Genomic DNA, 72,089 nt, shown 5'->3' with positions numbered 1-72,089 from the left:
AGACCAGCTAATTTACAGTGAAAATATGCCAAGAGTTTGAGAAGACATCTTCATAATATGCAGCAGAAGCAGAGGAGGGGAAAAGTAGCAGGCGGACTGCAGCATGGCACCAAACCAGCTTTAGTATCTTCTGGAGACAGAAACATAGGCCAAACATAAAGTGATGTTTTAGCAAATAAAAATGCAATTATGATATGTGTAATTTATGCCTTTGTGACTATATTGCATGGAAAGACCAGTGATTTGTGATTTATCCCAACCATAGGGGGGCATTTGTCATGTGCCGATGCTCCAGTGTAGCGAGATACATCAAGAGGATAGAAATAGGTGCGGCTAGTGACTTCTCACGTTTGACTTTTTGCCGTTTTTAGAGGACAGGATCTCCCAGCTCCGGCCCACTGCCCTGCCGACCGTGCCCCCTGGTATAGAGGTGGTGGAAAGGGGAAAATAATCGCAAGTGCTAACGATACAATTTGCAATTATTTCAGGACTTCTACACAATTTTTGTGGTGTAGAAGTCCTGATTAACATAGTGCCCACTTCTCAGGCAATGACAGAAAAGCCTATGCAACAGCGAATTATCAAGATTTATTTAATTTCTGCACGTTTCATATTACTTCTGATGATAAGGCTCAGGGTTTTTAATAGTTTCTGAAGAGATTCTGGTGCCCAAAGAGAGACAAACAATTTATGCTCCCCCTTTCAATTGTGGAAAAAAACATGGTGGAACCAGGGACAATTTTATTCTGACTAAGGTAAGAAATGAAAAAGATAATAATAAAAGAATCTAACAGGAAAATAACTGCTATAATATGTACAAGAATATAACTACTAAAATACTGTCCTCTATGTACAAGAATATAACTACTATAATACTGCTCCCTATGTACAAGAATATAACTACTATAATACTGCTCCCTATGTACAAGAATATAACTACTATAATACTGCCCCCTATGTACAAGAATATAACTACTATAATACTGCTCCCTATGTACAAGAATAAAACTACTATAATACTGCCCCCTATGTACAAGAATATAACTACTATAATACTGCCTCCTATGTACAAGAATATAACTACTATAATACTGCCCCCTATGTACAAGAATATAACTACTATAATACTGCCCCCTATGTACAAGAATATAACTACTATAATACTGCCCCCTATGTACAAGAATATGCAACACCCTCGCCGATGCAATGGCGAGGTAGGGTTTGCGAATAAGCCCCATAACATGTCACCACATCACAAAGGGGAAATTGCAGTGGTTAATCCTGCCTGGCAAGGCAGAAGTTAAATCTGTATATGATGTAAAAGTCCAGTATCCAATGATCTGTGTTACATCTTGTCTCTGTGAACTGAGAGGTAATTGGAGGAACAGCCACCACCTGACCAAAGGGAGGTAATAAAACCTCTGGCCAGGAATGTTCTAGAGTAGTCTCTCTTAGGAGAGTTAGGAGAGCAGTCTCTCCCAGAAGGGAGAAGAGGCCGGTCCTAGTCAGGCCCTCTGGGTCTGCAGGACACATGCAGAGAGTAGTTAGCTGAGCAGCAGCTCAGAGACTCTAGCACACCGGAGCAGTGCAGGAAGAGCCTAGCCCCTGCCTGAAGTGGAGAATAAGACTAGAGTTAGTGTAGTGAGGAAAGGGGTATCATCCTACCTTCAAGGGTGATACCTGAAGAGATCCAGGACCGAGCTGAAGCCTCCTCTAAGGACACAGCTGCCTCCCAGCCTGCCTTCCACATCCAGGCTGGTGCACTACATCCTGTGGCTCCCTCCAAATACCTCTCCAGTACTCCACCAACTTGTTAAAGGCACGTTTGCTGCGGTTCCTGCGGTTCAAATAAAGAACTGTAAGTTGTTTTCGTCAACTTCTGTCTCCGTCTGGTCCCTGCTACTACAACTACCATCATCACCGGCACCCTGTCCACCACACAGAGACTCACACTCGGGACATTAAGGGGTTGCCCCAGGGAGATCCGCTATAGCAGCCTCTCCCTCATCATTTCTTGCCAACACCACCCTGCTGGAGACCTGCCAGGCTGTAGGACAGCCCTCCGGTTACCCCGTACCAAGCACCGTGACATAAGCGTGCTTAGGCCGCAACCGCCAGCCACTCCGGTACCGCGGGCCCCGGCTGTCTCCAGGCCTCACCTCAAGGGCTAGGCCCCGGTGGGGGATGTTGCAAGTGGCGTCACGAACAGGATTGATACTTCTGTGCCTTATTACGGCATTAAAGACTTTCCTTTATTAAAAAGACTGTGCTGCCTAACCCTGCTGCCATCCGGGTTTAGGCCCAAGTACTTGTGTGTTTCTGGACTGAACTGTGTTATACTGCTGCCACGTGCTGTCGAGCGCCGCTCCAGCACTTAAGAGGTTAATCCCTGCAAGAACTGTACCAGCTCTGCTACATCCGGCGCTGCCGCGCCCGAAGATTTTTACCTCAGAAACTGTGGCGCAGGAAATAATTCAAGCCCGCCGAAACCTTCACTGGCGGGAAACCCAGATGACTCACAAAACTCCGCCCACGCGCGAATGGCGCGAACCCCGCCTCCTGTGGCGCAGGAAAAATTAGAGCCCGCCACAGCTCTTGGCGGGAAGGACTTGGACTCCTCCCACTGGCTCGAGGCGGACTTCCTGCCCCGCCTCAGAGAAACGCCAGAACTCGTGCTGATCTTGGAGAGTGAGGTCGGCACCATGTGGGGTCCTCCGCCATTTCCCCCTGTGGAGCAGCCGGAGTTCTACGAAATAATGGAGACTATGGTCGTGGTCTCTGCCCAGCCGGTCCGGAGACCCTCCGCTGGACATCGGCTGCACCGAGGATTGACCCGGGCCTTCGTCACCAGGACGTGTTTTCAAATGGTGACGCAGCACCAGGTACCACCCGGGCGGTTCCTCGTGCCTCTCCCGGCTACCATGCTGGTACCGCGGACCCACGTGGAGGCGCCACGTGGGGAGGCCCCGACTCCTGTCGAGCAAACACCTGGGCCTATTGCTGCCGCTCCACCTGCTCCAAGGCCTACCATTCACGCTGTGCGGCCTGCCAGTCCCGCTGTGATGGTTCCTGATCCTCCGGCACCTACCTGTCGCCCAAGGAGATCCGAGCCTGCACCGGAGCCACGAGCCCCAGCACCGGCACCTCCGCAGCCTCAAGGCCGAGGTGAGACCGCCCGCCGGCGACTCCGAGACGCTGTCTCGGAACAGCGACGCCGAGAGAAGGAGGCCCAGCGGTATATGGCCGGCCGGTCTACAGCTGGAGCTTGGGTGGAAAAGAACCGCACCACCGGCATGGTCCGGTTCTTCGATAAGCAGCGTGGCTATGGCTTCGCCACCCAGGACTACACCGGACGGGAGGTATTTATTCCCCGCCGGTCTGTCAAGAGGCCTGACTTGCCGGAGAGACTGCACAATCTGAAGCCAGGAGAGTGCATCGAGTTCTCCATGCAGGAAGGACCTCAAGGACCATGGGCGGCTGGCGTAATCCGGATTCCCGACTCCGATGAGGACCGCTACCTCCCGTACGACGACTGGTATGAGGACGACGAGTGCCCGGAATCTCCGAACACCTCTTCTTCCTCGGCTGCGAGTCCCCGGGCGGTGACCCACGTGAATGCCCCATCCACGGTAATCGTGAGTACGGGTCCCATTGCCATCCATGGGCCGGGCATGATCCAGGGCGCCAACCCCACCGTCTCCCCTGCCGGGAGCATTGCCAGGTCCCGCGGCTCTTCTGTGGGAGAAGACATCCCGGCTAGCGAACCTTGTCCGGAGGTTCCGTCTAGGCCCACATCTCCCCTTGCCGGTTACCAATGGGGTGATGACCCGGCCCCGGAAGAACCGGAGCTGGAAGGAGCCGCGGCGCTGCCGCAGGTCCCTATTTATGTCTTTCTGGACCCCTCCGTGGTCCCTGGCTCAGTTGAGCCCCCGGCTGGATCAGCCGACACCCCGGGCGACAGTGCTCCTCCCCCTGAAGGTCCGGAGGATGTTGCTGCACCTGCAGTACCCACTACTGCCACCGGGTGTCCCCAGCCGGCACCTACTCCCGCTGAGGATGCACAGGATTCCCTATTGCCTTTGGATCCTGTCCCTGCTGAACCCAGCGAAGGTGCATCGGACTAACCCCTGAAGGGCTGTAGCCCTCTCCAGGTACTTTGTACATATTGTGTATATTTCTGTCCTTTCCCCAAAGAGCCAGAGACTTTCCTGAGACTCTTACCCTTATTTATCTCAGTCAAGAGACTCTCCTTGAACTGCCTACTGTCATGTGCTATGATAGCACCCCTTCCTCTGCCACAGCAGAGATTCTTTCCAAAGGACTCTGTCCCTCTCCAAATAGAGGAGACCCTTTGCAACTTTATTGCACTTTTCCCCACATCAAGGGCTGTGCCCAGAAGATGGACTTTCCTATTGGAGACCTTCTGAGAGACTGTTGCCAATCTTGAGGAAAAGTTGCCATGTAATTTATTACTATTTTGCACTTAATGCCTTCCCTCTTAGGTATGGACATTATGTTTGCACTTTTATGCCTTTTCCTTTCCAGGTAAAGAGACATTTGATCCTGCTACCCTGAGTAGCCTATCTACTTCTGTAACGTTTGTAACGTTCAAGATGTGTACCCATTGGGCTCCTAAGCCAATGTGATTTTTGCCAAATATTTGCACACTGTCATATATGCCAGTAGTCTGCATTAACCCTTTCATAGGCTTTTCAGGTTGTAGTGTGGCTGTGTCGGACCGTCTTTTATGTGTGAAACACTGACTGTTGCCTTATCCCCAAACCGAGGTTTGCACATGGGGGTAGTCCGTAAACTGCGGGTCCTTCGGGGACCGGGGGTGTTACAGAGATAGCACCTGGATGCCACTCATTCTATGGGTAAGGACGTCAGGAGGTACTTGTGTCGCATATGCTCATGCAATGCAGATAGACACCTTATATAATTGCCGCCAGGGAAGAAGCGTTGATAAAACAAATATACAGGCCTTGGTGCAAGGAGTGGATTACAGGACATGACACCACACCTTTCCTACTGTACAGTTCGGTTTAATGGCGTTAGCAACCAACTGTCTTACTTCGCATCTACATATATGTGTCTTAGTCCGACACCAACCCAGGTGCCTGTCTCCAGGACCATGGGCGGTTTGTCCCTACACCTCAAATAGCCTGCACTTCCCAGAAGTGCCCTTAGCCCCCTCTGTGCCCCAATACATCTGTAGTCGAGCCGAGGGCGGCTCTTTCAATTGCCCCCGGGGTATGCAACACCCTCGCCGATGCAATGGCGAGGTAGGGTTTGCGAATAAGCCCCATAACATGTCACCACATCACAAAGGGGAAATTGCAGTGGTTAATCCTGCCTGGCAAGGCAGAAGTTAAATCTGTATATGATGTAAAAGTCCAGTATCCAATGATCTGTGTTACATCTTGTCTCTGTGAACTGAGAGGTAATTGGAGGAACAGCCACCACCTGACCAAAGGGAGGTAATAAAACCTCTGGCCAGGAATGTTCTAGAGTAGTCTCTCTTAGGAGAGTTAGGAGAGCAGTCTCTCCCAGAAGGGAGAAGAGGCCGGTCCTAGTCAGGCCCTCTGGGTCTGCAGGACACATGCAGAGAGTAGTTAGCTGAGCAGCAGCTCAGAGACTCTAGCACACCGGAGCAGTGCAGGAAGAGCCTAGCCCCTGCCTGAAGTGGAGAATAAGACTAGAGTTAGTGTAGTGAGGAAAGGGGTATCATCCTACCTTCAAGGGTGATACCTGAAGAGATCCAGGACCGAGCTGAAGCCTCCTCTAAGGACACAGCTGCCTCCCAGCCTGCCTTCCACATCCAGGCTGGTGCACTACATCCTGTGGCTCCCTCCAAATACCTCTCCAGTACTCCACCAACTTGTTAAAGGCACGTTTGCTGCGGTTCCTGCGGTTCAAATAAAGAACTGTAAGTTGTTTTCGTCAACTTCTGTCTCCGTCTGGTCCCTGCTACTACAACTACCATCATCACCGGCACCCTGTCCACCACACAGAGACTCACACTCGGGACATTAAGGGGTTGCCCCAGGGAGATCCGCTATAGCAGCCTCTCCCTCATCATTTCTTGCCAACACCACCCTGCTGGAGACCTGCCAGGCTGTAGGACAGCCCTCCGGTTACCCCGTACCAAGCACCGTGACATAAGCGTGCTTAGGCCGCAACCGCCAGCCACTCCGGTACCGCGGGCCCCGGCTGTCTCCAGGCCTCACCTCAAGGGCTAGGCCCCGGTGGGGGATGTTGCAAATATAACTACTATAATACTGCCCCCTATGTACAAGAATATAACTACTATAATACTGTCCCCTATGTACAAGAATATAACTACTATAATACTGCCCCCTATGTACAAGAATATAACTACTATAATACTGTCCCCTATGTACAGGAATATAACTACTATAATACTGACCACTATGTACAAGAATAGAACTACTATAATACTCCCCCCTATGTACAAGAATATAACTACTATAATACTGCCCCTATGTACAAGAATATAACTACTATAATACTGCCCCCTATGTACAAGAATATAACTACTATAATACTGCCCCTATGTACAGGAATATAACTACTATAATACTGCCCCTATGTACAAGAATATAACTACAACAATACTGCCCCCTATGTAAAAGAATATAACTACTATAATACTGCCTCCTATGTACAAGAATATTACTAGAATACTGCCTCCTTTGTACAAGAATATAACTTCTATAATAAATAGAAAAAATATGGATCCTTCGGCACCAGCTCATATAAAAAAAAAGCTTTGCATCCTTTTATTGGGAATATTCTAAAAAGAATACGAAAAGATAAACACCTTAAAAAGTATAAACTATTTTTTTCTTTTTGATTAACAAAAATGTATATTTATTGTTAAACAATAAAATCCACATTTATTAATATACTGCAGTCATGTCATCACATACATCAGTATAACCATCTGAATTCCATCAAGAATTTGATGTCCATGTACAACAATCTATGGTACATATAACGATCTCCATATTTAGGAACTTTATGAAATTTATTTAAAGATTAGGTCAACAACTTATCTAGCATTATAACTCTTCAAACTCTGAATTTCATGCTGAATTTCTTAAGACTCTATTAGAATCATTGGCCCCAATCTCTCATGTTTAGCAATAACACTTGGTATCGCTGCTGGTGTCGAATTTGCAGAGCGACAGTCAGTGGTTTTATCCCATGATTTTTCCTCCATGTCACAACCTCTTGCAGTATCTAGATGATCTACTAATAGTCATGTATGTTGTGGGGGGAGCTGTTGCTTAGTCTTATTTTTATGGGAGGACTTATATTTCTTAGCTTGAAAACTATTGCACTAGGTCTTATTCTCAGGGGGGGGGGTTGTCTTATTTTCAGGGAAACAGGGTCATAACTAGGACTATATTCCCTTAGGCAGGGAAAGGAAAAATATCCCACACTTCCCTAAGAATTTTATAAGAGACCCAAACTGCCTTTTCTATCTGCCCTCTGTGGTCCTTTCTCCTCATGCTTCCCCCTCAGAGATAAAGTAACATGCTGCAGTGTACTTTGCTGAAGACCTCTCCTTCTTCCAGCACATCCTTTTCTCTAAATTAATGATGGGTCGTTTGGGAACGATTTGGCTCTAAAAACAATTAGCCAACATTTAGCCCCGACATAAAAATGAGCTTACTTAACCCTACCTCTTATTTTTGTCCTATGCCTCTTTGAACTTGAAATGAAGTAGGGATGGGTGACTAGTTGCCTAATAATCTTATTTTCCAAGCTAATTTAATATTTCTTACTACTAATTTAGTACTTGAGCAACTAAAAAATGGGTCATAGCACTTAGGAATAGGTGTTTTTAATAGTATTAGATGTTAACCTAAAGAATACATCACCATTCAGATTCAGTTTTTCTCCTCCACAACTATTTGACCCGTATTAATGATCTCCAGTGTATTTCTAAAGAGGACAAGAAGAGGACATAGCATAGCCAGAGTGTAAATATAAAATCCTTTCTTTTGTATTTTTCATACGCTATGCGCTCTTATTGTCCTTTCTTGAAATATTCTCATGATCGCTTATACAAATCAAATAAGGTGTGGAGGAGATTAAGTAAAACTTCTGAACGGTGATTTATTCTTTAGACTGACATCTGATGCTATTAGGAACCAACGCTGTGGATCGGGATATTGGGAATAGGAAGAAGGAATTTCTTCAGTAAGAGGTAGATAGAAGGATCAGTTCATTGACTTTTTGAGATCCACTCAATTCTAGAGGATTTTTTGTTTCGGTGCATATATTAATACTCAATAGTTGGTCTTATAGTAATATACATTAGTAAGTGGGCACCTGTCATAATAGTAAGGGTACAAAAGTAGCAAATGTAAAGGGACACTTGATGAGAGACAAAAGTATTGTCTATAATACTCTCTATAAAGGCACCTGTGATAGTATTAAGGACAATAGTAATGGACAATAGAAAGGGGGTAACTAGTATGTACAATAGTAAGAGAGTAATTGACAGTAACTTTAACTACAGACAACATATAACATACAATGTTCTTAGTTTATTTACTCAATAAACTGAGCAGAATAATCAGGTCCTGGCAAGATTAACATGCTGGAAAAGGCAGAATTTTATTTAAGTCAGAATATCTTCCTGTACACTGAGCACTGAACGGCTTTTGTGCCATTGAAGATGCTCATTAGCCTGGCATTTGTTCAGCACAAGTCACCATCTCCTTTCAGATCCTTATCTATTGTTACTACTTCAGAATCACATGGAGAAGCAGTGAAAAATAGGATTATCTTTGATCCTTCTCTTTATAAACAACATCCCCTCTGACCCATTTACTTTAGTCATTTTGCTGTCTCCGTTGCCAGGCCACCCTGATATATCTGCCTAGACATCCACACATCATGCTAAAGTAATAACCATCAGTAGTTTTAGATATGGGCATGTACGGGATATATACATACAGATACTTGTACATGTGCATAATTTTAATATAATAAACAAACAATTATCCACATCTTTTAGGTTCATATACTTTTGGGAATTTGGCCATTCCCAATGGCCTGAATGTGATGTTGCAATCAAAATCATGAAGGAGGAACTACACATAATGGTAGAAAACTGGGCACATGAATAAGCAAACTAAGCAAAAATACGAAAACAACCATGTGTTATGCCAAAGTACACAATCTTTATTAAACATCACATAAATAATGTACACCAAACATTTAAAAAGGATACAAGATCCTCTGTACAAAACCCAGGGGAGGGTGGGGCACATGATAAGGCCCACCATAAAACAACACCTCCCTACCCAGCCCCAAACCCTAAGCCTGTCAAATAGCAAGAATGATTAAGGATAAAAAAGGTAGCCAAAGAGTATGCAGGGTTGCAGCATACAATATTTAGGACAAAGGTGATAAGTATAATTACCAGGCAGGCCGGACAAATGGGGAGGGGGCTGGGAGAGCCCCACGCGTATCGCCACTGGGGTGGCTTCCCCTGATACGCGTGGCGCTCTCCCAGCCCCCTCCTCACTTGTCCGGCCTGCCTGGGAGTAGGGAGGTGTTGTTTTTTGGTGGGCCTTATCATGTGCCCCACCCTCCCCTGGGTTTTGTACAGAGGATCTTGTATCCTTTTTAAATGTTATTATTGGTCTTTGGTTTGTTGTATATTATTTATGTGATGTTTAATAAAGATTGTGTACTTTGGCATAGCTTTGGGATTTTTGCTTTGAATGTGATGTTGCAACTCAGCTGCACTTTATCTAGACATAAATTACAAAAAAATATTCCAGAGATTCTCTACAGATCTTTATAACCAGCCAATCACCTTGTATCTTTCCATTATTATTTTTATAATGGGTTTTATATCTGTATTGTATTACTGTTAAACCAAATTAAACGTAATAACTATTTATGATCAGAGAATAGAAAACTGAATAAATGCTCAAAAATGATTAAGCATTCTTATCTCAGTACTTTCTTTTTTTAACAATTTACAATTGTATTATTGATGGGAGTCCATCTCCTAAGACCCCCTCCCACTGATTCTGAAGGATTTCCAATTGAGTTTTATTCATATTATTATGTTTATTATAGTACTATACTACTATTATTTTACTACTTTATATTTTTACTTTATTTCTTTATACTCACACAATGCTACTGTATGTTTTCTGTTACATCTTTATATTTAAGTATTAGGTATAGGATATAGTTTACATTTCAGTGTTCAGTGCTCTTTAAGAGTTTCAGCGATACCATTATAGACATACAGCTGACCAGACACTTGAGCTCCATTAAGGCGAGGCAAGGAGCTTTGCTATTATTTTACATCCTGTTTATTGATTTTCCTATTTGTACAAGACCTATCAATACAATACATGCAGCCAAATATACTAGCTACAAATATGCTTGAAAAAGAAGAAACATAATACTGGAGAAATAAAAAAAGAAGCAGGAAACTGGATATTTAAAAAAAAAGGAAAGAAAAAAGAAAAGACAGTGCAACTTAGGAAGTCAGTTATAAGATAACATGCGGTTATGGTACATTGTTGTGTTCTTGTAGGGCTCAGGAAATACTTGGGTTTACTAAATGTAACATCATAGTAATGCATATAGGATATTAACCATGTAGTGATCTAGTAATGAGTGGGACACCCACTGACATAAATGATTTATTCTAAGGATAGGACCTTAATATCCTCATTCCAGAAAATCCCTTTAATGTTACTGTATAATCAGAACCTAAGTGAGGTATGGGATATGCATATCAAATAATTGCTATTGTTTGTGTAATGAAAAGTTTCAAAGCTCAAAGTTTCAAGTAAAGTTTTCTGTATTTCTAATTCCTTATAGTTTTCTAGATCTCTGCATGATGTCATTCAACAGGAAGGTTCCTGCGTTTAAAAAACGGACCATGGTCATGTGATGTCACACAGGTGAACGGCGCGTTATATCATAGTAATAATACCTGTGCATATGTGTGACATCCCATGACCATGGTCCATTTTTTATCCACAAGATTTATTCCGGTCTAATGGCAGCAAGCAGAGATGTTGTAAACCACGAGGAACTAATAAAGAAAGTATATTCGAAAATGGATAACTTTGCTGGAAGTAAACAGCCCCTTTAATACAGCTAAAAATATTGATCAACACCGCCATATTGCTTGCTGTTTTAACAATTATTTAGTTTCGAATTTCTGTTGTATTCTCATTTGTCCATGTTTCAGAATTCCTGTTGTGGATATTTTGTTCTGTACTGTCAATATTGTGTCAATGTCGCAGAATATTCTGTGATGTTACAAGGCTGCAGTAGTCCACTTTAAAACTGTCAATTAAATTGTCATTTAGTATCCTTATTTTATATTTCAAAATGATATACTTATATGGATTATCAAAAACCTACATTAAGAAAGAAAACAAAAGTAGCTGTTTCTTTCTTGCACATTACAAAAATCCAGATGACATGTCATATAAATAGATAACAACAGTACCACTGAGGTATATAAGAATTTGACAGAGAGCATCCGGAAATGTTAGAGTAGCCCTAAATACAATAACCTCATGGGGAATGAAACACAATATCAGCCCTCTTAACCAAAGGATAATTCCAGTAAAATTCAATAAATTTCCATTCCTTCAGACCAAATCCTCCCAGAACCTCCCAGAAATCTACTGTTTATCTACACAAAAAACTAAACTTGAATAATCCAGAATTGCTATTAAAATACTGAATACTAAAAAAAGTTTTTTTTTTTAATTGTGTGGATAAAAACATTTTTGAAAGTTCAATTAATAGGAGCAAACAATGATGCTATAAACCCCCCTCAGGCATATAGCAGAGCTACCTCTGTCCTGTTATGAGTGAGTCAGCAAAGCTGAGAATGTCATTTTGTCTTATATCTAGCTCATGGATCGAACCATCTCTCATCTCTGAACTGTCTCCTCTCTCTTTTTCTATGTGTCAGATACTAGTAGAATATTCAGAAGCTAAAAAAATGTGTAGATAAACCCTGTACCCTGATAATCTAGTCCCATTGTCAGCACACAGTGGGGCACATTTACTTACATGGTCACCGAAATCCACTGAAAGTACATTGTCCATCCATAATGCAGCGAGTCACTAAGATCGTGCACCTGAAATCATGAATGTGTTGCTTCCCCGCTCAGTTCCGACAGAGTTCATCATCTTTTTTGTGGTGCATTTTAATCATAGGGCTTGCGACATAATTTAAAAGTTAACTTCCGCACTCAGTCCAAATCAGTCCGACCGTCTGACAGCACGCCCCTAATTTTTGTCGCATGGAAGCCAGCGAAGCTGCGCCACAAAAGTGTGCATCACCACCCTTAGTAAATGAGCCCCAGTATCTCATAGCACAGAGGAATCATGAAGTGTCAGCTTAGAAAGTCTCCACTAAAACAGCAATAACAATGAGTAAAATTGTAAAGTAAGAGGGTTAAAGTGGTCTTTATTGTGTAAACATCACAAGGGGATTAAAATTTGAGAACTTTCTTTCATGGGCAAACCCCTTTAACATTTCTGCTATGGTGAGTTAACATAAATATTGTCTACCCCAATAGCACGGCCAATTAAAAAGTATGCAGCCTTTGCAACAAGCAATATTATATTAAGAAAATCCCTCTGAGCCCCATGGCCTCTATTGTCTCGTCTGCCCATTGTGCTTCTTATGCAGTGTGAAGTTCCTGGGGGCTACCTTTTAAACATATGTATTCCCAATGTATTCCCTGACTCTACATCAAAATAAAATTAATTTGGGAGTACTCCTATAAGTGATGCCATGAATAAGTTGAGGCCTTCCTGAATTTGGGGCAGTCAGGCAAAATATCCGGGTGTTGGAGAAAGATTTAAGCGATAAATCACCCAATGCATAAACTTGAAGTATGATTCCCTACATTCTTCGAACTACGTCCCACCCTCTCAGAATTAAGACAGCACTGGGAAATGAAATCCCCCTTGAATAGAGTCACTAGAGCATAGTTGTTTTTTCATCATCCCAATTAAAATACAGAAATGTTGTATGTGCCTGGAACCATAGCCAGAAACTCTTAAAACATCCATCTAACGCTCTACTAATACAAAAGGAGAACAGCTGCAGAATGTTAAAATGTAGACCATAGGTGAAGTTAAGTTTGACCTTCAGCTACAAGCTTTGAATCCACCTCGCCTTCTTACTTGGCATAAGGTAAAGGGCAATCACCACCTCTCTGGCTTCCCAAATCAATATTTTTCCCTGGTCATCAGACCAAGGGATTCTGGATGTGTACCCTGCAGTATATATTTTAATAAAGTTTCCTTAACACTTTCACTGCAATGATGGAGTACCATTGAAGATTTCAGCAGACCCAGCATTGTAGACCATTTAGTGTGCAATAGGGCCGCAGGGTCTTATAGAGCAGTCAGATACCTTTATACGAGTCCTACTACTTCCTCCTGCATATATGTGCCTTCAAATAAGTTGGAATCTTCAAAAATAAGCCGATTATGGCTCTAATGTGAGTACAAAAAGTAAAGAGAATAAGCACCAACCCTGGTGAGGTGGTTCTTTCCTCAGCGTGTTCCAGTATACTGACGACACAAGGTATACACAAGACGTGATCCTGATATTCTATCATATACACTTTTTTCTGTACATTTGAGTGAGATATAGTTCGAGCACTGGATCAGAATTCAATATAGCCTGAGTTTATTGTATGTATCCATATGTACTTGTTTTTTCATGTCAGTTCTATTATTGGTCTTAGTGCAATTTAGGATACCCTGTGTGTTACTGCCCATAATTATTTCTGTTGCTATATATTGCCAATACATGTGCAGAGTATGGTTGTTGGATGTTGCTGATTTACTGCGAATACAGGCAGTCCCCGGGTTACATACAAAATAGGGTCTGTAGGTTTGTTCTTAAGTTGAATTTGTATGTAAGTCGGAACTGTATATTTTATTATTGTAATCCCAGCCAGAACTTTTTTGGTCTCTGTGACAATTGGATTTTAAAAATGTTGGGTTGTCATAAGAATGAATATTAACACTAAAGCTTCATTACAGACACCTGTGATAACTGTTACAGCTGATCATTGCAGCCTAGGACTAAAGTCCAATAAATTACCAATATCCAGAGGTCCGTTTGTAACTATGGGTCGTAAGTAAGTCGAGTGTTCTTAAGTAGGGGACCGCCTGTATATCAGTATAAAAATTGCCAGGGAGATCCAGAAAATTATTTAATCTGATAATAAGCAAGCATATTAAAGAAAATCTGAATACATAGTCAAATGGTTCATATATGTGAATTGTCTATGCTTCAATGTAGCATAGACATACTGCTTCATACTGATCATGCTGCATTGCACCATACTGTACAGACCATCACATTGAATTATATTTTATTGCACTAGTGGAATGTACTGACCATAAATGTACAATATAAACCTTATCCAAATATACTGGTATATGCCATATATTTTAAGAACAAATAGAATCTTTTCAGCATATATTTTAGTATAGACTTATAACTAGATCATAGATGATATTAATGTAGCATTAGACTGCAGTAAGACAGATCATTGATATAGTAGCTAGTTCCTCAGTGTTATAGCCGGCAGTGTATCATTGTCTCTCCTGTATTTCTTTGTGAATGATGCTGGCAGTGTGTACAAGTTAAAGACATTAACAATCCATCTTATTTTTCTCTGTGCTTCATGTGTCTTATGGAAGTATTGAAGTGCACTGGTAGTCATTGCTCCTGCTAATATCTATGGCAAGATAATCTGTTAAAAAACGTGACAATTACTTAATCAATAAACACTATGAACCTTTTGGCTGCATCCCTATAAAAGGGAATTTTATGGTAGACTAGAGCTGCTGGCACTGGGAAACCCTGAAAGATTAAAAGCAAAATATGGCATATGCCAAGGGAGAGATAAAAAATGCAGGTATCCAATAAATATTTTCTCTTAAAGTCTGTCTGGAAAAATCTTTATACATTACAGATATGAGGTAGAACAATAATTAATTAGAAATTGCCACCACTGCAAAATGGATCCACCCATGTGAAGAACGCTCAAACTCACTCCCTGGGAGCTACCAAGGAGATCCTGCAGGGAGCTACTAAGAGTCAGAGCATTCCCACTGCAACATGAAGGTTAATCCAGGACACTTCTATCCACAAAACTGTTATATAATGGAAATGGGAAAGCTTTTGTTATAGTCTCTTTCTTAGTGTTTGTCATCTCAATGGAGTTTATATTGATACCTATTGCAACTTCCCCATTCTGTTATAGAAGCTACACTGATTAATGACGCCATATGGTGATAGATCTCCTCGTCCTACAATGTATCACAAATTATTTAAAGGGAAAGTACACTGCAGACTTATGCAGAACCTATTTCACTAAAATGGATCAGAGTGGGGGATATTTATCAGAAGAATCAGAGAAAACCTGATTGTTTATGACAATCAGAGCTCAGCTTTCATTTTCCCACAGCAGTTTATAAAATGAAAGCTGAACACTGATTGTTGCCATGAGCAAGAAGAACAGTTTTGCTCTCAGACACGGTACTCAACCACTGGGGCACAGCCTATGACCGCCCGAACACCCGATCCTGGGCTACAGCCAAAGTTCATATCCACCATGTACTCCGCTTTCCCCACTCCCATGAAGCAGCAGCAGTCTTTTTCTGCTATCCCTGATCCAGCAGCTTTACACTGGTCTGACTCCAGCAGATGCGATAATGTCATCAAATCAAAGTTATCGAGGAGAGCAGAAAAAGACTGCTGCTGCTTTGTGGGAGCATGGAAAGCTGAGTATATGGTGGTTTTTGTTTTTACTCACAGGGAGTGTGTGGTGGGGGGGGATACATGAGAGGAGGGAGGTTGAAGATATAGGGGACCCTTATATTTGGAGTCTAGATAAATGGGGGGTTTATTATAGCTCCTTTATTATAGCAACTCCTTTTCTGTGCTTTGTGCTTATGGAATTGCAGGAAAGAGGGCATACAGATAAAGGGGGCATACAGAAAAAGAGGCAATTTTGGGGGGTCTGCAGAAATGGGGGCTTTATTAGGGGGTCTGCAGAAATGGGGGCGTTATAAGGAGGGGGTTTGGAAAAGGAGACACTATAAAAGGGGGGGGGCTGCAGGAATATAGGCAAATAGGGCAGCACGGTGGCTGAGTGTGTAGCACTTCTGTCTTGCAGCTCTGGGTTCCTGGGTTCAAGTCCCACCCAGTTCAAGTCCCACCCAATATCTGCAAAGAGTTTGTGTGTTCTCTCCGTGTTTGCGTGGGTTTCCTCCCACACTCCAAAAACATATTGATAGGTTGTTTAGACTGGTCCCTGTTCCCATGGGGCTCACAATCTGGCAGCGCTGTGTAATCTGTAGGTTCTAGGGGGAAAAACATGCATATATCCCTGGTTATAAAAAGGTTGGGGACCCCTGTTCTCAAACACTTCTGATAAAACTCTGCTTTATATTTCCACATGTATGCAAATCAGATAAGCAGGGAAGCTAAGTTATTTCTGTATTTCTGTCAGTTTTCAGGTGAACATGATGATAAACCTGTAATTGTTTGGTAAAAAAGGATTATATGTGTCTCATTTCTTTTATTTTTCTTTTCTTACATTGTCCCTTAACAAGATAAAAAAAAACCTGGGATAAGTCTGTCACACACTGCATGGGGACAGACACGAGCATGTTCTCTGAATGTGTATATAATGTTTCTTTGTACATCCTGATAATTGTGTAAGCTGTGTAAATAATGTATTGTGTATTTACTGTGCAGCTCATAACGATCATATGCTCTTTCCTACATCCAGCTTGTGTGAGGAGCATGTATGTGGATAATGTGAAGGATACATTTATAAGTACTAACAATAACTGTTTTTTTTCTTTAATAGTTCTGCAGCCATTATGCTAGAGCAGCGTAGATCAATGAAACAGTCAATTTTGTGCTGCGTATTTCAACAAAAAGGGCCTTTTCCTTTTCAAGCGCTAACAACACCTACAATTAGGTTGGAAAGTGTAACTATATGCTAAAAAGAGAAACGCTAATGTTTGCTATGTTTGAAATACTAACATAATGCCATCTAGGTGAATATTCTACCTTGATATTTTGCCCCAAAACGTTAAGCAAATATGAAACTTTTATTACCTGGTATTTGAAAAGGAACTTTGTATTCTAACTGAATAGTAGTTGATAATTTACAATAGTTTACTCATTTCTGTACATGTGCAGTAAAATTCTACAAGTACAGACAGCAGAAAGTGCTGTCTCCAGTCAGAGGTGCTGAAGTCTGGAAGTAAATAGGGGCTCCATGACTAGATCTACACTGAAAAGGAAAATTAGGATCAGGACTGATTATAGCCTTTATGCTGCCTGAGAGTATCTGTCAGATCAATTTGAGACCCTAAACCACCTACACATCCATATAGACCTGTGATTTAGGATTCCATATTGACCGGTGAGTGGCTGCAATAAATAACAAACATTTATACTTACTATGTAGGGAGCGGTTTTGGACAATTTGCGACACTAAAACACTGGTCTATAATTTCAGGAGGGTGATTTCGTGCCCCAAATAGCGCTGACAGGTTCCCTTTAAATGATGCCCCCCTCCGGCACTTTACCCCTTATCCCGTTCTATATTAGTCTCACTAATTTTACAGAAAACACAGCACCCACACCCTGATCAGAAAAAGCTGACAACCGTACTAATGACTGACACCAAACATGCAGAGAGCTATCTCATACACTAATAGGTCAGTCAGTGATACAGACATTAGTGACATCTACAGTGGCTACGGAAAGTATTCAGACCCCTTTAAGTTTTTCACTCCTTGGTTCATTGCAGCCAAATGGTTAAATCAAAAAAGTTCTTATTTTTGCTTATTAATGTACACTCTGCACCCCATCTTGACAGAAACCAGAAATGTAGAAATTTTTCATATACTCGTATTTAACTCACATGCTGTCCATTTCCTTCAGATTCTCCTTGAGATCGTTGTACTCCTTCATTGGAGTCCAGTTGTGTTTAATTAAACTGCCTGGATTTGATTAGGAAAGGCATACACCTGTCTATATAAGACCTCACAGCTCACAGTGCATGTCATAGGAAATGAGAATCATGGTGTCCAGGGAACTGCCCAAGAAGCTCAAAGACAGAATTGTGGCAAGGCACAGATTTCACCAATTTTACAAAATATTTCTGCAGCACTCATGATTCCTAAGAGCACAGTGGCCTCCATAATCCTTAAATGGAAAAAGTTTGGGACAACCACAACTCTTTCTTGACTTGACCATCCATCCAAACCAACAAAATCATGGGAAAAGAATAGTCCCCGAAAGCATAATGTCACCTGTATAACAATACTTACATACAGAAACGTATAATTATTATTAATCTATATGTATTGTGCTTTGCATCTATATTATACATATGTGTACTTTTTTTTAGGTAGGTAACAAGTGTTTTGTCTTTTAACATTATCAATAATCAGGATTAACAATGTAAAACACATGTTCCTACTAATAAAACACATGCATTTGAAACACAATTGAAATGCATCCTGTGACAAAAACATCAATAGTCTATATACAATCCCCCACCAGTCTATACACAGCCCCCCCAGTTTATACATAGTTAGTCCCCCAACAGTTTATATACAGCCCCTCCAGTTTATACAGAGTCCCCATACAGTTTATATACAGCACCCCACAGCTTACACAAGTCCCTCTACAGTTTATATACAGCTCCCGAACAGTTTATACACAGCGTCCAATGTATACACAGTCCCACCTCAGTTTATACACCACCCCCAAAGTTTATATATAGCCACAACCCCACAGATTATATACACACCCCACAGTGAAAGCTGTAAAAATGAAACCCTGAAGGAAATTGCACAAATGTGTTTTCACCACACTTGGATTTTTATGAGCTTCCCAGTGTACTGCATGGAATATAAATACCAATACTACAATTTGTTGCACGAAAAAAAGCACTCATTCAGCTCCTTACATGGAGCAAAAAAAACATTTTAAAAGTGGGAAGCGAAAAACAGAAACGTAAAATAGTAAATAGTCTTCTGCGGAAAGTTACTTGTTGTCAGGATTCGGGATCAGTGGATCCTTTGGACCACCGCGGGAGATAGTACTAGTCGACACCTGGGACCGGAATCTAATTGGCACCTAGTCTTCACCAGAGCCCGCCGCAAAGCGGGAGGGTCTTGCTGCGGCAGGGTACCACCAGGTCGTTCCAAAGGTGCGACTCAGGAGCAGGAACACACAAGAACGCAGGAATAGTCAGGAATGTCGCAGGGAAGCTTTCACAATAGTGTAGCCACAAAGAACCATCAGGGATTGCAGGAAGAGGCAGGCTTAAATCGATTTTAAGCCAATGGCCAGCGCCAATTAGTGTCATTTTGGCCCCTTAAATCTTTTGAAGCCGGCGCGCGCCCTAGAAGTCAGCAACGCACGCATGGCTGAGGAGGATGAAGCAGGAGCCGGGACCGGTAAGTTGCACATGCGACGCGCTGGCGAAAGGAGAGGACCACCCGTGAGACTTATGGTTCTGTAAATCACAGAACCTCAAACCAGATTTCATTATGATGATATGAGATTAGTATCTTAAATATGACTCCAAAGGCATCTGAAGTGACAAGCCCCCTGCAGCCTCTAAGCTTGACTCATCTCAGGTAAAATAATGCTCTTCTTGGCTTTGGAGAGTATTATTTATAGGCCAGCTAATAGAACTGTAAAGTCTAAAAACTTTTGCCTAACTCTGCACTAAGCAAAATGATCAATTCTCTCATTTACTGTAATTAGCTATTTGAAGGTGTTTAGCTGCTAGCAGTGGCTTTACCTTGCCCCCCAGGCTAATCTGCATTTCCATGCTTCCTTGTAACCATGGGAAACTGTTTACAGCTACAGTAGGCTTGTTGGAAGTGGCAATAGTAAAGGAGTGCAAGAAAATTGCACCTTGAGTGATGTCACAAGCATCAGTGACTCATCACATGCTTCAGCTCGTCCAATTACAAACATGCGGTCCTGCATCATTTGAAAGTCCTTAGTGTTCTGGCCAAGGACCTTGAGTGATGCCACAAGCATGTGACTCATCACATGCTTCAGATTGGCCAATTACAAACATGCTGTCCTGATTCATATGAATGCCAGCAAGTGCCACTCACTTCAGGAATAGCGGAATCTGATTTAATAAGAAATGATGATAGATATACCAGCCTGTATCTACAGCTAGGAAGAAGCCAGCAACGTGATATAGATACAATTTGGAATTGTTGTGAAAGGTTACTGACAGCTTTGTCAGTAACTTTACAGTTAAGCTTTAAGTATGTAAAATCTAGTTACAGATTAACTTGAAGTTTACAATTAAGGTGACACCTAACAATGAAACCATGTAATTGCTGGAGCACCCATGGAGAGAATAGCCAAAGTCCAGGTTAGCTGAATTTCTTAATTAAAATTAATAGTGAGGACATGTGCAAGGGAAACAAACCAAAACCATACCATGTTAGCACAGAAGCTTATGGAGTGGTAAAAGGTTTTATCAAGGAAATGAAGAAATACTTAAAAGACCTAAATACGTAACATATGGTGTCCTGTCTGAGGCGGGGTGGCCGCTGCAGCAAGTTATTAGCGAAACGGAGGTCTGCAGGCATTTCATGTGTGTTGAGAGATACCAAGATGAAGAGCCCAGCCAACAGTGGTAGCAGAATGGTAGAGAGTTGGTATCTTAATTTATGTGGCAAACCCTTAGGAAGAAGATGGGGGACAAATAAGGACCAAGCCCTGTTTCAGGGGTATTGCAGTATAAACCAGAAGTAGAAGAGGAGATTCTTGCATTATGTCATTTGTATCCACTATCTTCTTAGCTAAGGAGACATTAAGAAAATAATTACATTTTGTAGGCTCAAATGATTGAAATCTATGCCTGGAACTAGGGTCAGCACTAGAGATGAGCGAACATGCTCGTCCGAGCTTGATGCTCGGTCGAGCATTAGGGTACTCGAAACTGCTCGTTGCTCGGACGAATACTTTGCCCGCTCGAGAAAATGGCAGCTCCCGCCGTTTTGCTTTTTGGCGGCCAGAAACAGAGCCAATCACAAGCCAGGAGACTCTGCACTCCACCCAGCATGACGTGGTACCCTTACACGTCGATAGCAGTGGTTGGCTGGCCAGATCAGGTGACCCTGGGATAGACTAGCCGCTGGCCGCGCTGCTCGGATCATTCTGTCTCTGGATGCCGCTAGGGAGAGAGCTGCTGCTGGTCAGGGAAAGCGTTAGGGTGTTCTATTAGCTTACTGTTAGGCAGGAGTGATTCTCAAAGAACCCAACAGCCCTTCTTAGGGCTACAATAACGTTCTACTTTTTTTATTTTAATTTGCATCTTTTACCATTTTGTGAGGAATTAGCAGGGGGACTTGCTACCGTTGTGTTTAGCTCTTAGTGGCACACATATCCATAGCAAAGGCTGAAGTGGCAAAATTCAGTAGGGGTTGGATTTCTATTAGGCAATAACTCAGTGTCATCTCATCTGGCATAGTAGTGTGCTTCCTTTGATACTTGGCTAGAAAATAGCCATAGGAGAATACAAATAGCTTCTTGAAGCCTACAGTAGCGTTCTATATATTTGATTTCTGGTTGATCTGCTGGTGGCTGTAGTTTCTGCAGTGCATGTACTTGCCAATTCTGAGCAATTTGTAGTGAGACTTGCGACCGCTGTGTTCTGCGCTTAGTGGCGCACATATCCATAGCAAAGGCTGAAGTGGCAAAATTCAGTAGGGGTTGGATTTCTATTAGGCAATAACTCAGTGTCATCTCATCTGGCATAGTAGTGTGCTTCCTTTGATACTTGGCTAGAAAATAGCCATAGGAGAATACAAATAGCTTCTTGAAGCCTACAGTAGCGTTCTATATATTTGATTTCTGGTTGATCTGCTGGTGGCTGTAGTTTCTGCAGTGCATGTACTTGCCAATTCTGAGCAATTTGTAGTGAGACTTGCGACCGCTGTGTTCTGCGCTTAGTGGCGCACATATCCATAGCAAAGGCTGAAGTGGCAAAATTCAGTAGGGGTTGGATTTCTATTAGGCAATAACTCAGTGTCATCTCATCTGGCATAGTAGTGTGCTTCCTTTGATACTTGGCTAGAAAATAGCCATAGGAGAATACAAATAGCTTCTTGAAGCCTACAGTAGCGTTCTATATATTTGATTTCTGGTTGATCTGCTGGTGGCTGTAGTTTCTGCAGTGCATGTACTTGCCAATTCTGAGCAATTTGTAGTGAGACTTGCGACCGCTGTGTTCTGCGCTTAGTGGCGCACATATCCATAGCAAAGGCTGAAGTGGCAAAATTCAGTAGGGGTTGGATTTCTATTAGGCAATAACTCAGTGTCATCTCATCTGGCATAGTAGTGTGCTTCCTTTGATACTTGGCTAGAAAATAGCCATAGGAGAATACAAATAGCTTCTTGAAGCCTACAGTAGCGTTCTATATATTTGATTTCTGGTTGATCTGCTGGTGGCTGTAGTTTCTGCAGTGCATGTACTTGCCAATTCTGAGCAATTTGTAGTGAGACTTGCGACCGCTGTGTTCTGCGCTTAGTGGCGCACATATCCATAGCAAAGGCTGAAGTGGCTAAATTCAGTAGGGGTTGGATTTCTATTAGGCAATAACTCAGTGTCATCTCATCTGGCATAGTAGTGTGCTTCCTTTGATACTTGGCTAGAAAATAGCCATAGGAGAATACAAATAGCTTCTTGAAGCCTACAGTAGCGTTCTATATATTTGATTTCTGGTTGATCTGCTGGTGGCTGTAGTTTCTGCAGTGCATGTACTTGCCAATTCTGAGCAATTTGTAGTGAGACTTGCGACCGCTGTGTTCTGCGCTTAGTGGCGCACATATCCATAGCAAAGGCTGAAGTGGGAAAATTCAGTAGGGGTTGGATTTCTATTAGGCAATAACTCAGTGTCATCTCATCTGGCATAGTAGTGTGCTTCCTTTGATACTTGGCTAGAAAATAGCCATAGGAGAATACAAATAGCTTCTTGAAGCCTACAGTAGCGTTCTATATATTTGATTTCTGGTTGATCTGCTGGTGGCTGTAGTTTCTGCAGTGCATGTACTTGCCAATTCTGAGCAATTTGTAGTGAGACTTGCGACCGCTGTGTTCTGCGCTTAGTGGCGCACATATCCATAGCAAAGGCTGAAGTGGGAAAATTCAGTAGGGGTTGGATTTCTATTAGGCAATAACTCAGTGTCATCTCATCTGGCATAGTAGTGTGCTTCCTTTGATACTTGGCTAGAAAATAGCCATAGGAGAATACAAATAGCTTCTTGAAGCCTACAGTAGCGTTCTATATATTTGATTTCTGGTTGATCTGCTGGTGGCTGTAGTTTCTGCAGTGCATGTACTTGCCAATTCTGAGCAATTTGTAGTGAGACTTGCGACCGCTGTGTTCTGCGCTTAGTGGCGCACATATCCATAGCAAAGGCTGAAGTGGCAAAATTCAGTAGGGGTTGGATTTCTATTAGGCAATAACTCAGTGTCATCTCATCTGGCATAGTAGTGTGCTTCCTTTGATACTTGGCTAGAAAATAGCCATAGCAATAGGATAGGATTGTTTGGTTCTAAAAACTCAAAAAAAAACAAAAAACACAAAAAAAAACAAAAAACACAAAAAAACACACAAAAAAAAAAAAAAAAGTAAAAAAAAAAAAAAAGTTATAACTCTCATTTTAAAAATGTTTAACACCAGGGCTAGGGGTAGAGGACGAGGGCGGGGACGTGGGCGTCCAACTACTGCAGGGGTCAGAGGCCGTGGTCCTGGGCGGGGTGAGACACCACCTGCTGATGAGGGAGCAGGGGAACGCCGCAGAGCTACACTCCCTAGGTTCATGTCTGAAGTTACTGGGACTCGTGGTAGAGCACTGTTGAGGCCAGAACAGTGCGAACAGGTGATGTCGTGGATTGCTGACAATGCTTCGAGGAATTTGTCCACCACCAGTCAGTCTTCCACGCAGTCCACCCATGTCACCGAAATCCCCACTCCTCCAGCTCCTGCACCTCAGCCTCCTCCCCCCCAGTCTGCCCCCTCCCAGGAAAATTTGCCATTTGAACCGGCATACTCTGAGGAACTGTTTTCTGGACCCTTCCCACAGTCACAAACCACTTGTCCGGTTGCTGCTGAGCAATTTTCCGATGCCCAGGTTTTCCACCAGTCACAGTCTGTGGGTGATGATGACCTTCTTGACGTAGTGGAAGTGTGTAAAGAGGTGTCCGACGATGAGGAGACACGGTTGTCAGACAGTGGGGAAGTTGTTGTCAGGGCAGGAAGTCCGAGGGGGGAGCAGACTGAGGGATCGGAGGATGATGAGGTGACAGACCCAAGCTGGGTTGAGAGGCCGGGTGAACACAGTGCTTCTGAGACGGAGGAGAGTCCTCGACCTGAACAGGTTGGAAGAGGCAGTGGTGGGGCCAGACGGAGAGGCAGGGCCAGAGCTGGTGCATCAGCGCCACTGTCAACTAGTGAAGCTCCCGTGGTGAGGGCTCTTGCGGCGAGGGCTAGATCTTCAGAAGTGTGGAGGTTCTTTAAGGAAACACCGGATGACCGACGGACTGTGGTGTGCAACATTTGCCAAACCAGGCTCAGCAGGGGTTCCACCACTACTAGCTTAACTACCACCAGTATGCGCAGGCATATGAATGCTAAGCACCCCACTCAGTGGCAACAAGCCCGTTCACCTCCGGCCGTGCACACCACTGCTCCTTCCCCTGTGTCAGCTGCTAGTCAGCCCCCTGCCCAGGACCCTGGCACAAAAACCCCATCGTCGCCTCCACGATCCTCCACAGCATCCACCAGCGTTCAGCTCTCCATACCCCAGACGCTGGAGCGGAAACGCAAATATAGTGCAACCCACCCGCACGCCCAAGCCCTTAATGTGCACATCTCCAGATTGCTTAGCCTGGAGATGCTGCCCTATAGGCTAGTAGAGACCGAGGCCTTTCGCAACCTCATGGCGGCGGCCGCCCCTCGGTATTCGGTCCCCAGCCGCCACTACTTTTCCCGATGTGCCGTCCCAGCCCTGCACCAGCACGTGTCAGACAACATCATCCGTGCCCTGACCAACGCCGTTTCTGACAAGGTCCACCTGACCACGGACACGTGGACGAGTGCTGCCGGGCAGGGCCACTATATATCGCTGACGGCACATTGGGTTAACTTGGTGGAGGCTGGGACCGAGACTGACCCTGGGGCTGCTCATATACTGCCGACGCCGAGGATTGCGGGGCCTACCTCGGTCCAGGTGTTTCAGGCCTACTATGCCTCCTCCTCCTCCCACCCCTCCTCCACCTCCTCCTCCGAACTACCATCCGTGGGCACGGCGCCATCAGTCGGTAGCTCTAGGCACAGCAGCAGTGCCGTCGCTAAGCGACAGCAGGCGGTGCTCAAACTGCTGAGCCTAGGCGACAAAAGGCACACCGCCCAAGAGCTATTACAGGGCATCACGGCGCAGACTGATCTGTGGCTGGCACCGCTGAACCTCAAGCCGGGAATGGTTGTGTGTGACAACGGCCGTAACCTGGTGGCGGCTCTGCAACTCGGCAGACTGACACATGTGCCATGCCTGGCCCATGTGTTAAATCTGATAGTGCAGCGTTTCCTCAAGACATACCCCAATCTGTCTGATTTGCTCACGAAGGTGCGCCGCATCTGTGCGCATTTCAGGAAGTCCAGCCCAGATGCTGCCACTCTCAGGGCAGCGCAGCGCCGCCTCCAACTGCCCGCTCACCGACTGTTGTGCGACGTGCCCACGAGGTGGAATTCAACACTGACCATGTTATCCAGAGTTTACCAGCAGCGCAGAGCGATTGTAGACTGCCAGATGTCAACTTCCACCAGAACTGGTAGTCAGGTCAGTCAGCTTCCTCAAGTCTACAATGAGGAGTGGACGTGGATGTCTGATATCTGTCAGGTGCTGAGTAACTTTGAGGAGTCAACACAGATGGTCAGTGGCGATGCCGCCATCATCAGCCTCACCATCCCGCTGCTTGGCCTGTTGAAAAACTCTCTGGTCAGCATGAAGTCGGAAGCTTTGCGCTCGTCACAAGAGACGGGGGAAGAATATTCCCTTGTTGATAGCCAAAGCACCCTGAGGTCTGTTTCTCAGCGCATATCGGAGGAGGTGGAGGTGGAGGAGGATGAGGAGGAAGAGGAGGAGAATGTTGGCGAGACACAAGAGGGGACCATTGTTGAGTCCTTCACTGTTCAGCGTGTATGGGCAGAAGAAGAGGAGTTGGAGGAGTTGGAGGAGGAGGAAATGGACAGTCAGGCCAGTGAGGGGAGTGAATTCTTACGCGTTGGTACTCTGGCGCATATGGCAGATTTCATGCTAGGCTGCCTATCCCGTGACCCTCGCGTTCAAAGAATTTATTCCAGCACCGATTACTGGGTGTTCACTCTCCTGGACCCACGGTACAAGCAAAATCTTGCCACTCTCATCCCTGCAGAGGAAAGGAGTGTGAGAATGCATGAATACCAGCAGGCCCTGGTGCACAAGCTGAAACAGTATTTCCCTTCTGACAGCGCTAGCGGCAGAGTGCGTAGTTCTGCGGGACAAGTAGCGAGGGAGAGTAGGCGAGCAGGCAGCTTGTCCAGCACTGGCAAGGGTACGCTTTACAAGGCTTTTGCCAGCTTTATGTCACCCCAGCAAGACACTGTCACCTGTCCCCAGTCTCGGCAGAGTAGGGCTGATCTTTACAGAAAGATGGTGAGGGAGTACGTAGCTGACCATACCATCGTCCTAAATGATCACACAGCTCCCTACAACTACTGGGTTTCAAAGCTGGACATGTGGCACGAACTGGCGCTGTACGCCTTGGAGGTTCTTGCCTGCCCTGCCGCTAGCGTCTTGTCCGAGCGGGTTTTCAGTGCAGCTGGTGGCATCATCACCGATAAGCGTACACGCCTGTCGACTGACAGCGCTGACAGGCTGACGCTTATTAAAATGAATAAAGGCTGGATTTCTCAGAATTTCCAATCTCCACCAGGTGAAGGAAGCTCAACCTGAATAATTGATCCACTCCTCCTCCTCCTCCTCATTTTCCTCCTTCTCCTCCTCTTTGTACAGTAAAGCAGAGGAAAATGGCTATTTTTTGACAGGGCCCACTGGCTCTTGCTATACTTCATGCATTTAATTTTTCTGGAGGGCCACCTACCCGGTCCTCTGTTTGAAACAATTTTTGTGAGTGCCACATACAGGCACTCAATCTATTCCATTTTTCTGGAGGGCCACCTACCCGGTCCTCTGGTTTGAACAATTTTTGGGACTGCCACATACAGGCACTCAATCTATTCCATTTTACTGGAGGGCCACCTACCTGCTCCTCTGGTTTGAAGAATTTTTGGGACTGCCACATACAGGCACTCAATCTATTCCATTTTACTGGAGGGCCACCTACCTGCTCCTCTGGTTTGAAACATTTTTGGGACTGCCACATACAGGCACTCAATCTATTCCATTTTACTGCAGGGCCACCTACCTGCTCCTCTGGTTTGAAGAATTTTTGGGACTGCCACATACAGGCACTCAATCTATTCCATTTTACTGGAGGGCCACCTACCTGCTCCTCTGGTTTGAAGAATTTTTGGGACTGCCACATACAGGCACTCAATCTATTCCATTTTACTGCAGGGCCACCTACCTGCTCCTCTGGTTTGAAGAATTTTTGGGACTGCCACATACAGGCACTCAATCTATTCCATTTTACTGGAGGGCCACCTACCTGCTCCTCTGGTTTGAAGAATTTTTGGGACTGCCACATACAGGCACTCAATCTATTCCATTTTACTGCAGGGCCACCTACCTGCTCCTCTGGTTTGAACAATTTTTGGGACTGCCACATACAGGCACTCAATCTATTCCATTTTACTGGAGGGCCACCTACCTGCTCCTCTGGTTTGAAACATTTTTGGGACTGCCACATACAGGCACTCAATCTATCCCATTTTACTGGAGGGCCACCTACCTGCTCCTCTGGTTTGAAACATTTTTGGGACTGCCACATACAGGCACTCAATCTATTCCATTTTACTGCAGGGCCACCTACCTGCTCCTCTGGTTTGAACAATTTTTGGGACTGCCACATACAGGCACTCAATCTATTCCATTTTACTGGAGGGCCACCTACCTGCTCCTCTGGTTTGAACAATTTTTGGGACTGCCACATACAGGCACTCAATCTATCCCATTTTACTGGAGGGCCACCTACCTGCTCCTCTGGTTTGAAAAATGTTTGGGACTGCCACATACAGGCACTATCCAAATTAAATTGTCTCCATAGCAGCCTCCACACGTTGTCTCCATTGCTACCTCCAAAAGTCGTCCATATAGCTGCCTCCATACATCGTCCCTTTATCAAACGAGGTGTGTCAGGCAGAAATTTGGGTTGTTTTCATGGATTCCACATCAAAGTTGTTAACTTTGTCGCCACCCTGCTGTGTAATCCACAAAATATACTTGCAAACTTTTACCATTTAGGGATATTATTTCAGCGCTTCTTGCGCATCTGTTTACATTCCCCTCACCCGCCATATCCTAAACTTATAAGAACGCTACTACACTTGATCTTATACAAAAGTGCTGTTTGGGGAGTAGCCTAGAGACAGGGGCTTGGATTTGCGAAAGCTCGCCTGGCAGCGGAGCGCCAGCTCCATGCGCATCATGCGCTTCTTGCGCATCTGTTTACATTCCCCTCACCCGGCATATCCTAAACTTATAAGAACGCTACTACACTTGATCTTATACAAAAGTGCTGTTTGGGGAGTAGCCTAGAGACAGGGGCTTGGATTTGCGAAAGCTCGCCTGGCAGCGGAGCGCCAGCTCCATGCGCATCATGCGCTTCTTGCGCATCTGTTTACATTCCCCTCACCCGGCATATCCTAAACTTATAAGAACGCTACTACACTTGATCTTATACAAAAGTGCTGTTTGGGGAGTAGCCTAGAGACAGGGGCTTGGATTGGCGAAAGTTCGCCTGGCAGCGGAGCGCCAGCTCCATGCGCATCATGCGCTTCTTGCGTATCTGTTTACATTCCCCTCACCCGGCATATCCTAAACTTATAAGAACGCTACTACACTTGATCTTATACAAAAGTGCTGTTTGGGGAGTAGCCTAGAGACAGGGGCTTGGATTGGCGAAAGCTCGCCTGGCAGCGGAGCGCCAGCTCCATGCCAAGATCCAACTAACATAGTTTTAACTGCAGCACCTTTAATCTACTACTAGTTCACTGCCTCCATACATGGTCCTCTTATCAAACGAGCTGTGTCAGGCAGAATTTTGGGTTGTTTTCATGGCTTCCATGTTAACTTTGTCGCCACCCTGCTGTGTAATCCACAAAATATACTGGCAAACTTTTATCATGTACCGATATTATTTGAGCACTTCTTGCTCACCTCCTTTGGTTCCTCTCTGCCACCCATTGGTTTGAAGCCTGAGTCCATTTAGGGTATGTCGCCATGACACTCTCTAGCCTGCTGCCGCTGCCTCTGCATGCCGTCCCCTATAGTGTCAGGGTCAATTATTGCATGTTTTAGATGCTATCTAGCTTCATTCTGTCACTCTGTCATGGCCATGCTGTTGCCCATAATTTTGGCATAATGGTGCGTTTAAGCAGCCTCAGAGGCATCCATGCATGCTGCCCCTGCTGTTTCCTGTCCATTTCCGTGGTGTTTCCATCCTTTTCTGAGGTTCCCAGGTGTTTGGCCAAGCTTCCCTGTGCAGAGCCTTGGTCCCCTTGAAAAATGCTCGAGTCTCCCATTGACTTCAATGGGGTTCGTTATTCGAGACGAGCACTCGAGCATCGGGAAAAGTTCGTCTCGAATAACGAGTACCCGAGCATTTTAGTGTTCGCTCATCTCTAGTCAGCACACTTCAGTCGGTGACTTTGTGTGTCCTGAATTCACTTTGTCACAGTTGTAATGAATGAACAGCAAGTGATGGTGATGTAATGTTAAAAAAAAGAGAGAAAAGATACAAGATCATTCTAAATCATGAGATATTCTATGTATTTTAAACTGGTTTTAATGTCAATGTCCAGAAACATAGTCACTGTCCAGCACTTTATGTGATAGAAATGAGAATTGGTGTCTTGAATATTGTAGTTGAATATCCAAAATTATTCGAATGAGATCAGTGGACCTGCAGAATACATGCTCCACGTAAAAGTCAAGCTACTTCTTGGGCTATTAAGTTTAATCCATTGCAGTACACCCTTTGGTTTATCTTAAAGAGGTTTCTCTTTTTATTTTTGAAAACCCCTAGGGTGCTTTGTATAAAGGTAATGAAGACTAACCCTGCTCCAGTTCCCTAACTCCCTGTTCATTGACATTCCCTGCTGAGACAGAAGTGTTGGGATCACTGGACTGCTGCTGCCAATCAGTGGTCATTGGTGACATTTTTAACCCAGCCATCAAAGTCAATCGACCAACCAGGAGACGTAACACGGGAACTGGGAGCCAGAGCAGGATAATCATAATTTTCCTGGCACTGAAAAAAAAAAACAGGAAAACTTTTTTAATGATGGAACTAAATTAATGCCCTAAATTAAAGGAACCTACTGTACAATATTCTCAGATTGTTATGTAAGTTAAAGGGCATCTACCACCAGGATAAAAGCCTATGCCTTAAGGGCTCCAGGATCCATAGGTATTAAAGAAGCCTGCAACCCCTCAGGCTCATTTGCATGCAGTCTTTCATCCTGGTGGTAGATGCCCTTTAAGTTAAAACTGGTAGTACATTGCATAGTCATTTGAATAATATCAGACTGTATGTAAATTCTAATACCTTACAATATGATTTCTAAGGTTTATACAGTATATTAATTTATGGTTTATATTCTATTCACGATCTGTTTAGCTGTACTCAGACACCAAAGATGAAAATTAGTAAATTGGATATCAATAATACAGTTGTAATCATGACATTATTATTATAATTATTAGTACCATTTAATGTTACTCAGGTCTTAGTTTAAGCAGATGTAAAACATGGTATAAAATGATGTGGTATATGCAAGTTTGCTTTTCACACAGATTAGAGACGAGCCAGTTTACTGTGTTTTAAAGCCTGACCAAAAGTAGCAGTCTAAGTGAATGCCCGTATAACTTTGTTTAGTTTGAAATTTTCATTATTTAAAGAAGATTTTTTTTTAGGATTGGTCTTGCTTCAATATGACTCTTAGCGTTTTGGTCTTCTGGCCTTGACATCATTTAATGATGCTTTATCCACCCTTTTTAAGTCAGTTATGCCTCTTTGCATGCACTTAGCTACAATGAGGTCTCATTTTTGAGACTTGGTCATCATCAAGCATTATTTTTCTTCCAATAAAATTGTGGTTGTTTTAAACTCCATCTCCATCTGAGGGATATGTTTGTAAGCTTTGAAATAATCTAAAACGTTCCGTGGGAGGTTGTTTTTTTACCCAAAGCTATGTGTATCATTGTCATTGATTTTCTATTGCCTCAATTCATCCAAGGGTTTAGGAAATGTGAACAGGCAAGGGAAAATTAAAGAATTTGTAAAATATTTATGAAATGGCGCCTTTCATGAAAAATCTGTGTTTTAGAGGAGTAAATGAGTTTATATACAAATTGGACTTTTGGAGAAATATTGGATGGAATGGATTCAGACTGATACAGAATCTTTTGAAAAAGTCCTCAAACCTTAATCAAATAGAATTTTTACTAATCTATAACACAGATCAATTAAAATATATTCTCTACTCTAATTAATTTTTCTTAAGTATGAAACGTAAACTTCTCACAATGGAGAATTGGAGATGTTCTTGTAAGATATTAGAACGCTAATGGAGTCTAAGGTGGTCTTGCAGAAAAAATACAATTGATTCCAAGATATACAAAATGTTATATATTAGAAAAGAATCTACTCATCTTACCACTGAAAACTCAATTCCCTCGTCCTGCTACAGATCCATTGCCTGAATTGTCAAGCATACCCTTATTTGGGTGCAACGTATATCCCAGCTCATCCATCTTGTTCTATATTTCAGAGATACATTGTAATCTAACACAGAGACAGAGGAAAAAGAGGGATGTAACCTTCTGTGCTAAGTGTGTGTGTATTTAGGGGGTTGCCAAGAATAGATGCTCAGCTTAAAACTATCTAAAAAACAAAACACATTTCCTGATCTGTTCCTGTTGTCATTGAGGCCTTTAAGGGGTATTCCAAGAGTATGAGTCTGATATGAAAAGACATAATACTATAAATAAATAAATACAACAAAACTCAGTGTCAAAAAATGGAGTTTAAACAGTTTGCTTTTATGATTTACAAAATATTATGGTCTTTCTAAAGTAGGTGGAGTTAACTCCAAGATGGACACCATCTTCAGCTCCCATTATCCTGCAGTTCTCAGTAACAACTCCTCCCTCTTATACACTGCTCCCAGTGGTGATCTAATACTGTCCTGCTCTGTTACCATAGCAATGATATGTGTAACTGCCATCATTGCACATTACCTCACTGAGATGGGGCTCATCACAACACTGGTCATACTAGATGCATTGCAAGCAACCGACTTCAGCCAAACTTAGTGATGATCACATTACCTTCCTAGCCAGGTGCAGGGCATGTGATGTGCACATGTGGAGTGAAGTTTGCTGCTCCTGGAGCACAAACTCTCTGGGGGAGATGGGTTTGGGGATGGTGGTATGGAGGTTCAGAGTGAGGGGCAGCTAACATCTAGAAGGCAGTCTGCTCCTGTAAGAATAGGAGCAAAGGAAAGGTCAGACAGGCACAGGTAGTAGGAGATTAAATTATTAGGGAAACAAACAGGGCAATATTTCACAAAGACCATGCATACCGAACAGTGTGTTGTTTGCCAGGTGCTCTGGTCCGACATGTTGCTCGGATGGTCATGGTCCACATTGGCACCAATGACAAAGTAAGAGATCGGTGGAAGGTCCTTAAAATGATTTCAGGGATTTAGGCCATAAGCTCAGGGCAAGGACCTCAAAAGGTAATTTTCTCCGAAATACTTCCTGTACCACATGCCACACCAGAAAGGCAGCGGGAGATCAGGGAGGTAAGGGTCTCAAAAGTTGGTGTTGGAAGGAGGGCTTCGGGTTCATGGAGAACTGGACTGACTTTGCTGTCATCTACGGGATCTACATGAAGGATGGACTACATCTCAATGGAAATGTTGCAGCTGTTTTGGGGGAAAAAATGATGAGAAGGTTGGAGGAGTGTTTAAACTAAAGACCTGGGCGGTGGGAAACTACACTTGTGCAGGGCAAAAAAATAAGGAACTGGAAATAGTCATGGTTCATGGGGGAAGGGGGGCTTGGATAAGATCATGGAATAAAAACCAAAGGAATAGGGATAGGGGAAACCATATAAAGTGTTTAAACGCTAATGCTGTTAGCCTCACAAACAAAATGGAGCATCTGGAATTTTTTATGGTGCAGAAATGGGGCAGAAACCTGTAGGTTCTTCAAGGGTAGCAGATTTTTGTCAACAAAAAACAATTACCTATTGCAACTAGTTCTGAAGCCAACAAGAGGAGGGGTGGCACTGCCGGACCTTATCCTAACCAACAGACCTGAAAGGGTCTCAAAATTACATGTTGGAGGGAATCTGGGTAATAATGACCACAGAATCAGTGATTTTATATTATGCTTTATTAAGATGGTTAGTAGAGGTGCAACAAACACTCATTAGTTAAGGGAGAACCTTATAGGCATAAACTGGACCCATGTTCTCAAAAACCAAAAAATGGCACATTTTCACAAATATTCTAAAAAAGGCCTAGGGAAACACATACCATATGGGGAAAGGCATAAGAGAAAGAAAAAGACAATGCATTGAACTAGTACTGTAAGGCAAGCAATAAGCAAGAAAGAGAAGGCGTTCAAGGTGCTAAAACGCGAAGGTAGCTTAGAGGTGTTGTAGGATTATATAGAGAAAAATAAATTCTGTAAAAAAAAACAGACAGCAAAATAGGTTGCAGTCACGGCAGCTTTCACGCGACACAGATTGAGGGGAGGGCTGCGGACAATCCAACAGATTCAGACAACACGCGGGATTTAACAAATCAATTTGTGTCGCATACAATGCACTTACATACACCGGGAGGAAGATGGTGAACTCCGGCGGACCTGATCAGGGAAGCGACACATGCAGGAAATCGGGCGCACAATCTTCATGAATCACGGCAGATGTGCCTTCTTGAGTACAATGCACCTTGGGGATCGCGCAGGGACCAGGTAAGTAAATGTACCCCAGTATCTTTACTGTAAGGCTACATTCACATTGTCGTATGGGGGACGTATATATGGCCGAAATACGTCCCCCATAGACGGCAACGGGCACACATGTCCTATCTTTCTCCGTAGTACGGCGCTGTGCGCCATATCTTCCTATGGAGAAGGGCGGGGGTGGAGCTGCACTTACCTCCTCCTCCTCTCCCCGTGCACTGCCGTTGCCTGCTACGGTGCGGTACGGCGGGCAACGGCAGTGTGAATGCAGCCGAAGAGCAGAGAGACTATGGAACTCTCTGCTGCAGGAGGTTGTAATGGCGGTCTCTATGTACATGTTCAAGACAGGCCTGGATGACTTTCGGGAGAGCATAAATATTAGGGCTTATGGGGAAAAAAACATTTGTTTAATTCTTAAAGGAGCAGTATGGGTCAGTATTTAATATTTCATGCTGTGTAGTGGGAAGCAGGAAGAAAATTATAAATGCTTTGAAATTGATGAAAAAAGCATTTGCACCATTTTCTTGTGAGCTCTGGTTTTACGGCTTTCAATGTACATTCCAAATGACATCTCTCTTATTCTTTGGGTCGCTGCGATCACGTGGATACCAAATTAAAAAATCTGTGTACAAAAAAAAAAAAAAAAAAAAAGAAAAAAAAGTCTTCATTTTGCCATATTTTGATGCCAACAACCTTTTATGCTTCAGTGTACGGTGCTGTGTAAGGTGTTTTCATTGCTACGATTTTGAAAACTGTGTAAGCTTCTGATCACTGTTTATGGAATTTTTTATGTGTTGCAAAATGGCGATAAAGTGGCCCTCGTGATATTTGGGCACTATTTTTGATTATAGGGATGCCCTGGGTATAACTATTTCTATATATTGATAGGTTAGGACTTTTAGGACCAGACAATACCTAACATATTTACAATTTTATATTTGTTTATTTTTGTATCAGTTCTAGGAAAAAGGGGGTGATTTATACTTAAGGGGTTTTTGGGGTTTTTTTAACACTTTTTAAGCCCCCTAGGTACTTTAACCCTAGGGAATTTGATATACTGCAATCCTACTGTATTACAGTACACTGCAACATTGCTCCTGATCCATAAGCAGCTGCCTGGGGAAGCCTCTTACGCATCAGGCTAAATGACCGGCCCTGGAGTCTGTTTGAGACTCCAAGATATCGTAACAACCTATCCCCATCCCCCCAAGATCTCATGAGGGGCAGGGATGAAATCCAAGATGCCACCAGGAGCTTTGCCAGTGGCATTTCAGTAGTTAGCAGCCACAATCTTTGCAAGCACCAACTGTGAGCTTAAGCGGTGAATACAGCAAACACCTACCTTGTATGGAGAGGGCTCACATGCCGAGCCCTCTCCATATACAAGTTCTGGCAAAGCACCTTAATAGTATGCCTCGCATTGGGAAGGGGTTAAAATAATAAACCACATTTCCCACCAAAAGACCACCAAATGGAGTGCTGTTCCCTTATTTGCATGGAAGTACTTTGCGGAACTCCTTGGACCAGGATCAACAGATTGCATGCACCCAAATGAGTCTGGTGGTGCTGTCTTACTTTGTTCTGTTTCTCAGGGTAAGTGCAGAGGTAGCAGTTACATTGACACAAATGAAGATATCAGTAATATAAATGACATGATAAGTGTAGGCCCATTTACAGATTTTACATTGTAATCCAATACAGGATCCTCACATTCTGTCTAAATTGAACAAATATACCCAACCATAATTTAACATACATTTGGTGAAATATCCAATTTCTTAAAACACTAATAAAAATGAGGACATTCTGGCAATGACAATGTGTGGCACAAACAGACAAATATAGGATATCAATTTTTGACAAAATATGTGAAACAATATAGTCTTGAAAAGCTAGCTATGTTGTGACAGATGCATCCAGACAGGAAGGACTCACCTGTAGCTGACATTGCTCAGAAAGAAATTTTGGATAAAACAATGCTCTAAAAAGCACCAAAAGGTGAGAATGAACAGGGATATATCACCTTGAAGAACCAGAATACTGCACTCATTTTATGGATAATAATTAAATCAACTTCAAAATAAAATGTCTATATAAGTGATGCAAGGAATTCATATTTAATATACGGTAGATGAAAATAATTTAAATAATAAATTCAAATAATAATACTATTGTAATAATTACAACAATAAAATAATTAAAATGACTGCTTATTGAAAGAAAAGTCAATTCTCATTCATGAGCCAAACCTAAGTATACAATAAAATACAATTTACTTGTGTATTCACATCTGGCTTTGACCTTTAATTTAATTCATCTGCCTTATACATACATTTCTTCAATTGGATGTTATTAAAAAAAATTATGTGTAGTTATATGGTCCCTTAGAAATGAAGGAAAACTGTCAACCACCTCTGCTGCATTGATTGCACAAAGAAACAAAATGTTTTTGCATATGAAATGGCCGGAAGTCACTGCATGTCCCACAATGGTGATGAACACTGAATTCAGGTGGTCAGGCAGAGCTCAATAGCACATTCCTGGCCATTGCTGCCCCAGGGTGGTCGTATCCAAGGTGAGCTCTCTCGTATCTAAAGGATAAAACTGCTACATAACATGCAATTGAAGAAATGTGTATATCTATCGCAGATAATTTAAATTAAATGTGAATGTCTAGATGGGAACCCTTTAAGTTTTTTCAACTAATTTAATATTTTGAAATAAAAAAGTAAGATTCCCTTTTCTGTATATTATTTTAGAATATAACATGTTGCACTGAATACTTTTAGGGATGTCATAAAGCTTGCTCTTTCTTCTGTGTACCCAATTTTACAGTAATATCCAACAAATGCACTGCCATACTACATAGCTGTAATTACTTACAATGCTCATCTACATCTGTTAAGAATCATTGAAACTATAAAGTTGTACGAGGGTTTGTGTTCAGATGGTAAAGTGCAAAGTGCTGAGAGCAGACGGAAGCCAAATGATAATGGTAGTAAATCACAGCCATCATTCCAGAGTATTCAGCAGTGATTTGGATCTATGGCTAACATGGCTTTTTTGGCTTCCCTGATGCATTAATAATAACATTTATTTGTACTTACTGCAGACATAGTTTAAGAAATCAGATAAATAATGTACTTTGAGAAAATACATTTGCAAAACTAAAATCTGTCTCTTGGAAGACAAAAGAATTAAATATTTATACAGTTTGACATTGAAGCATCATCAAGAGTTTCCACAGTGAACCTCATATTTAACCAGCTGTTAATCCTGCGCCTGATACAGACCAAGCCCTACCTTTCTTAAAATTAAAAATATCACATCAGATCGAACTTTGATCCACAAATTTATTCTGACTCCATTTGCAACTATTGACCATTTTTCATCAGCCTAATGGGGTTTGGATTTCCTCTGGATCAACATTGTAGCATTATAGGCTGGACTTGATGGACTGGCATCGTTATTGAATACAATCATCACTACAATCCAGAATCAGTAGTTTTAACAATACAAAGTTGCAGAGAGCATTCAATATTGGCCCTGGAGAGCTGTGTAACTGTGTCTGTGTTAATTGTGACAGCTGGACTGTGAAAAATGCAGTTTTATTCCAGTATTGTAGCTGTAATTGGAGCACTCCAGTGCACTACTGCGTGAGATCCCAGAGATCAGTGCGCCAAGTATAAATGCATTTTTCACCATGTTGTTGCTTTTGACAACACACAAAGTTATGGCGCAGTTTTACATAGTTGGAACTGATGACAGATTCCCTTTTAATGTTATGATAAAAATATATTAAATGATTTAATAGAATAACATTAAAATCGCTACCTTTTAGCAGCTACAAGGAATGTGAGAGATGACATTTAGGCTAAACTACAGTAAAAATAAAGTGGGGAATATCAAACTAAAACCTTTGAAAAAAAAGTGACAGTCTTTCCAGAAAAAAGATAAATTAATTTTCTAATCGCACACAAACCATTCCAATAATTACAATGTTATTTCATGATATAGCAGTAAAGTGGCATCAAAAGCAATATGTGTATATATTAGGAACCAACTTTGAGTTAATTTCTCTTGGTCTCACGGGACATTTGTCTCCTCAGATTTAATGGACTCAGGGCAGCGATGAAATTGAAACCCTACAATTACAATTGTTTCATTTATATTTTAACTTTTTAAATATCAACTATTTTACTGTTTTTTCTCTCCATAGGTCTAGATAGATCAATAAACCTGGAGAAGTGTGGATCCACGCGTCAAGGTTAACTGCCCACAGGCCTGCCAAGAGCTTTATGTCTCTATTGAAAAAAGGCTTATGATCACAGATTAACAAAGGAAGGACAAGGCAAAATCTTATATATTGGCAGGACATGGTAATATCTTATATATTGGTGCAAATTCAGAAAACGTTAATCAAAATTCATTATATGTAGGGCAAAAGATGGACTCAAAGACAGACAGATTTGTCTGTCATGATCAGATTTATTTTATATGATTTGCAATTTTCAAAGAAACATGATTTTGCAACGTTGCACCACTACATTTACTTGATTTATCGATCAAGAGGCTCAGGGGTTTACTTTTTTTGTCTGGAAAAACCTAATGGTTTTAGATTGAGACATTTAGGATAAAACTACAGTAAAAGTGAAGTAGGGAATATCACATTCCTTTTAGCTTTTAGATTTGTTATATAGGGGCATTTACCAATCTGGAGGCTCCAGCCTCGGTGGGGGCGTCATCAATTCTACACCATGCCCTGCTGGCCTTCGCAGCCTTTCACTTCAGAATGTTAGCTGGCTGCCCACTCCTCCACCAGCCATGCTCCACTCAATACCAACTAGGCATGAAGGTAGCATAAAGGGGAAAATTGGTGTACAAGCCCTGTTTTTATAAGAAATCTGAGTACTTTATTGGAGTTTAAATTATGTTAAAGCAAATCAACCACTTAAAAAAAACAGCTTTAGATACTCACCCGTGCTCCTCTTCATCTTGAGCTGTCCATCACTAAGTTTACAATTAGCTAAAACATACAGTATAATTACTAGCACGGGGACAAGATGTGACCCTCGCCACCGCCCTGGGTGCATGGGAGACAGAGGCGGTGTCATGTGAGAAGCTTGTATTCAAGCCCCTCGCTTGGATTGAGACAAACCAGTCCTTATAGTGGCCCTTGGACATCTGTACAGGCTACACAAGATCCATTTCTGCCACTGCTTTACTACGGAGATTATTATTTTATGAAAAGCAATGCTTTTCTGTGTACATCACTTTTATTTATTTCAAAGAAAATGCTTAAAGTACAACCTGGAAGTGCCTGTAAAGATAACTGCGGCTGGATTGTGAGGCAATGACATCAATGATTGTCTTGCTGTGATGATTCTTTCGATGTGAAATGACTCATACGGATAAAATGGATAATAAGTCAAAGACAGGAGCATTACTCATAGACCAGCTGTATCACAACCCATTATAAGAAATCTCATACAATACTGAAGAAACTGGTGATTCCGTACTCTGCTGTAGTTTATTGTACATTTAGCTGATCTGTTCATTTGGTGACAATACACTACCAAGGCTTCCAAATATGTGATCTTATCTTCACCACATATTACCATTCACAGAGAGGTTTTATAACTGTATAAAAGGCTAGGAAATTTTCTGTGCAATAAAATTTGGCTGTGTAACAGGGCTGGTCAACTGGTTAACCAGCCCTGTTACACAGCCAAATATTATTGCACAGAAAATTTCCTAGCCTTTTATACAGTTATAAACCATTTCTTATCTTGTTGAAAGCATTTCTGGGGTGATAGTTACCACAGTCCCCCTACCCTGCTGTCCAAAGGTCACTCCTAGTTTGTGGGTGCATTACTATGGTCATGAAATCCCCAATGAACAAGTAACAAATTCTGTAAACATTAGACATAACAGTAAACATGTGCTCATAACAATGTTACTTATCACATGCAGCTACAAAAAACACACACACACACGAGAAATAAAGATACGAAGATAAAGTATAATAAATGTCCCCATGTTGTCACTTACAATCTAGTTGTTCTTGGATACGACCACACCCGCACATGCACTATTGAGCCCTGTCTGACCACCTGGATTCAGAGGTCATCACTGCAGGACAGATGTAGGACATGCAATGTCTGGAAGTTACTGACTACAAAGCAAAGGTGAGGGCCCTGGGGGCTTGTAAAAGGGGATGTATGTCTAAAAATCTATATGCTCATCTCTTTAAAGGGCATCTACCACCAGGTTGAAGGATTGTATGCAAATGAACCTGAGGAGCTCCAGGCGGTAATGAAGCCCCTCAGGCTCATTTGCATACTGTCTTTCATCCTGGTGGTAGATATCCTTTAAATAACTAGTAGAGGTAGGTATGTAAACAGTTTTAATCATAGGTAGCCAAATGTGCATTTTATATTCTAGGCTAGAATTAGAAAAAAAAAAAGTAATCATTTTGATATAAAAAAGAGGAAATGAAAACTATTAGTAGGGATCATTTTAAATATGGTAAATGTTTATTAGAAAAGGCACATTTTTCACATATGCTGCTCTACCAAAGTAGGGAACCTGTTAAACTTGAATGCCACCTCCGAATACAGCACCACACTTGTCCAGTGGTAAGTGATGGTATGGGAATGATTTGCCTAAAATCCTAGACTGTTCTTGGTGAAAGTTCTCTAGATCACTTGTGTCCCCCTTTCTATTAAGACTTAAGGGGCACATTTGGCACAACCTTTGCAGACCATGGACAAGGATGTATGAAAATGTTTTTTAATGCAAGCATGAAGTTCTGTACAGCTTGAAATAAGGAAAACACAAACATTAGGAAAAACAGGACAGGAGTCATTACAGTATGAATATAATAAGTTAAATGACACCTTATGCCTCTTCCTCAGCCTCCTCCTCAAACTCTTCTTCCTCTTCTGCTGTGGCATCCTGGTACTGCTGGTATTCTGACACCAGGTCATTCATGTTGCTCTCGGCTTCAGTGAACTCCATCTCATCCATGCCCTCCCCAGTATACCAATGCAAGAAGGCCTTCCTACGGAACATGGCGGTGAACTGCTCGGAGATGCGCTTGAACAACTCCTGGATGGCGGTGCTGTTGCCGATGAAGGTGGCGGACATCTTTAGGCCTCGGGGTGGGATGTCACAGACAGCGGTTTTGACATTGTTGGGGATCCACTCTGCAAAGTAGCTGCTGTTCTTGTTCTGCACATTTAGCATTTGCTCATCCACCTCTTTCATGGACATGCGGCCTCTGAAGATAGCAGCCACAGTCAGGTAGCGGCCATGACGTGGGTCACAGGCAGCCATCATGTTCTTGGTATCAAACATCTGCTGTGTCAGCTCAGGCACTGACAAGGCACGGTACTGCTGGCTGCCACGGCTGGTGAGGGGGGCAAAGCCTGGAATGAAGAAATGCAGACGAGGGAAAGGCACCATGTTCACAGCCAGTTTACGCAGGTCAGCATTCAGCTGACCAGGGAAGCGCAGACAGGTGGTAACTCCACTCATGGTGGCTGACACCAAATGGTTCAGGTCACCATAGGTGGGGGTGGTCAGTTTCAGAGTCCTGAAGCAGATGTCATACAGGGCTTCATTATCTATGCAGAAGGTTTCATCTGTGTTCTCTACAAGCTGGTGAACAGACAGGGTGGCATTGTATGGCTCTACTACTGTATCAGACACTTTTGGGGAAGGCACAACACTGAAAGTGTTCATGATTCTGTCTGGGAATTCTTCTCTGATCTTGCTGATAAGGAGGGTACCCATACCAGATCCAGTACCACCACCCAGAGAGTGGGTCAGCTGGAAGCCCTGGAGACAGTCACAGCCTTCTGCTTCCTTCCTTACAACATCCAATACGGAGTCAACCAGTTCTGCACCCTCTGTGTAGTGTCCTTTTGCCCAGTTGTTTCCGGCACCACTCTGACCTATACAACAAATCACCCACATGTAAGGATTACATACAACCAATTATGATGACAGGCTACAGGGGAACTAAAGACACACAGAAATCAAACGCTAAAACACCCAAAAGTGACCTGAATTACAATTTAGCATTCTAATTAAATACACTAGAACTAGTTTGCCAATGGGGTCATGAAATGATTTGTATCAACACCAACACACCCAATCACTTACCAAACACAAAGTTGTCTGGTCTAAAAATCTGTCCAAATGGTCCAGAACGCACAGAGTCCATGGTACCCGGCTCTAAGTCCACCATGATAGCACGAGGTACGTATTTGCCACCTGCAGGTAAAGTTACATCATAAGCAACAAGTCAGGGGTCAGACAGACATTAGTCTTTATTCTGCACTTTACCTGTTGCTTCATTATAGTAGACATTGATTCTCTCCAGCTGTAGGTCACTGTCTCCATGGTAGGTGCCAGTTGGGTCTATGCCATGTTCATCACTGATAACCTCCCAAAACTAGAAAGAAATGATGCACTAATGAAATGGTTATTTCTGAGTTAATGCAGTATGTAGGTCTATCAGTATCATCTGGGTCATGCTACCACACAACTTGCCAAATTCTCTACCCCTGAAACCACCCCAGTTAGGCCCCTTCCACACTTGCGTTGCAGATGACATCAGAGTCCAAATAGGGTTCGATCAAGGTTTGGTCAGTGAAAAACTGACATTTTTTTCAACAGAGTTCAATCAGTTTTCAGTCACTTTGTTCAGAGTCTCAGTTTTACGCCCATTTTCAATGCGCAGATAATGTGTGGGTGAAAAAAGATGCAAGTCTGAAAAAGCCCATTGATTACAATGGGTCAGAGTGTAATGCAAGTTCTGCTCGCCAAAAGCACGTGAAAAATCGCAGGTGTGGAAGGGTCCCAAGAATTGAGTCACATCCCATATAATAAGTAGTCAACTTCCACTAATCACAGCTCATGAAACCTCCCTTTAAGAGAAGTCCCAGTGAAGAGATAATCCATATGCAGTCCATCAAGGTCCTCCTGTCTACAGGCCAGCTACACTCATTATTAGGCTGCAGTCACACATTCCACTAGCAGTCCGTTCATAATGCGACACTAGCGCAAAGGGGGCGGGCCTTGGCCCGACTGCATGTGCTTTTCCCTGGAAACACATATGCGATCGGCTGAGGCGCACCCCCTGTGCGCTAGCATCGCGTTATGAACGGACTGCTAGCGGAACGTGTGACCGCAGCCTTACAAACAAGTCCAGCACCATATATAGACCAGCCTTGATTTCACACCAGCCAAGAACTCCTCCCCCTCTTCTTTCCTCCAAACTCAAGATTATAATCTGGAATATGATGATCTGATCCAACCAGTTCATGGGGGGGCACTTCCATCTGCCAAAGTCACCTCCCTCCGGCCTTGTATAGGATTCCCGGCACTGGAGTGAGAAAGGCCAATGAACCCATCACAATACTGGCAAATTGTGAAGGCTAATTTAGACATACTACAGAATACAGATGCCCCACCTTCTGCCTGGCTAATAAATCAGGAGGCTTTTCGCATTAAAACCAGAGAACATTCAGTGCTGAATGTTGGTAGGATGAAGTGAAGGGAGTGAAGGTGGCGTAGTCACAGAATTTATCACAATTTCCTGCAGTGAGCAAGACATTGTGATTATTTCAGTGCTGGGGAAGAAGCACAGAAAACCGATGTAAAAGCAGTGAAATATCCCCCATCATTTATGGTGTGACCACTCAAATGTCCATCTTTCTCCTACAGACCTGTAGAGCTTAAGAGGGTAAAAAAAAAAAACAGCATATACAGACCACAGACCTGGAAGTCAATGGGCCTACAAAAAAAATAAAAATAAACAAACCCACTGAAAAATTATATAATATATAAGCACTGCACACAAATGTTCCTTAAAATTCCCCCCCCCCCCCAGACATGAGTAAAATACAGACACATGTTCTGCTCTCCGACCTATTTATTAGCTGTCGGGGACAGAAAAAAAATGCCCTTTGCTCCGACTCTTCTCCGAAAAGGGGCGTGGCTTTGGCGGAGTGGAAACTCAGACACAATTACTATGTGTCGCAGCCCTTTTTGGGCGGTGTAAACTGACGGAAAGTAGACCAAAAGAAAACTGGTCTAGCAGGGACTGTTGGACACATTTCTGGTGCTCGGGACAGATTTTGTCCCAGGGACAGAAAATAGTCTCGGCGCCAGAAATGTCTCTGCACAGCTCTACAATATTAAATGTGTGTCTTCTTACCGAGAGCAGGTCGGTAACAAAGCCAATGCAGACACCAACACTGTAAGTAAATGTCCCCCAATAGCTGCTCAGGAGGCTCACCTTAGCTCCAATCTGGTTACCGCATTGTCCAGCCTGCAAGTGCAAGATTTCCCTCATGTTGTCAGTGTGAGGTGGGGCTTGATGTCTGCTGCAACTTATCTGAACCGTCTCAGCACTTAAATTGTGGGAGGAAAAGTGGGCGGGATAATTCAAATGATTGACCATCTTAGGGTGAAGACACACATGGCGTTTTTGGGCCGTTTTTACTAAGTGCGTTTTCAGATAGTTAAAAACGCATCCGTGTGTTTTTAACGATCTGAAAATGCACTTAGTAAAAACGGCCCAAAGACGCCATGTGTGTCTTCACCCTTAGGGTGGTGGCACACGTGGCGTTTTCAATGCGTTTTTGGGCCGTTTTGTAAGCAGTCCGTTAAAAAATGGACTGCTTAAAAACAGGCCAATAATGGGTTCAAAACACCATGTGTGACCGCAACCTAAGGGCACCTTCCTACGTACCGTTTTCGTCACGTTTTTTAACTCATCCAAAGCGAAAGTGGGAGGGGTTTGGCCAAAACGCATGGGTTTCAGGCAGACCCACCTCCCACTTGCATTTTTGGATGTATATAAAAACGCAATGAAACGACACGTGGAAAGGCGCCCTCAGTGGTCACTTGGTGGTAGGGCCATGTTCACATGTTGCAGTAAAAGATCTGGCAAGTGCCCCTTGGCACGTACCATAGCTGTCAGTAGGTTGTAATCTCCATATACATCTAGCGGGGGTTGCTTTCACATGTTGCGTTTTGTTTGCGTTAACACATGTTTTCAAACGCAGCTGAGAAGAAGAGATTTGCCTTATAACATTGTTGTTAACATTGTGTTTACAAAACACAAGCATTAACCTGATGTTAATGCATGGGTTAACATATTGTTAACAAACACATATGTTAACACATGCATTAATGTTGCATTACTGCACATATTTTGTACACACAATGTTGACAAGAATGTAATTAGGCAAATCTCCTCATTTTCAGCTATTGTAATGCAATTTCACACTTTGCGTTGTGGTTGTGTTTTCATTGTGTTTTGAAACGCATAGGCCGCGGTCACACGTTGCGTTTTGAATTGTTTTCGGCCTTTTTTAGCATTCTGTTAAAAAACGCATGCATTAAAAAATGCATCCATTTTTGAAAAACACATGTGTTTTTTGAAAGTTTTTGAAATGCATGTATTATTTAACGGACTGCTTAAAAACGTCCTAAGGGCACTGTCACACGGGACGTTTTGGGTGTGTTTGCGTAATGCAAAACACCGGAGGCTCATTCGTGTTCGCAGGCGTTTACATAGAAATGCAGATGCGATCGGGTAACGGCCCATCCTGGTGGGTGCGGTTTGCTCTGCATTTGCAAACGCAGCCAAATCGCAACATGGGACAGCACCCTAAAAAACGGGCTCAAAACACTAACGTGTGCCACCACCCTTAGGCCGGTGCCACACGCACCGCTTTGTCTGCGTTTGAAAATCCAAACGCAGACACAGCCGCGCCTGCCGGGGCGGCTCGCGGCCCGATCAAATCGGCGTTTCCATTGGAACAAGCCGCCGGTGTTTTGCATTAAATGAATGCAAAACACCAGCGGCTCGTTCCCGATCGCAGGCGTTTCCAAGCGCAGACAAAGCACTACGTGTGGCACCAGCCTTAGGCCGCGGTCACACGATCCGCTAGGCGTCCGTTCATAACGCGACGCTAGCGCACAGGGGGCGGTCCCCGGCCCGAACGCACATGCGTTAACAGGGAAACGCGATTGATAAGCCGATCGCATGCGTTTCCCTGTTAACGCATGTGCGTTCGGGCCAGGGACCGCCCCCTGTGCGCTAGCGTCGCGTTATGAACGGACGCCTAGCGGATCGTGTGACCGCGGCCTTAGGCTGCGGTCACACGTACCGCTAGGCGTCCGTTCATAACCCGACGCTAGCGCACAGGGGGCGGTCCTCGGCCCCACCGCACTTGCGTTAACAGGGAAACGCATGCGATTGATAAGCCGATCGCATGCGTTTCCCTGTTAACGCATGTGCGTTCGGGCCGAGGACCGCCCCCTGTGCGCTAGTGTCGCGTTATGAACGGACGCCTAGCGGATTGTGTGACCGCGGCCTAACATTTCCATTTAGAAAACGCATCATAAACGCGATGTTAACTCATGTGTTTTGTTAATGCATGTGTTAACATTGTATTAACAAACAAACGGTAATGTAATTAGGCAAATCACCTCTCATCAGCTGTTGTAATGTGTTTCAAACACAATGAAAACGCAACCAAAACGCAACGTATGAATGCTCTCACAGGGTGCGTTTTAAGTAGCATTTTCATTGTGTTTTAAAAGCATTAGGCCGGTGGCACACGTAGCGTTTTGAAACCGTTTTTGGGCCGTTTTTTTAGCAGTTCGTTTAAAAACGCGTCCTTTTTTAATCGGTTTTACCAATTTTCATAATTAAAATGGGTCAAAAACGGATACGTGGGAAGGCGCCCTGACCGTGGCCTGCCTTCCTACTGCCAAGTGGCCAATCAGATGGCCAGTGAGTCATTTGAATAGGACCAATCAGTGCATGGCTCCTTTGGTAGTGTGGTGATTGTGACAGCCGACTGGCAACCAATCAGGTGATGCTTATGTTAAAAGTAATGTTTGAATGGCAATCTTTCAAGCAATGACTGGCTCATTCATTTGCCTGCCCACTTTGTCTCATCCAATAAGAAGTGCTGAGGGAGCATGCTAAGATCAGTTGCTCTCAGGCGTTTACAGCAGGATTATTGAGCTTTATTCTCTTACACCAACAACATGCGGGAAATTGTACACTTACAGGCTGGACAATGTGGTAACCAGATTGGAGCTAAGGTGAGTGGATGTTTACCTTTGGCACACTCAGTACAAGCTCCTGCTTTCCAAATGGGAAATGGGAACAGCTGATTGGGGTCTCCTCTGTTGGTCTTTAGTTTAATTCCTCACCATTGTTTGCTCAGGTAAGGCGGTGTTCACACATTCCTGTTGCGTTTAGCTAGAATGGGGAGGGGCTTGGCCTTTTTGTATATGTGCTCTGATTGAAATACATGTGATCAGTAACAAGCATTGTACAAGTGGTGCACGTTACCGATAACTTTTTATTTTGTTGTTGAAACTCATACATGATCAGACCAAGCCCCTCCCTGTTGACTTGCATTTCTAATATCGGCCTAAGCATTGCTGGTTTGAATTAAAAACTCCACTGCTGTATGTTTTACCAGTTATAAAGGTTTATACTCGGGGTTGCAAATATAAAGGCCTTGAATAATCTCGTTAACCGGTTAAGGACTGGGCCCTTTCCCTTTTTTTTCACTCCCCACCTTCAAAAATCTAACTTTTTTTTTTTTTATTTTTTTACATGTAAAGAGCTGTGTGACAGCTTGTTTTCTGCGTAACAAATTGCACTTCATATTGATGGTATTGAATATTCCATGCCGTATACTGGAATGCGGGAAATTCCAAATGCAGTGAAAAAACATATTTTTGCCATTTTCTTGTTGGCTTGGATATTACGGCTTTCACTGAGCGCCCCAAATGACATGTCTACTTTATTCTTTGGGCTGGTACGATTGTATAGGTTTTTTAATGTTTCCGTAGATGTACAAAAAAATTTTTTTTTGCCATCGTCTGGCGCTAATAACTTTTTTATACTTTGTTTTCCACAGCTGTGGGTGGTGTCGTGTGTGTGGTGGTTTTTTTTTTGCGACATTTGATATTATTTTCAATTATATCATGTTTAGGACTGTATGACATTTTGATCACTTTTTATAGATTTTTTTTTTTTTTTTGTTTTTCAAAATGACAAAGTGCCATTTTCGAATTTGGGTGCTATTTTACATTACGGGGTTAAATGCATTGAAAAACCGTTAATATATTTTGATCACGCATTTTTGGACACGTGTTTATGATTTTTACTATTTATTTATGTCAGTTCTAGGGAAAGGGGGTGATTTGTTTTTTTAATAAATTTCTTTTCTTTTTACTATTCTTTCTTTTTTCAGACTCCCTAGGTTGTCTGATCAATACTATCTACTACAGTATGGAAGTATATGGGAATTTTCCTCCTGATTCATTACAATGTGCTATCAGCACATTGTAATGAGGGGGTTAAAACGAAATGGCCTCGGGTCTTCCAAAGACCCGAAGCTACCATGGAGATGGATCGCTGCTCCCCGATGACGTCATGGGAAACGACGATCCCAGGCAAGATTGCGGCACCCATGCACTGCTATCTTTTTGAGACTGCCAGCAGCGGTCGCTGTGATCGTTGCTGGCACAGATCGTGGGGGTTTCCAGTAACAGCAAAGACTTACCGGCTATGGAGAGGGCTCAGCCCGTGAGCCCTCTCCATGCAGCGGGACCCGAAGCCTTTCCTTTTATACAGATAAATAAACAAAATTTGTGGAGTCCTCATCAGATCGTAGTTCTTGGTTCTCTCCATGATTTCCACTTCACCAATGTAAAGATAATATAAACAATCATGGCCAGAAAACATCCAAAGAGGGGGAAAAAAAATCAATTAAAACAAGTTATACTACAAATTCCAAGTTCAAAATAATAAGTAGTTTTCTACGTTAAATATGGCTGCTACATTGCCTGTAGCACTGCTAGGCTGTCTGATCCTTGTACACTTTGGGTGCTCTGCATCTGGTTCTTGCTTTCTCTCTGTAATGAGTCCTGCAAGGAGGGAGGTACCAGCAGCTTGGCGGTGTTACTCATTACTTCATGACGTGTGTGTGTATATAAGGCTGAGCTTGTATGGATTTTTTTTTTCCTTGCGCTTAGTGCATACATTGACAAATGGAGGCATGGTTGTTGCCTCTGTCTGACCACTATACATACTATCCGCCGAAAACAGAATGAAAAGGCATAGCACCTTACTTTTTCTCCTGTGCGACGTAGGCGCTCAGTGGTGGCTGGAGAGGAGGAGTTACCCCCCCCCCCCCACCCTAATAGGAAACAGCGGCCCACAAACACAGGGAAAGATGAGGCATGCTCCCTCTATTGCCCGTGTATGGTGCGGATCAGTGGCACCATACCGTTCCCGTCTATGGGGACATATAGCTCTGCTATGTAGTTGTGCCTTTAGATGAAAGATTGTGGGAAATCTGTACTGAGCCAGAGATCAACTGGCTAGAAATTGAGCAATGGCCAAGCTTACACATTGCTGAAGTCTACTGGGGTGCCCCTTTATGTAATCAGCAGTTTGCTCCAATGATCCCTTACTTTTTTTTTTTTTTCCCTAGTTTTGGGAGGTTATCAGTGATGAACATGGCATAGACCCAACTGGCACCTACCATGGAGACAGTGACCTACAGCTGGAGAGAATCAATGTCTACTATAATGAAGCAACAGGTAAAGTGCAGAATAAAGACTAATGTCTGTCTGACCCCTGACTTGTTGCTTATGATGTAACTTTACCTGCAGGTGGCAAATACGTACCTCGTGCTATCATGGTGGACTTAGAGCCGGGTACCATGGACTCTGTGCGTTCTGGACCATTTGGACAGATTTTTAGACCAGACAACTTTGTGTTTGGTAAGTGATTGGGTGTGTTGGTGTTGATACAAATCATTTCATGACCCCATTGGCAAACTAGTTCTAGTGTATTTAATTAGAATGCTAAATTGTAATTCAGGTCACTTTTGGGTGTTTTAGCGTTTGATTTCTGTGTGTCTTTAGTTCCCCTGTAGCCTGTCATCATAATTGGTTGTATGTAATCCTTACATGTGGGTGATTTGTTGTATAGGTCAGAGTGGTGCCGGAAACAACTGGGCAAAAGGACACTACACAGAGGGTGCAGAACTGGTTGACTCCGTATTGGATGTTGTAAGGAAGGAAGCAGAAGGCTGTGACTGTCTCCAGGGCTTCCAGCTGACCCACTCTCTGGGTGGTGGTACTGGATCTGGTATGGGTACCCTCCTTATCAGCAAGATCAGAGAAGAATTCCCAGACAGAATCATGAACACTTTCAGTGTTGTGCCTTCCCCAAAAGTGTCTGATACAGTAGTAGAGCCATACAATGCCACCCTGTCTGTTCACCAGCTTGTAGAGAACACAGATGAAACCTTCTGCATAGATAATGAAGCCCTGTATGACATCTGCTTCAGGACTCTGAAACTGACCACCCCCACCTATGGTGACCTGAACCATTTGGTGTCAGCCACCATGAGTGGAGTTACCACCTGTCTGCGCTTCCCTGGTCAGCTGAATGCTGACCTGCGTAAACTGGCTGTGAACATGGTGCCTTTCCCTCGTCTGCATTTCTTCATTCCAGGCTTTGCCCCCCTCACCAGCCGTGGCAGCCAGCAGTACCGTGCCTTGTCAGTGCCTGAGCTGACACAGCAGATGTTTGATACCAAGAACATGATGGCTGCCTGTGACCCACGTCATGGCCGCTACCTGACTGTGGCTGCTATCTTCAGAGGCCGCATGTCCATGAAAGAGGTGGATGAGCAAATGCTAAATGTGCAGAACAAGAACAGCAGCTACTTTGCAGAGTGGATCCCCAACAATGTCAAAACCGCTGTCTGTGACATCCCACCCCGAGGCCTAAAGATGTCCGCCACCTTCATCGGCAACAGCACCGCCATCCAGGAGTTGTTCAAGCGCATCTCCGAGCAGTTCACCGCCATGTTCCGTAGGAAGGCCTTCTTGCATTGGTATACTGGGGAGGGCATGGATGAGATGGAGTTCACTGAAGCCGAGAGCAACATGAATGACCTGGTGTCAGAATACCAGCAGTACCAGGATGCCACAGCAGAAGAGGAAGGAGAATTTGAGGAGGAGGCTGAGGAAGAGGAGGCATAAGGCATTAACTGTAAATTATGTTCAGATTGTAATGACTCCAATTTTGATGATAGTTATGTGTACTTCTCCCTTTCCTCATTTCATGCTGTACAGAACTTTAAAACTAAACTAAAAAGCACTTTCGTATGTCCTTGTCCATGGTTCGTCTTATTTAACATGTGTAAAATGTCTCTGAAGCCCAAGGGGGAAAGGACACTAGTAATGTAGAGTTAGGTGAGGGGCAGAAAATAAGAACTATCTATACAATGTGGGGGTGCGGTTCAGTACTACTCAGTTGGTGGCAAGCTGCAAAATCACTCACAACTTGACAGGATTGGGACTTCAAGTGCTCTTGGCCTGGGGGTTTTACAACTCTCAAAAGTGTAGCTGCCTGGTAGATATCATCCAGGCTTCTGATTATAGAAATGTAGTAGTTTGGCGACTTAACACTACTGTTTCCCCCTTACTACCCCCTTACTACTGTTCCAGTGCTGTTCACATGTAGTAATCTCACTTTCTTACACAATCCATATCAATTATTTGAAAATGGATGATTGCTTTAAGGACACTCTACTTAGATGACCCCCTAGTTACAAACAGACCTTCAGTCCCAGGCTCTAATGTGTATGTAATTCAGTTTTACTGATCATCCTTGTTTCCATGACAGAACACCATTTTGAAAATCCCATAGTCACTGGGAAAAATTTGTAAGGTGTTTTCCCCCCCCTCTGGAGTTACAATTTGAAGATGCCTTATCTGACGTGCATACAAATTTAACTCAACAAACATTGGACATATTGTGTATGTAACCCGGAGACTGCTTGTACTAATATATTTATTCCCTGAACCAAGGTTACTATAAACATTTTCAGCACCAAGCTTACTAAGGCTACATTCACATGGACGTGTGACTGCCGTACCGTAGAACGGCAGGCATACCTTGGCGCCCGGGAGAGGGGGTAAGCATTGCTCATCCCGCCACTCTCCGTAGCGATATATGGCGTACAGCGCCTTATGCAGAGAAAAGATAGGACAGTTCTATCTTTTCACAGCTATAGAACGGCGCCGCACGTGTGCTTTCCCGTTCACTCACTTATGGTGCCAAGAGCCCATTGCCCGCCTATGGGGGATGTATATGTGCCCCCCATAAGGCCATGTGAATGAGACCTAATACAGATACAGCACTAGTACAAAGCTTACTACATACATACAACCAAAAACAAGCAGAGAGAGAGTCTTTATACTGCACCAGATTTATCAATATCTGATGCTATTTAACAGTCTCAAAAGGGAGGAAATACTGCATGTATCATAATGTGTAACATCAGCACTTACTGTATATCTGGTGACAGATGACATCTGGGAAATCACTGAGGGTTTATCAAAACAATTAGCACCTTAAAAAGCACCTTAACAAACTTAAAGGAGTTTTCCCCACAAAACAAGTTGCCAGTTAACTTGCTAATTGGTGGGGGTCTTGGTGATGGAACCCACACGGATCATGGAGACCCCCAACCAGCATTTTAGGCCCTATCCTGTAAATTGTTTCATGGGGGAAAACCCCTTTTAATACTTTTCTCGTGCTATCATAGAAAGCCAGTATAGCAACTGTGCCTGCACAGGAGCCAATAAAGATTAACAGTTACTCCAAAGTAGTGAATCGAAGTCCTAATTCCTTCCCTCCCTTAACAAAAAAAAAATTGCTCCACTGCTAAACTGTGGAATCCGGTCTGGGATCTAGCGCCTTCCCAGTTCGAATCTGCCTCTATAGAAATGATCTGGGAGGGGGGCCCCAGCCTTCTCTCCAGTGCAAGTCCCTGAATGAAGTCCCACTCCCATTGTGATCCTGGGTTTTATTACTTCACATCCACAACATTATTGGTAATTGAAGTTTAAAAAAAACAACAACTCAGGTGTGACCCCAGATTATAGCAATATGTTTTACTATAATGTTCTTTAGGGGGTCTCACTACTTCTGTGTCTGATACCACTTGTTAGTAGTTGTTCACCGGAGAAGACACACATGTAATGGCAGTGGACACTTCATGTATAGTGATAAGACCCAAACTGCAAAATTCAGGTCCATGACAAATTTTGTGTGGTTGGCACCCTCCGCCACAAAGCCAAACATTAAGTCAAATGTTCAGGACACTGCGGAAAGCTGGTTGACTGCTGAGCAGCCAATAAACCAGCTTTCGGCCCATTATCAACCCATATTATGCATAGTAGTGATTGGCCCAGGGGGGCATGTAACCCTGTTTTTGAGACTGTGTACAGGTATGTTACATAGCTGAAGAAACTGGATGCATAAATCAGAGAGACTCACCTCAGAGAAAGTATTAGAGGGAAGAAAATCTGTTTTTGGGCTACATGTGCGTGGCATATGCCTTTCCAGGGAACTGTTGTTTGCGTCCTGTGTGTCATTGGCGTCACACCTGGCAATGACAAGGACCTGTCCTATTTTCTTTGCAGCCCTGTTTGCTCATGCTCATGCTGTGGAATTCATGGCCTCGTACATGAGTCATTATAAACTGAATGGAGATTTGTGGTTGCTGTAGAAAATGTAGCTAAGACAATTCCACAGGTAACATGCATGGGAATGAAGCATTACATGCAAGTATAATGGCCTGCCCAATGCAGCCAATAAATACTGCTCCTATTAAATTGCATATGTCCCATATAGCCTGGTTACCTTTAATGTCCCCAAGCCCAATAGGTCAGGTCCCAGTGGAGGATGTTGCTAGTGGTGTCATGAACCGAATATTTACTTCTGTACCTTATACTGGCATAAAGAACTGTGTTTTACTAAACTGTGTTGCCTAACCCTGCTGCTACATCAGGTTAAAGATTGCACTGTGATTAAACTTGTTTGTGTCTGCTCTACTGTACCGTGCTGTGGTAGCGCTGCTCTGACATCTTCAGCGTTAACATTAACCAAGCCATGTGTTGCCTCGCTGTGCCGTGGGAGCGAAAGGTTTTACCTCTGCAAAGCTGCAGCAGAAATTCCCAGCCCGCCAAAAATCTTCTAGTAGTAAAACCCAGTCTACATCTGCTAAGGTTCACCCCTCCACAGGTGGTGCAAGTTGTGCACGACGAAATTCAAGTCCGCCAAAACTCCTGGTGGGAAGAGCTTAAGCCCCGCCATACTGACGAAAAGAAAAGCACTGCAGCCATCCAGAAAGAAAGCAATTCCTCAAGGTGCTGTCTCCTGTCCTGCCAGCACACTAAATGCTTGCTGCATTTAGGAACCATGTGCTGCACAGTCTGCCCAAGAGTATTGGGCACCCCTGTCCGCAGTAACACTTGCTTCTATGTTCCCTACGATGTCTAAAATGGAGGATTCTCCACAGCAGCTGCCTCCTCCAATTACGGACCTCCAGAGAACCATCTCTAATGTGAGTACAATGGCCCCCAGGGCCGTAATCACAGTGACTGTTACCAACTCTCTCTTAGAACTGGCTGTGTACAGTCAGGCCTCACCACAGAGGACCAATATGGCCTCTTAGGAGGTCCGACTACGAAAGGGATTGTCGTAATAGAGCATGAATCCTCAACAATCCTGCGGAGTACCCTGAACCACTTCCCAAGAAGCATGCACTATCCAGTCATGACGCCTTGAGTCAAAGGACTCTTTGACAAACTCTCTATTTGTGCTGAACGTTGTGCTGCATATCAGGGCAGCAAGTCATGGCAACAAGTCATGGCATTATATGACATGTATAAAGGTAAATAAACCAGAATAAATAAAACACTGACACATGATAAGTGGTAAAATTAAAATTATTTTGTTGGCACTGCCTTTATTACGATAACGACATAAAGAATAATAACACAACTAAAAATGCTCAGCTTAAAGCCAGTTTATATATATTTTCCACTCCTAAAGAGCGACTAATCCCACTTCAACAAAGGTTGTGAACAATAGAAATAAACATCTAACTAGACTTACATCTTCAAAAAGTGCGAGTGACTAAACAACCCTGTCAGAGTGATTATTTATTGACCGAGCCTCTTCTCCTCACACCCAGGCAGGACCGATCAGGAAGTCTCGCCATGGGAAAATTAGCAAAGCCATCCTGGTGACAATCCCCCATTTGCCCATACCTTGGGCCAATCACCATGCATCACTACAAAACTTTACCTCAGCTAGCAGAGAGGGAAATTTCACCCAATAAAAGGTGAAAAGTTCAATAATGCCATGTTCCCCCTCTTGAAGGTCTGGGTGACTCCCAAAAATGCTTGTTTGCATAAGGCCTTAGGTATTGCCCAAAATTAAGAAATCCTTTGATTGGTTCAGGTATATTTTGACCTTTTCCTATAATATGATCTACTTTTATACAGATTAATAAATCGCTGCCCTAATGTAAGCTGCCTAGTGCCACAAGTGTCTTCCAGCAGTCACACCCTGTGAAATATACATTAATGCTTATGCATTTCTTACTAAGTGCAACAAAATTGATTTTCATAATGGTATCAAAAGCACTGGCGATGTATAATGCTGAAGGAAAAGGACCGATCAGCCCTCCGGGGCCGGAATTTCTTTCATCTCCTTGCTTTATTTCATTATAACGTTGTTAATGCTAAAAGGTTTAAAGCTCTGTGCATCTGCTTCATTTGTAAGAGCTGGACTCATATTGGAAGGGCCCAGTGGATTTTGGAAGTTTAACTATTTGCAGCAAAGATCCCAAGAAAACTGGGAAAGATTGAGAGCTGTCTCACAAAAATAAAGCTATTAAAAATGTAAAAATAAACATTGAGTACACCACACCAGAGGTGTGTAGTAACATAAGAAAACCTTATGAAACACAATTGTCCATAGCTTATTACAGTTATAACAAATAAAAGCTGCACTGCAGTTGCCATATGCAACAAACATAGGATTTATTTTCTATGCCCCATTATGGTTTTTGGAACTATCAAAATTCTTGTAAAAAAAAGGATTAAAGTTTTATTGTTTGAAAAAGACCTGTCACAAAGTACAAAATGCTGAATAACATACATGAATCTCATTGCCCTTCGTCAATGGTAATTTTTTTTTACCTCTACAAGCCATATCACCACTGGAGCCTTCTCCATACAGCGGGAGCCGACGTGTGATGTACAGATATGTCACACATCGGCGAAGGGTTAAGGACTTCAGATCAAAGCTGAATCAGCCTACAGTGTTTTTTTTCACTTTAATTTTGGGGGTGACTCCAAATCCAGGCCTCCGTTGGATGTGATTTCCATTGATGATTTTTTTTTGTGATTTTGTTGTAAGCACATTCAACTTTGTACAGAACAAAGTATTCAATTAGAATATTTCATTCATTTAGATTTAGGATGTGTTATTTCAGTGTTCCCTATATTTTTTGAGCAGTGTATATAAAACAACATATAAATCAAAAAAATGGAAATCAGGAAAAAATCCACACTGTCCCACGTTGGTATCATCGCGTCCCAAAATTTTGATCTATTAAAAATATAAAGACAGTTAGTGATGGTAATAGAAAAACACTGCCAAATTTCCAAATCAACACTTTGCCATTTTACAACACAAAAAGTGAATAAGAAGTGCTGTCCCCAAAATGAAAGCAATGAAAACATCAACTTGTCCCTCAAAAAATGACATCTTACACAGGCGTGTGTACAATGAACTATGGAAAAGTTATTGACCTCAGAATATCGCAAAATGAAGAAATATATATTTTTTTGTACAATAGGTTTTCATTTTTTTAAATTCTATTAATCTCATATAAATTTGGTATCTGCATGATAATACTAACCCAAATAATAAAGTAGAGGTGAAAGCCATATGTATATGTTGCAGGTAAAATGTAAAAATTCCATTCCCCCCCCCCCCCCCCCTCCCCAAATTATACAGATAACCCATTTAGCAAATACATATAAATATCACAAATGCACTTTTCTGAACCTATGGGCACATATGAGATTCAGGGGGAAGGGGCTGTTGGTGGGGCCTTAGTGGAATAAAATTTCTATGACATGTAATGGCTATAAATATTTGTTCACATTGCTCTTGTGACACTACTTGCATGTTTTTTTATAAATTATATAATCAATAAAGGGCTTAAAATGCCCTTACCGACAAGTTGTTTCTAGCGATAATAAAATGTTACTAAGGGCCGACAGGTGTCCATCGTGATACGGTACGGCGGGCATGCGTCGTGTGAATGTAGCCTTATAATAATGACCACAAATTGGCTACTTTAGTTACTTCTATATTATAACATGTTGTATAATCTCAGAAGCCTTTGATAAATAGGGCATAAATAATCCTTGGGCACTTAGGAAATAAAACTTTAAAAGGAAGTTTTTGCCACCTGTTGACTTGTATGACAAGTCTTAAACACATAAGTGAACAAATATGAATGGCAACTGTTTCTTAATAAAAGGAAAAATGATAAATACAAGTGCTGCTTAATAATTAGAATATCAGCAAAAAGCTATATTTTATTCAGTAATTCTAAAAGTGAAACTCCTATATTGTATAGAGTCATTACAAAGTAAACTTTTGAAAGTTTTTATACGTTAAAGTTGATGATTATGGCTTACAGCTAGGGAAACCCCAAAAGTCATTAGCTCAGAAAATTTTAATAATTAACCCAAATCACCTGTAAAGGCTTGATAGATAGGGAAGGCTGCTGACTTGACAGATGTCTAAAAGGCAGTAACTGACTCCACAAGGTGGGTAAACCACAAAAGGTCTTGCTAAAGAATTTGGCTGTTCACAGATTGCTGTATCAAAGCATAGTAATAGAAGGTTGAGAGGAAGGAAAAAGTGTGGTAGAAAAAGGTGCACAAATAATCGGGATAACCACAGCCTTGATATTATTGTTAATTGGTCCAAGGTGGTGTTTTTAGATGAAAGTACATTTTGTATTTTATTTGGAAATCAAGGTCCAGGGGAAGAGTGGAGAGGTACAATATAAGATGTTTGAGGAATAGTGTGAAGTTTCCACAATCAGTGATGGTTTGGGGATCTGCTGGTTTAAGTCATCTGTGTTTTATTACGACCAAAGTCAGTGCAGCCGTCTACTAGGAAATTTTAGAGCACTTCATAATTCCATCTGCCAACAAGCTTTTTGGAGATTTAAATTTCCAGAAGGCCTTCGCGTCTGTTCACACTGACAAAAGTTTCAATACCTGGTTTAATCTATAATCTTTAATCTTGAGATTCTATGGAGCATTGTCAAGATTAAGACGAGAGACACCAGACCCAACAATGCAGAAGAGCTGAAGGCTGCTATCACACAACCTATACTTCTATAACCCCTGCAGTGCCATCAGCTGATTCTCTCCATGCCACGCCGCATTGATGCAGTCATTCATGCAAAAGGAGCCCCGACCAAGTATTGAGTGCATTTACTGTAAGACTTTTCAAATGGCCAACATTTCTGCATTCAAAACATTTTATAGGGTTGGTCTTGTATAATAATCTAATTTTCTGAGATAATGGGGCACATTTACCTGGTCCGGAGGAGATCCCGAAAGTGCATTGTCCGACGACAATGCACTGTGTCGCGATTCAAGAAGATTGTGCGCCCGATTGAATTGCTGAATGTGTCGCTTCCCCGATTAGGTCCGCCGCAGTTCACCATCTTCTTCCCGGTGTATGTAAATGCATGGCTTGCGACACAATTTTTAAGTTAAATCCCGCAGTTTGTCCGAATCCGTTGGATCGTCAACGGCCCGCCCCCCAATTTCTGTCGCATGAAAGCCGGTGCTGATACGCCAAAATCCGATCGTGTGCGCCACAATCCCCTTCTAAATTGAAAAAGTTCCCTCTGTTTGTACTGTAATAATAAGAGTTTCACTTTTGAAATTAAATTATCACTTTATACTGATATTCTATTTTGAGAAGAACTTATATGTTAAAAGGTTGTTCACTTCCAGCAAATAATTGGTATTGTTTGTGTAATAAAAAGTTATACCATTTTCACTTGTTTTATTACAGTATACTTTAAAGGGGTTGTCCACTTTCAGCAAATATTTGATATGGTTTGTATAAGGGAAAGTTATACAAGTTTTCAACTTACTTTCTGTTTCAATTCCTCACATTTTTCTAGATCTCTGCTTGCTGTCCTGCTATAGGACGCTCTTTGTTTACTTCCAGTGGATAGAAATCTGTCCATTTGATATGATGGACACACATAATAACTACTAGTCCACCTGCCACTCCAATTCTTCACATGGGTAGATTTCTATCCACTGGAAGTAAAAATAGAAGCTTATATAGCAGGACAGCAAGCAGAGATCTAGAAAACCGTGAGGTTTTGATACAGACAGCATATTGGAAAATTGTATAACTTTTCCTTACACAAATCATATCAAATGCTGAAAGTGGACAACCCCTTTAAGTATTGATAGAGCTGTTCGTATAAAGCCTCCTGTAACACTGACTTATGATGCCAGCCTGCGGTATTTTTACTTGTGTTTATGTAAAGATAGGAAGCATTTGGCAACAGTAAGTAAATAGTTAATGATTTCCAGTAACTTTACTCCAGCCTCATCACTGTAGGAACAAATCCGGAGACAGCTGTGTCATTGATTCTTGTATTATGTTATCTGTAGCATGTTTCAGTCGAGTGCTGTGATATGCTTCTACACTGTCTGGCCTGCTTTATTCATATGGCCTAGGCCGACTATACTGTCCCAGATTGCCAATTTCTGCATCATGATTTTTTTTTATGATTTAACAAGACGAAATTGAATCAAATCAAATTGCAAATGTATGGCTTGCCTTACACAGTACATTTAGACAAGGTGTGTGGGAGGAAGAACAGAATCACAGCTGTTACTGCAAATCTAAAATAATAACCCATGCTATGGTCTATAAATGGAAATCGGTTTACAATTGAACTAATAATCTGTCCCAGACTTTGTGATAATACTCTATATATGAGAAAGTCACCACCATATGCTCCTTTATGCAAGTGACTTCCAAAGAAAAGTTGTTTACGGTCTTGACTATGTGCTACTGATTACATTGTCAATGCCACATACTGGAAGAATGATGCAAATGGTTCTCGTGAAGTACTGGACGTGTAGGCAGAAACGCACGGTATCAGCTTATAAAGTGACACAAATGGAACAAGAGAAGTAAAGAAAACCTGCACACAAAGCTTCCCATATAGTTGTTAACAAGTTTCAGTGAATAATTTGCAGTTGTGGAGAAGTTACGACGCATACAGCAAATATATGTACATAACATTAGAGCTGCTAAGAGAGTATGTGAAGTGAGGTTTACTGAGAATGATAATTGCTGATTGTATCAAACTTAATGTGAACAAGAGTCAAGGTGTCTGGAAGTAGTTATGGTTTTTCTGCTTTCTAAATAATCACATTTGTTTTTTATTGTGTGTGTTTGGGGAAGGGGGAATCCTAATGGGAACAGCAACTGTGTTGCAAAGAGCAGCGATAGTTAGAAGTGACCGAGGCTGATAGCAAGATGGGATATATCAAATAATCATTTTAATATTCAGCTATGCTACTAAATAGGATAAGATGCGCAAGTGTGGTTATCGGATCTAATTTTTTACAGCTTGTAAGTCTAAGAGGGGTTTTCCCCAAAAAGTCTTACACTAACCCTTGCATGTGACTATGGGTACAATGAAGTTTCCTACAGTGTCAACATAGACTCAGCCATATTTTGCTGTAATGCTTCTTAAGGTGCGGTCATACGTACGGTTTTCCGTTTAGAAGACGTGGAGGCGCATGTGATTGGTAACCAACACCCGGTATCATGTATTGTTTAAATGCAAGACACTGTTAACTGATCGCATCAAGCCATGGTGTGCCCCACGCGATTGAGCCATGGTATGCCTTGTGCACTTTGCTTCTCAACGTGGTACACGTGCCTGCACCCTTAAAGGGATAAGAGTGTCCAGTGGTGGATATATTTCTGGTTTACTACGAGTGACAGACAGTGGCATAACGTAAAGCTGATGGGCCCCGGTAAAAAGTCTGTGCCAGGTCATGACTATAATGTACGGTTTATAGTACTGGTCTTCTCATATGGGAAAGTAACGCCTCTCGTGCTTGCTTGCTACCGCACCTTCTGCACCCCTCAAGTTATGCCCCTGGTGACAGCTCATGATTCGCGAGCATTAGGTTATATCCCCAGTAACAGATCCTCTATTATAATACCCCACAATATACAGTACAAAATTACCCCAAACATGTATTTATGGGTAAAATATTCTAAGCAAGTGAAATACAAGAATAAGTAAATTATAAAAGAAAAGCAATTTATATTATGGATTATCTGATTGAATTGTGATGACAAACATGTTTATAGTCACTTTGATGTTATGTATTGTGGGATGAAGTGATACAATTTGCCAGAAGCAAGGAATGAAAATATTGCTGAATATGGTATATATCATGGCAATACTAGTACTAGAAGTAAGTAGAATATAGAAGTAACTTGAATGTAACTTCAGTTTATTTGATAAACTTGAAAAGCTTCAGATTTAGCTTTTTATGCATCAAGTACATTTTGGTATGAGTGGATGGTAAATTATGGAGCTTTATGGAATAAAATACGTAATACTAAATAATGACTCTTTCTTTGCATTAATCAGTCATTATACTATTAACATAAACATAAAAATCCTACAAGGTTGCACAGATAAAGAACATTGTGGTTTGTAAAAAAAAAAGTGAATTGTCTACGCAATTTAAGCTGTGAATACCTTGGAGGAAGTCTTTGTGTGTCTTAATGTATTGTTACATGATAGTATTAGTGAAAGAGGTTGATTTATTTATGACATGAATGGGACACAACAGGATACAGATCTGGTATACTGCATCTTAATGGATTAACCTACTGAAACACCAGTCACTTCAAGGAAAGATCAATAATGTTTTTTTCTATATATATCTTCTGTTGACTTATCTTATGTTCATATCAACCTCAGGGATATATGTCATGTAAGCTCTTAGCCAAACAGCTGATGCCATAAGGTATTATAATAAGGTATAGTAAATTCTTAAATAGAAAACACACATAGATTATTCTACTATTCCAATATTTGTCAGATTTTGATTTGTTGAAACAAAGCCTATTACTATATTAGCATCCTTTCTTCTGAATAGATACTACTGTGTAATACTACAGTATCTATAGTGGATCTGATATATTCTATAGTATTTTAGCAGACCAATGTCTGAAGCAGCTCTAGATATGTATGTTACATCAAAGACCTGTAAAAAGGACCAGGAACATATGTTACATATAGAAGAAAGGCAATTTATCAATATGGTATTAATGTTACTGAAATTTTTACTTGAACTGAAAATAAAATTCAATACTTTTTTTTAATTGTAAATAAGGATTATGTTGATAACTGAAGTCAGGGTCCAGTCTAGTCCGATATAAATTTCCCATTTTTATCCTCCTTTTCTTAAAAGAAAACACCTCACCAAAATCCTACCAGTAAAAAGCTTGTCTTCAGGCTGAGTGCATGATGTTGATTTATGGCTAGTTTTCCGTGCAAAGTACAGTAATTTTATGAAATGATAGGAGTATTGATTCAAGCAAGGGTCTTACTTTACAAAATCAAGCCAGAGGAACGAAATTGAGCTTTGAAGTGAATAATATATCCTCACACTTATTAATTCAGTATTATCTCCATTGTCATATTACATTTACTGTAAAATCTGCATCTATTGTTTTGTACTTTGGTAATTTTCTTATAGATTATAGTGGTGCACCAGCAGCAATTCTTTGTCATGATCGAAGACAATATAATTTCTTTGCCAAAATACAAAAATAAAATCACAATTGTTGAATTAAACAGCTAAAACAAAGTTTACATATTGTATGCAATACATTAAGAATATAACTTAAGAAAAAATAAGTTGTGTATGGGTACAACTAGGTAACTACTGACTAGGGAAGAAGCTATAGTGAATACAATAACATCCCACAATTCTATTGCCCCATACATACATTCCAGCTTTGAGCAATACTACACACTGTTCTTTAAGGGGAAGTGTGTAGGCCTTCCACTTTTGTTATGGATATCCTGGAGCGAAGATTCCCTTCTATTAACTCCAAAGTCCAGATACGCTACATAAAAAAATATCGAGAAAAGGCTCAGAATGCTTGAAAAAAATCCATCCTATTTAGATGTTTTATGGATCCCCCACCAATCTACTTCCATAGTATAGTATGTTGTTCATCCAAACACTGGAAATACAAAGGAACAAAAACAAAAGGAAGAAAATCCCAAAAAGTGTAGCATTTTCAGGTTTTTAAATTATTCTGTGCAGTGATAGTTGTTTGCTCAGCTTTTGAGGTTGTGCATTAGTCACCGAGCGCAGCACTTCGCAATTTCAGGCAGCTCCCTGGAGATTAACGGAGCAGAATGGTCATGCGCGACCGTCTGCTCCATTACTCTTATGGAGCGATGAGGGGGTCGTTCTCGCGATCTGCAGGAGTCTCAGCATACCAGGGGCAGGAGGTGGCAGGCTATATTGTAGGGGGCATTGGCTGGCTTGCTAGGTATATACTGGGGGGCAGGGGTTGGCTATATACTGAGGGCAGTGGTCTGACTACAGGGGGCTGGGGCTGCTTGCTATATACTAGGGGGCATCTTCTGCTGGCCATATTCTGGGGGCAGGGGCTAGTTGGCTATATAGTGGGTGCAGGGGCTAGGTGGCTAAATACTGGGGGCAAGGACTGGCTATATACTGGGGGGGGAGGGGACTGGCTAACTATATAGTGGTCAGAGGCTGTGACCATTGCATTTTCAACTCTATGCTCATACCTGAGTCAATAGGTTTTCCCAATTTGTATTAAAATTAGGTACCTCGGCTTATAATCAGTTGGATTATACTCAAGCATATATGGTAATAATATATAATATAATATGAAGCAATACTATTAAAATTTTTATGTTGTATCATGTATGAGGAATTTAATGACATCTACCACCATTTTATTAGTGGAAGATTGTCCTATAATGCATGCTTGCCACCTCTAGGGGGTGATGCAACTGTTAACAGCTTGATCCTGTGGTCCCATAGTGCAGGGAAAAGAAGGTTATTAAAAGGATCACGTCACCTGAGTGCCTCATGGCTCCTCTGCTTCTTAATTTATTCACAAACCCGGTTCATTGATATTCACTCCTCCGACCACATGCGCAAAAATTTGTCCCTTGCACGGCCTACGGATTACCTATGCAGCTGTGCAAGGAACCCATGTGCAAGATTTCCAGACAGCCAGATGACGTCACCAGCTTTCTGACACGAGCAAGTGGTTGGAGGAGTGAATATTAATGAACTAGAGGCTGTGAATAAATAAAGGAACAGAGAAGCCATGAGGTGCTCAGGTGACGTGACCCTGAGCGCCTCAGGCTAATTTACATATTTTTATAACCTTCTTTTCTCCCTACTACAGGACCACAGGATGAAGCAGAAAGCAGTTGGATCATCCCCTAGAGGTAACAAGCATGCATTATAAGACAGTCTACCACCAATAAAATGGTGGTAGATGTCCTTTAACTGTTTTCTTTCTCCCCTACTATTTCCTCCATCTGTTCATAAAGTTTTTTAGCAGGGCACACAAGGCATAGTAAACACTCAATTTTGATTTCAAAGGTATACATTTGCTTTCATTTGGCAAGTATAGTCCCGAGTAGTCAATGAGATATAATAATTCAGCACTTGGATAGCTCCCTCACAACCTCAGTAGTTTTCCTGCTGATGTGTCCTGCTTATTGTGAGATATGATGCACAAAACGGCTCTGGTATTGTGGAATCTATGATGTGCATTCATTTTCAGAGTTATCTACAAAAACAGGCCACTTGTATAGTATAGCTGAAATAAGTGTCCTTTTATGGTTCTCAAAGTGTTTAATTTGCCGATTTACAGGAATACAATGTTAAGAGTGATGGAGCATTATTTTTTACTGTAGATGCATCACACCAAGATCTTAATTTATGGCAATCATAAGAATTACTGTTTAATTAGAGCTGACTCATAGACTGACTCAGATGTAAGAGCTCATTACTAATGTAACTGTTGTATTTCAACAGATCTTCCTACCTGATGAGGCTGCACAAGGGACTACTGTTATATTGAAGATGCAAAATAATTATGGAATAGAACAAACCTTCTGTAGGGTGATAGTTTATTGTAATTATGTCACTGTTAGTGGCAGTGAAAAAAATCCCAAAAACCAGAGCAAAAGAATAAGAAGTCTCTCCCTAATGTCATATAGGTGATCAAAAATCAACTGTTCCAGAAGATAAAATGCACAGCTCTTCTCCAAAATAAAAAAACTAAACTATTTCCTTCTAGTGCCTATAGGTAATTACCCTTATTTTCTTTAATGTATAAGAAAAGTCTCTAAAGTATCTTGACGAAGGAGCAAGCCCCCCCCCCAACACCACAACAACTCCATAGTAAAACACAAATTAGTTAAAATTAGTCAGTGACCTATGGAATAGATATACTGGTTTGGCTTAATCCCACACCATGGGGGTCATTTACTAAGGGCCCGATTCGCGTTTTCCCGACGTGTTACCCGAATATTTCCGATTTGCGCCGCTTGTACATGAATTGCCCCGGGTTTTTGGCGCACGCGATCGGATTGTGGCGCATCGGGGCCGGCATGCGCGCGACAGAAATCGGGGGGGCGTGGCCGAACGAAAACCCGACGTATTCGGAAAAACCGCCGCATTTAAAAACCGAAAATGTGTCGCTTGGGGAGCGCTCACCTTCACCTTCTATGGGATGGTGCATTCCGGGGCGTTAAGATTATTTTCGGCGCTGCAGCGCCACCTGGTGGACGGCGGAGGAACTACCTTCTTAAATCCCAGCCGGACCCGAATCCTGTGCAGAGAACGCGCCGCTGGATCGCGAATGGGCCGGGTAAGTAAATGTGCCCCCATGTTTTTAGACTTCTTGTAGGTCATACTTGGTGTTAAGAGGGCTGCCTAACAAGGTAGCAAAATGAGGTATTGTTTTCCATGTCACCTTGGAAAACTTATTTGCATTCTTCCTAGAATTCCCTAGTGGAGCATCTATGGCTTTAAGTCTCCACACGCCTTTAAGGTGGCCTTAATTTGCAATCTCTCCTTAAGGTCTGAGGTCAGCTTCAGACCAGTTTGTCCCTGCATCCACTCCATATCCGCATATTCTTCTGTGTAACTCTCTAAGATGCTAATATCTCTGCTCTGGCAACATGTGACACCTCCTTAGGATTTCTATCTCCAGACCAAGGACATGAGTCCTATGTCCTATTTAGTACCTCACTGCCTCTCTCCTGTATCTTTGAACTCTTTTAGGTTACTCAATGATACCCAGCTATCCTAAATCTCTTTGTGCCTATCAAGCTATAGTTTCTTATTATAGTAGCATTTTCCATTGATTGATTGTATTGCATTTATTTTGCTTAGCCATTCTAAGATGGCTGGGAGGTTTTCATCTTTCCAATATCTCGCTATTACCATTTTTGCTGTTTTTATCATTTATTATTACAAGTTTTGGGATTGTGACTTTGTTGTCTCATCTAGAGATAACAATAACAGTTCAGGGGTAAGCTGCATTCTTATCTGGAATAAATCCCCAAAAAGTAGATTTTTAGAAATTTCATGAGAACCAGAGGTGTCAAAGATCCAGTGTAATTAAAGCATCTCCAGCAGTTTGGAGGATTTTGAGGTTCTAGTTTTTTGCTAATTTAATGTTTTGCTCAAAAATCTTCTAAAGAAGGATTGTAAAAATACAGTAGGTAGTAATGAGAGTTATGTCTAGTATACACCATACAGTTAAAAATTTAAAGGCAATGACGCCAAGCTAAAATTGTTATGTGCATTTATTTATTGCTAAATTCCCTTTTAAGGAAAACAATCTATGTATGAATCTGCCTCTAGAGATTTGTATACTACTGAAGGCTTCTCCATTGACATAGAGGAAAGAATTGGCAGCATTCTCTGTTCTTTTGTCTAGCGTTATCCATTTCCTGTGGTCTAAGTGGAAATGTTTACTGTAAAATCAGTCAATAGTTCTTTCTGTACTACTAAGTTTAATATCATAATGCATCTAGGAAAACCATACCACTTGTCTGCAGTTTAAATGTATTATCAAAACTCTTACTGAACAAGGCCTTGAACCATTCATTGTCCTGATGATCTAAATAGGTAGATTAGGAAGTGTCATCATATAATCATAATCTTTATATAGCGCCATCAAGTAGCACTTTACAGATTCTGGGGAACATATACAAATAAAATAATACATTACAGAGTAACAACAGTCATATGAAACAATAGGAGTTAGGGCCCAGTTTGCAGGAGCTTAGAGTCTATGACAGTGATGGCTAACCTATGGCACTGGTGCCAGAGGTGGCACTCAGAGCCCTTTCTGTGGGCACTCAGGCCATCACCAGATATGACTCCAGGTATCTTCCTGCAGTCCCAGACAGCCCAAGACAGCCCAAGACTTGCTGTGCACAGAGCTATTTTAAAGTGACAGCTCTACCTGGGACTATTTTCTGCTTTATTGGTGTCCTCAGGGTGCTGGTATCAATGAAAACTGTGACAGAGAAGGGAGTATAAATCACAAATTACATTTCTGTGTTGGCACTTTGCGATAAATTAGCGGGTCTTTGTTGTAGTTTGAGCACTCGGTATCTAAAAGGTTTGCCATCACTGGTCTATGAGAATGAGGGGGTGACACAAAAGGTATAAGAGCTTGTATAATGGTCCAGCCATTCTTTATAAGGGAATGGAATAAAAATCATTTAATAAATAAAAATTCTGCTGCTTGAACCAGGGAGGTGCAGCATGATAAAATAGCTTTTTGGATGAGGGTTATTAATTTTAACTGTAATTGGAAGGAGACGGCAACCAGTGCAGTGACTGAAAAACAAGACTGGCTGCTGCATTGACAGTGTATCGTAGAGGAGAGAGTTTAGTCACTGGAAGACCAATTAATAGGTAGTTACAATAGTCTAGTTACAATTATCAGATCGACAATACAATTGAAACCCCTGAAATAGTTAAGAAATGGTTGGATTCTAGAAATGCTTTTAAGATGCATCCTGCAACAGGGAACACCAGAAAAGAGAGAGGTTGAAAATTTTAGTGAGGTGAGAAGTGACCACTGGAGAAATAGACTGTACGAGATGCCAGGGGATCTAGTTTCTAGTGCAGGTAGTGGCGGGCGGATCAGAGGAGAGGAGCCTGGACACTTTATCTTCTGTGATTGGCTCAAAAGAACAGATCGAGCAGGGTGAAGTAGTGGAGGGAAGGGGATTCATGGAGTTGGTGGATTGAGATATTTCCTGGTGAATGCAGTCAATTTTATCTTTAAAGTAGGTGGCCAGATCGTCTGACCCAAGGTTTGTAACAGATTACCTAACCTTTGGCACTAGTAAAGAATGAGGAGCCATTTAGGATTGTTAGAGATGGAGGGTATTAGATTAGTGAAATAGCCTGTTTGGCGAGATGGAGGGCAGTATTATAAGTTCTATGCAAGAATTTGAAGTGCAGAAGGTCTGCAGATGTGCACGATTTTCTCCACAGACGTTCACTGCTGGAGCAAATGGGTCCATTTTCAAGGACTGAGCAAGTTGGCGTGACCCACTAAAGCAAGATCTATTAATAAGATATATTATAAATATCAGGTAAGTATTCCTTTTAGGTAGTGACTAACGTGACATTTTTGAACCCCTGACTAGGCTCTCCCTGTTCTATGGTAAAATCATATACACCATAATAATTATAGAAATTGTGATTGGGTGAAGATCTCTACTAGTGGTACGGGGCGGCACGGTGGCTCAGTGGTTAGCACTACAGCCTTGCAGCGCTGGAGTCCAGGTCTACATCTGAGAAGAGTTGTTCTCTCCCTGTTTGTGTGGGTTTCCTCCATGTCCTCTGGTTTCCTCCCATAGTCCAAAAACAAACTAGTAGGTTGATTAGATTGCGCGCCCCATTGTGGACAGGGGCTGATTTGGCAAGCTCTGTGCAGCACTGCGGAATCTGTGTGTGCTATATAAATAAAGGAATTATTATTATCGTGTCACCATAATTTAATATTTTATGCCGTGTGTTCTCATTAATGGCCTAATGAACTCTACTGCTCCTTAAATTGAAGGGTGGGGTACTTCCAAGTTGTTAATGTACTAACACCAAACAACCTCCGTAATTATTGGTACATACTGTACACTATGCTTTTGTACTCTTGTTTTACATTATGCCCTACTTGACCTTGTCTTGTAGTGGTGCTTGTTACATGTTTTATATAAGGTATTAAAAGCTTTTTACCTGGAGATTTACAGTAGTTCCCGCACTGCCAGCTGTCCTTGTCATAAAGAATCCTTTGTTTAAGCCAAGTTCTGTGCTAGATCTTCACCTCTTGTGCTTAGTGTCAAGTAAGGGATTAGAGACTGTGAACATACTGTAAATTGCTGAAATTCAGAACTGAGGCTTCTAGACATTTTAGTGGAATTAGCTGTAGTAACTACAATTGGCACTAAAGGGATAATTATAAATGATAATTAGTATCTGCAAATAGGGAATAATCTGCCTATGGGACACAGGGGTGACTTCATCCAGTATAAGGTTTGGCAACACCCATTTTTGGCTATAGAGAATCTTCCTTGTCTCATCACTATGGTCTCATAGCTAGATTTAGGTTTTATGTCAGCTTCAAATAAGGGCCTATTGTACCTCCAGAGCCATATATTTGGATATGTGAATCATAAAACAGCTTCTCATCTGCTACTAGTATCTGTTACTCAAATATATTTGAGTAACAATTATTCAGTTGTATTCAGAGATATTGTCCAAAAAAAGGTAAAATAAGAGAATTGGCTTCCTCTCAATGTGTACATCTGATAGGCAGCACTACCATCATATGAACATAGCCTATTGTTGTGTTAGGGTCACACATTTTAAAAGGAAATCTACCATCAAAATCAAGCACGATAAACCAGGGGCACGTACCCATAGATCCAGGCAGAGTGACTGTGGGAATAGTTTTATATTTGTTATCCATTGCTGCCTTCCTTCTAAAATCAAGTTTTTAAAATTGTGCTTATGAGCCAGAAGGGCTGGCTGTTATACTGTGAAAAAGCACCTCCCCCCTCCCAATCCCCCAACACTCACTCCCTCTCTCTGCCTGATGTAATCTCACTACAGCACATTAGCACATACCGGAAGGGAGGTTGCACACTGTAACAGCATGTGAAGCTGCAGCATGGAGGGTCTCTGGTAAAATCCCCCATAACCATTCTGGCTTATTAACATAATTTTAACTATTAATTTTAGAAGGAAGAAAGTAAATTTAGAAGGAAAAAATATAAGAATATTGCCACAGTCACTGTGCCTGCATATACATGTCCCTAGTTTATCATTCTGGGTTTTGATGGTAAATTTCCTTTAAAAATATATTATATTCCTAAACTATGTGTGGTAGTATTAACTTGGCCCTCATCTAGCGGCCTATGGTGGGCTCTGACACTTGATCATGTGACTGCTGGGTTACAGTCAACTCAGGGCACGGGCTTTGTCAGGCAACTACTAAATTACGGAACTAGTGGGAATTCAATATTGATGGGCAGGGGCAGTGCGGAACCTCTATGCTAATTACCCAACAAACATTGCTATGTGAAATAAGGCATCCCTTTGGACTTAAGTAGGACCTGTTGGCAGGGAGCCAGGTAAACTTTATCTCCGCATAGTGCATGAACGGATGGCAACTAAGGTATAATTCTAACATGTATGGAATGTACTTATCAGTGCCTATTGGAATCTGTTACCACTGAAATTTAGCTTTGTGGTGACAGGTTCTCTTTAATGGTGATGTTCTGTTCTTAAGCTATAGAAATACAAGCCATGTAGCTCTGATAATCTCTTGTTCTTCCCAAGGTAGCCTGCCAGTCATAACCTCTATCAACAGAAAATTAAGAGCATCACAATGAAGCCCATTCTTGTGGGGTGGTTGCAAACCACAAGGTCTAAGGACTGTATGTCTGTCTATTCATCTGTCTCTGTCTAATTTTCTATTTTTAACATTAATCAATGGCACAACATATAGCAAGCTATCATATTTGCAGCACTTTCTTTTTTATTTATTTCACATTTAAGAATCCATTGATACGTTGAACACAAGCTATAAAACACAATGAAACAGCACAAAGGTAATGCGGTAGCAGACATCTCACAGGTGAATTAGTAACATTTTCTAAAATAAAATGAAAGCCGAAGAATCTTGCTACAATGCAAATGGTATTGTACATTGCTTTCATGTAATGTTTTGCTAGATTAAAAAATATAATGATTTCCAAAATGGGCCACACAGATCTATACTCCATATTCTGATTGTTGTCATGACAACCCTACATACTGACAAGCCACTGAATCTTTATTGCTTTTCTGCTGAAGTCGAAATTCGTTTAAAGCAGTCAGCACGCTTAAAGGGCACAAAGATCTGGATGTTTTAATGAGAAATGTCTACATGCAAGTCATTTATACAATTTCCTTTGTGTCTCCGTTTAGATTTTATATGGACATGCAAAGTATGTTTTATTCTATAGTTGTTTCAAGTAGGATATATCCAATATCTACTTGGCAGATACTCAGTATATGAACTTCTATTGTGTTACTGCAATTGAATCCATATGTTTATTGATAAGGGGCA

The 72,089-nt window shown here is 42.2% G+C and overlaps 2 protein-coding genes across 2 annotated transcripts; one reads left to right on the top strand and one right to left on the bottom strand.

Moving 5' to 3' along the window:
• Nucleotides 1–40,856: 40,856 nt before the first annotated feature.
• LOC140133402 (tubulin beta-4B chain-like) lies at nucleotides 40,857–44,800 on the bottom strand. Its single transcript, XM_072153539.1, has 4 exons — nucleotides 44,652–44,800; nucleotides 42,695–42,803; nucleotides 42,512–42,622; nucleotides 40,857–42,300 (listed from the first exon to the last, which is right to left on the bottom strand). The coding sequence occupies exons 1-4, from the start codon at nucleotides 44,706–44,708 to the stop codon at nucleotides 41,243–41,245; spliced, it is 1,335 nt and encodes a 444-aa protein (XP_072009640.1). The 5' UTR covers nucleotides 44,709–44,800; the 3' UTR covers nucleotides 40,857–41,242.
• Nucleotides 44,801–47,319: 2,519 nt separating this feature from the next.
• Nucleotides 47,320–51,580, top strand: LOC140133401 (tubulin beta-4B chain-like). Its single transcript, XM_072153538.1, has 4 exons — nucleotides 47,320–47,479; nucleotides 49,891–49,999; nucleotides 50,072–50,182; nucleotides 50,394–51,580. Exons 1-4 carry the CDS (start codon nucleotides 47,423–47,425, stop codon nucleotides 51,452–51,454), a joined length of 1,338 nt encoding a protein of 445 aa, XP_072009639.1. The 5' UTR covers nucleotides 47,320–47,422; the 3' UTR covers nucleotides 51,455–51,580.
• The last annotated feature ends 20,509 nt before the right edge of the window (nucleotides 51,581–72,089 follow it).

Source organism: Engystomops pustulosus, chromosome 5 (assembly GCF_040894005.1).
Source record: "Engystomops pustulosus chromosome 5, aEngPut4.maternal, whole genome shotgun sequence".
Classification (NCBI taxonomy): domain Eukaryota; kingdom Metazoa; phylum Chordata; class Amphibia; order Anura; family Leptodactylidae; genus Engystomops; species Engystomops pustulosus.
This window is presented reverse-complemented; position numbering and strand designations above follow the sequence as displayed.

Bases quoted from the DNA above. Each gene is read 5' to 3' on its own strand.
- LOC140133402 (XM_072153539.1), bottom strand. From the start codon at position 44,708: ATGAGGGAAATCTTGCACTTGCAGGCTGGACAATGCGGTAACCAGATT. The intron at 42,804-44,651 runs GTGAGCCTCCTG...ATTTCTTTCTAG, and splicing joins GTAACCAGATTGGAGCTAAG to TTTTGGGAGGTTATCAGTGA. The intron at 42,301-42,511 runs GTAAGTGATTGG...TTTGTTGTATAG, and splicing joins ACCAGACAACTTTGTGTTTG to GTCAGAGTGGTGCCGGAAAC.
- LOC140133401 (XM_072153538.1), top strand. From the start codon at position 47,423: ATGCGGGAAATTGTACACTTACAGGCTGGACAATGTGGTAACCAGATT. The intron at 47,480-49,890 runs GTGAGTGGATGT...TTTTTTCCCTAG, and splicing joins GTAACCAGATTGGAGCTAAG to TTTTGGGAGGTTATCAGTGA. The intron at 50,000-50,071 runs GTAAAGTGCAGA...CTTTACCTGCAG, and splicing joins CTACTATAATGAAGCAACAG to GTGGCAAATACGTACCTCGT.